The following is a 72,089-nucleotide window of genomic DNA, read 5'->3' as shown; positions in this document are numbered from 1 at the left end:
CCAAAAGATTGGGATCATTTCCTGCATATTTTTGGAACACAATGCTTTGAAACAGGAACTCAATCACAAGAAGAAATTTGGAAAGAATTCAAATACATGGAGGCTGAAAAACATCCTACTAAAGAATAAATGGGTCAACCAGAAAATTAAAGAAGAATTTTAAAAATTCATGGAAACAAATGAAAATGAAAACACAACTATTCAAAACTTTTGGGGTATGGCAAAGGTGGTCCTAACAGGGAAGTATGTACCTCAATATCATCAAAGCCATCTATAAAAAACCCACTGCAAATATCATTCTCAATGGGGAAAACCAGCTGTTCCTGCTGCTTGTGCTCTCTCTCTCCCTCTCTCTTTCTCCTTCTCTCTCTGATAAATAAATAAATAAAATCTTTAACAAAATTAAAAATTAAGGAGAAAGTAAGCACAAAGAAATACAAAGAAAAAGCACAAAGTAACTTGCTAAATACAAATCCAAATATTATCTGCAATAATAAATATAAACAAAATTAAACTTGCCAGTGAAGGTTGCCAGTGAGGATTTTTTTTAATTCTACTTATACAATCCTTAAAAGAGAAACATTTAAAATTGAGAACATGGGATGATTGAAATTTAAAAATTAATATTTTCTACCAGGCAAATATTAATCAAAAGAAAGCTGAGGTAGTTAGTTATATTAATATCAGATAAAAAGAGACTTTAAAATGCATTATTACTGTGTAAAGGTCGTGATAAAATAATCAGATTTAATTTCACCAGGAATGTTTAACAGTTGTCCACTTGCATGAACCTAATAAAACAGCCTCAAAAACATATAAAGCAAGAATAAGCAGAACTACTGAAGGAAATTGAAAATTTCACCTTCATTGTAGAAGATTTTTAACATTATACTACATTATTGTTAGTTCAAACAGACAAAAGATGAGTAAATGGAAGGATGTTAATAATACAATTAGCAAGTTCAATTTATGGCCAACAATCATAGTATAAATTCTTCTCAAGCATACTTAGAAAAATGGCCACAGCATGGAGCATTGGGTGTGGTGCATAAACAATGAATTCTGGAACACTGAAAAGAAATTTTAAAAAAATAAATAAAAATTTAAAAAAAGAAAAATGTCCACAGTCTCATCAATGTTCAAATACATAGTTTCATACAGCCCGTACTCTCTAAGCAAAATGAAATTAAATTAGAAGTCAAGAGCAAAAGGAAAATGTATTTAGAGGTTTTTTAAAAAATATTTTATATTTATTTGACAGATCACAAGTAGGCAGAGAGGCAGGCAGAGGGAGAGGAGAAGCAGACTCCCCACCGAGCTGAGAGCCTGACTCGGGGCCTGATCCTAGGACCCTGGGATCATGACCCGAGCCAAAGGCAGAGGCTTTAACCCACTGAGCCACCCAGGCGCCCTTATTTAGAGGTTTTTAAACACTCTTCTAAAACCAATGCATAGAAATCAATAAGGAAAATACTACATAACAGAACTTTTTGGATGCTATGAAAGTGGACCTCAAAGGTATAGCCTTCCTTATGCTCTTTTGTTAAAAAGGGGGGAAATGGGGCAACTGGGTGGTTCAGTTGGCTAAACGTCTGCCTTCACCTCAGGTCACAATCTCAGGGTTCTGGGATTGGGCCCCACATTAGGCCCTCTGCTTAGCGGGGAGTCTGCTTCTCCCTCTCCCTCTGCCCTTCCCCCTGCTTGTGCGCTCTTGCTCTCTCTCTTTTTCTCTCTAATAAATAAATAAAATCTTTTTTAAAAATAAAAAAGGATAAAAAGACTGACAATCAGTTATCATTGTCCAATGTTAGAAGTTGAAAGAAAGGGGCGCCTGGGTGGTTCAGTGGGTTAAGCCTCTGCCTTCAGCTCAGGTCATAATCTCGGGGTCCTGGGATCAGTTCCCGTATGGGGCTCTCTGCTCAGCAGGAAGCCTGCTTCCTCCTCCCTCTCTCTCTCTCTCTCTGCCTGCCCCTCTGCCTACTTGTGATCTCTCTCTGTCAAATAAATAAATAAAATCTTAAAAAAAAAGAAGTTGGAAGAAAGGTAGACTAAATCCAGAGTAAGTAGAAAGAAGGAGCTAGTTAAGATAGAGCAGAAATTAATGAAATAGTAAAAGAAACTGCAATAAAGAAAATCAACAAAATCCAAAGTTTGTCCTTTGAAAACAACAAAAACACTGACAAGCCTTTAATGAGGTTGATCAAGAGAAAGATAATCTACCAATAAGTAATACTAGGAATGAAAAGGGAAAGATAACTATGGATCTAGTAAAGATTTTTAAGAGGGGATGGTGAGTACTGTGAACTTTATATTAAATTTGAAAATATAGGTGAAATAGAAAAATTCACAGGAAAATATAACTGTATATCTGTGTGGAAATGAGGTGTTTTTAGAGAACGAGAGAGAATGCATGCCATGGGGGTGGGGAGCAGAAGAAGAGGAACAAAGAGAATCTTAAGCAGACTCCATGCCCAGTGCAGAGCCCAGCAAGGGGCTCAATGTCACAACCGTGAGATCATGACCTGAGCTAAAATCAAGAGTTGGACACTTAACCGACTGAGCCATCCAGATGCCCTGAGAATCTTTTTATAAGTACACTAGATAACCATATGGGGAAAATGAACCTTGATCTTTACAACTTTCCATACACAAAATTTATTTCCGATGCATCAGAAATCTAGAAGAAAACTTGTGACATCATCTTCATGACTTTGCGGTAAGCAAAGATTTTTTTTTTTTTAAACAGGGCACAAAAACAAATCTAAGATTGATTAATTGAACTTCATTAAGAACCTCTTTTCATCAAAAGACATTATTAAGAGAGTGAAAAAGTAAACCAGGGACTCACAGAAGATATATATTCATAGCATATACATATGAGAAAAGATTTAAGTTCAGAACTTAATTGATAAGATTTAAGTTCAGAAATTGATAAGAAAATGGCAACCCCCCAAAAGATGGACAAAATGCCCGAAAGGGAACTTCATAAGGACATCCCCAAATGGCCACTAAACTGACAAATAAGCATAATTTTGTTGATCATTAATCAGCAGAGGAATGTAAACCAAAGCCACAGCGAAATGCCATTAAACACCCACCAGAATAGCTACGTTTGTGAGAATTCGATGTAGAGAAACCACAGAGTAATGTGAACATTACTGTTTAAACATTTACGTGTTTAATATAAAGAATTATTAACTCTAATAGGGGGGAATAGAGTAACAAGAGATTGATGGGGAGGAAGTAAGCAGAACTCTAAGTAGAGGAAAAGCAGACAGAAGGAGCGGATACCGTCCCCAGAATTGAAAGAGAGCACTTGCAATGGGCTGAATGTTTGTGCCTAGCTCCCTAAATTCATATATGAAATCTTAATCCCAAGATAGTGGTATTTGCAGGCGGGATGGTGGAGAGGTAATTCCATCATAAGGACTCTGCTTCCATGCTAATTACACGGCTCCCCCTTTGCGGGAGTGGGCTTAGGGCCCTTGTAAGAAGAGATTTTCTTTCTGTTGTGTGAGCATAGAAGAAGTCAGCTGTCTGCCACTCAGCAGAGGCCCCTCACCAGAACCTGTCCATGCTGGCACCCTGGTCTTGAACTTCCAGCCTCAGAACTGTAAGAAATACTGTTAAATAAATAAATAAATCGCCAAAAAAAAAAAAAAAAAAAAGGAGGGGGTCGCCTGGGTGGCTCAGTGGGTTAAAGCCTCTGCCTCCGGCTCAGGTCATGATCCCAGCATCCTGGGAGCGATCCCTGCATCGGGCTCTCTGCTCAGCAGGGAGCCTGCTTCCCCCTCTCTCTCTGCCTGCCTCTCTGCCTACTTGTGATCTCTGTTAAATAAATAAAATCTTTTTTTTTTTTAGAAATTTCTTTTTTTAAAGATTGTATTTATTTATTTGACAGAGAGAGATCACAAGTAGGCAGAGAGGCAGGTAGAGAGAGTGAGAGGGAAGCAGGCTCCCTGCCGAGCAGAGAGCCCGATGCGGGACTCGATACCAGAACCCTGAGATCATGACCTGAGCCGAAGGCAGCAGCTTAAACCACTGAGCCACCCAGGTGCCCCTAAATAAATAAAATCTTTAAAAAAAAAGAACTATAAGAAATAAATTGCCGTCGTTTCTTAAGCCACCCAGTCTATGGTCTTCTGTTTTAGCACCTAAGACAGCCTATCCGGGCCATTGCAGGGATAAAGCATTCAAAGAAAAGTCCACTGCCGCTTCCCCCCTACACACACACACACACACACACACACACACACACACACCATTCTTCGGCTGAGTTAAAACACTCAAGGTGGAATTCCCCAAGGATCAAGTGAGCTCCCGCAAGGAAGACTGCGACTCAGAGCTGAGAAGGAGCACCCAGGAAGTATCCTGTCAGGGCTGAGAGCACACAAGGCAAAGTCCTGCTCAAGCGGAAGACTCTGATTTATTATCACTGCCCCAGGGAGGTGTAAGGGCAGCTGCAGGACTTGGGGTGCTGTTGGCCACGCTGCCCCGCAGCAGCCGGACCCCTGAGAAGCTGTGCGCGGTGCACAGCCCGGTGCTAGAGAAGCCTCACGCCCCCAGCCGACTGCTGTGCCCGCTGCCCAGAACAACAAAGCGAAACTTTTCCCTTGACTCTGGCTCCCTCTACAGGGAAACATTAGTAACAACAGCTACAAGAAAAATTTAAAGGCCCCCAGAACATTTCCACAGAGCAGGACAAGAGTAAATTTGGAGCTTACAGGCAATAAAACTAGGCACTTGATTAACACACTACAAAAGGAGTGTCACTTGACCATCCCAAAGAATGCAAAAAAAAAAAAAAAAACCGGGACAAAAAGCAACAACGATTCATGAAGAAAGAGTTAAAAGCATTTGTCAAGGAGGGTATATAAATCTACAGAAATCAAAAAAATAAAAATAAATTTGCAGAAATCTTCAGCATACATTATTCCTAGGTGAAGAATTGGATGTATTGCTTGTGAGATCAGAGACAAGTTTGCCCACCGTCGTCCCTTCTGTCCAACACTCCCTACTGGAACTCCTACCCTGCACCTTCAGATAGTAAATGGCTGTTTGCTCAGAGCGAGCTCTAACACCGGTCAGTGGTGAACTAGCCCAGGCAGGAGCGGTGCTTTTCACAAAGTCACCGGGCACGTCAAATAGTGACAAGTGTCTGGGAATGGAGATTTGTGGGGAGCTCCAATCAGTTTAGTCCCTTCCAGTGGCTGACAGGTCGTTGGTGTTCTGAGCCACTGTGGACGTGAGGTCCTTGGTTTCAAGGCCACCACGGAGCTGAGGAAGGGGCATTGGGAACAGTGCTGGCGGCAACAGCCCAAGGCTCCCTGTCTCTAGCGGGTCGGAGCCATCTTTCTTGAGTGAAGGCTCTTCCGGTTGTTGCCAGGCTTGGGTTAATTAGACAGGATTTTCCCGTGTTCTCATTGCCTGTATGCTGGAGTGGATTTTCACAGGCCCTGCCTCCACCGACCCAGAAATGCCTCCTCCTATAGGCTACACAGTAAACTAAGTATAAAATCCAGTGCATGAGACTGTAAATTATTTATGCTGTTTCTCTCTTGTTCTGGAAGGAAACTGGGATAGGCAGTGCCTGCGTATCAGGAAGAATTCTCTAGAATCCAGGCTTCACGTATTGCTTCTCTAGCCAACTGGTTTTAGCGAAATCCACATGAGCGTATGGGAATCCCCATTCCGGGAGGGTATTTATTCATTTTTTTAATTTTGTGTGACAAATTACCCCCAATTTCATGGCTTCAAAAATCATACCAAACTTAGAGGCTTGAAACAATATTGTTCTTTCTTCTCTCAGGGTCCTGTAGCTCAGAAATCTGATTTCAGACGAGTTGGGCTCTCCTCTGGAAGATCTGGGGTGGAATGCGGTTCTGAATTCATTCGCATCTTTGGCCCAAGTCAAGCCCTTTGTGCTATGAGACAGATCCTGCATTTCTCACAGGCTGTTAGCAAGGGCTCAGTGTCACCTCTAGAGGTCACTCTCGGGTCCTTTTCATGTGGCTCTGTAGTCTCCAAGAGAGCAATGACGCATCAAGTTCTTATGTTTCTAACTCCCTGGGCTGCTGCCACCAGCTGGAGGACACTGATTCAAAGGCTCTGTAGGGCGGCTGGGCACTCCCATTCATCCCACGACAAGGGTCAGGTGATCAGTAATCTCAGTTCCATCTGCGAAGTCACTTTTGTCCTGTAATGTCCTGATGGGAGAACACCAGAGGGCAAAGGTCATGGGGAACATCTTGGAATTCTCCGGAGCAAGAGAAAGAAGTGAAGGTCGCAGGACTCAGAGCCGTGGGTTTGGGGCCACTTCCTCGTGCAAAGCCCTCATGGCTTCAGGACCTGCTTGGGCTGATCTTGCACACACCACTTCCATTTGGAAAAGGGTGCTTCTGTGCACACCTACGGCTATGACGTGGTGGGTCAGAGAGCACCCAGGTTAGGACGGACAGCTCAGGTGGCACGGGGACTCGGTGTCCCCTGGTCAAGCCTTCAATCCTACTAAGGCCAGTAGTAAGCCCAGTGTTATGCCAAAGGACCAGAATGATGTTTTGGTTTGTGCTGGTTTAGAGCCGGGGTCCTCTAATTTGTGCTGGTTTGGAGCCGGGGTCCTCTGATTATGGACAAATCTGATTATTTCTTGTCCCCACAGAGGGTCACACTGGTTTATGCTGGTTTTGGAGCCGGGGTCCTCTAATTTGTGCTGGTTTGGAGCCGGGGTCCTCTGATTATGGACAAATCTGATTATTTCTTGTCCCCAACAGATGGTCATACTAGTAAAGGGTTGCAGGCCCCTTTGGGTAGGCATGGGAGAAAGATAATAACAGAAACTTTTTTAGAAGCTTCCTTAAGAAGCCTCCCCCTTCATACACGAGTATTTGGATCTTTGACCAAGTCAACTGTGGGCTTCGATTGATTCAGGGACCCTTGGTCAGAAGGGGAGTAAGCAGGTGTATGTGGGCAGCGCACGAGATACTCCCACATCAATACGCCCACATCCACTTACTCTGGTCAATGGAAACTACACCAAGTTAATTCATTCAGGACTGCTAATGGCCATGAACCTCGGAGAGAAGGTTTGGGTCACCCCAATAGGAACAGGACCATCACCGGGCAAGGTGCTTGCTGAGAGCTAAGGGAATGTGGAATGAGTAATGAGAGAAGTGACCACAAAACCATTTGTAGAGTCAAGGACTAATAATTATGAATATTACTTCCTTACTTTGATATGAATAAGTTTACATACAGAGTAACCAAATGATTTTTTATTTTTTTAAGATTTTATTTATTTGAGGGATAGAGAGCATGAGCTGGAGGGGAGGAGCAGAGGGAGAAACAGACTCCCCACTGAGCAGGGAACCTGACACGGGGCTCAATCCCAGGACCCTGGGATCATGATCTGAGCAAAAGGCAGATGCTCAACACCATCCAGGAGCCCCACCCAATATTTTTGGATTTCATCCCCTCATCTCGTTAGCCACTAACTTAGAATGTGTTAATGTGAAGTAACCTTATTTCTCAGTATTCAAGATGCAGGATATTAAAGGCAGTAGAGGGGGGCACCTGGGTGGCTCAGTCGGTTAAGCGTCTGCCTTCAGCTCAGGTCATGATCCCAGGATCCTGGGATGGAGCCCTGCATCAGGCTCCCTGCTCAGCAGGGATCCTGCTTCTCCCTCTCCCACTTCCCCTGCTTGTGTTCCCTCTCTAGCTGTCTCTCTCTCTGTGTATGTCAATTAAATAAATAAATAAAATCTTAAAAAAAATAAAGGTAGAGGAGGGGTGCATGTGTGACTCAGTTGGTTAAGCATCTGACTCTTGGTTTCAGCTCAGGTCATGATCTCAGGGTCATGAGATCAAGTCCCGCAGCAGGCTCTGTGCTGGGCGTGGAGCCTGCTTAAGATTCTCTCTCTCCGGGGCACCTGGGTGGCTCAGTGGATTAAGCCGCTGCCTTCGGCTCAGGTCATGATCTCAGGGTCCTGGGATCGAGCCCCGCATCGGGCTCTCTGCTCCACAGGGAGCCTGCTTCCTCCTCTCTCTCTGCCTGCCTCTCTGCCTACTTGTGATCTCTCTCTGTCAAATAAATAAATAAAATCTTTAAAAAAAAAAAAAGATTCTCTCTCTCCCAGGGTGGTTGGGTTAAGGACATTGGAAAGGGTATGTGCTATGGTGAGTGCTGTGAAATGTGTAGTCTGACAATTCACAGACCTGTAACCCTGGGGCAAATAATACATTATATGTTAATAAAATTTTTTTTTTTTAAAAGATTCTCTCCCTCCCTCTGCCCCTCCCTATCCCCCCCAACCCAGCACTCATGCACTGTTTCTTTCCAAAAAAATTTTTTTAAATAAAGGCAGGGGTGATCTAGGCAGCCAAAGAATGACAAAGACCTAAAGGCAAAAATTGAGCTTTGTACCCTCTTTAGGAAAATGGTCAACATGTCCTGTCATAAGCAAGGAGTCTTGTATCGTGTTAGCCAGGAATCTGGTTTCGTTATTGCCTTTACATCAAGACGAAGTGTGGTTTAAAGAGATGTTCACAGGTGCCAAACAGACAAGCGGGCGTTGGCTGTAATGTGTTCGCTTGCTCAGATGGCACACATTACAAACGCTTCCACTGGCTATTTCCAGTCAGAGTGTGCCACAGGGGGGTTTCCAGAGACTGAAGGGCATGGCAGAAGAGAAGCCATCGCCATTTTGTAGCTCACACACATTGTTTCTGGTCTGCTAATTCACCTGTTGGCCGGAGTCGGCAGCTGGTCCTGCCATGTCTTGACCTTCTCCTGGATTCTCCCTCAGTTTCTCTATCACGTGGATGTTTCTGTTTTGCCCCATGAAGCTGGGCCCTGGATTCTGCAGATAACTTTGTTACCAAGGTCAGAGGCAACAAGAATGGTGATGCATTTGTTTGTTCTTATGGGGTTCCAGATCAAGTTTGTGGGTTTTAAATTTTTTTTTTCTTTTTTTTTTTTTTTTTTACAGATAGAGAGAGAGAGAGAGAGAGATTACAAGTAGGCAGAGCAGCAGCCAGAGAGGGGAGGAAGCAGGCTCCCCGCCAAGCAGAGAGCCCGATACGAGGCTCGATCCCAGAGACCCTGAGATCATGACCTGAGCTGAAGGCAGAGGCTTAACCCACTGAGCCACCCAGGCGCCCCAAGTTTGTGGGTTTTAGACCATGAGTTTTCCCCCCACCCGAGTTGAGGTGACAGCACCCTTTTAGAGACATCTTAACCACATTCCACAATGGGATAAATAAGACCACTTTTCTGTACCAGCATCACCAGCAACAACAACATATATATCGCCTACTTTTTCTGCATCTCTAGTTGACTCATACAGACAGGAGGATGACTAAATCTTTTTTTTTTATTAGAGTTTATCTGTTTATTTGACAGAGATCACAAGTAGGCAGAGAGGCAGGCAGGAGCGGGGGCAGGAAGAAAGCTCCCTGTGGAGCAGAGAGCCCAGTGCGGGGCTCGATCCCAGGACCCTGGGATCATGACCTGAGCCAAAGGCAGAGGCTTAACCCACTGAGCCACCCAGGCGCCCCGGAGGATGACTAAATCTTATTAAGCCTCCTTACATCACTGAATCCTAGAGTCTGGTAGTCTTCCGTATGCCGATATATTGTAGATAGAAACACCTTTGAATTTCATCTTTTACAATTTGTTGTTCAGTTCAACGTTTCAAATCCAGCATAAACAAATAATATTATTGATTGGCAATGTCTTACTTCAAGTGGCTATAACACAATACCACAGACACGGTGGCTTAAAAACAACAGAAATTTATTTCTTGCAGTTCTGGAAGGTGCCAGTCTGAGATCTAGGTGCCAGCATGATAGGGTTCTAGTGGGGGGCCATACACCAGGTTGCAGACTACTCAATTCTCATTATGTCCTCATGTGGCAGAAAGAGCACAGGAGAGCTCTCTGGGGTCTCTTTCATAAAAGAATTAATCCCATTCAGGAGGGCCTCACCCCCATGATTTAGTGACCCCCCCCCCCGACCTCCTAATCCCACAACCCCACAATGCACAGCCTCCCCTACTATGAGCATCCTCCTCCAGAGTGGGACATGTGCTACAGGGATGGACCTGCAATGGCGCATCAGTACCACCCGAAGTCCAGAGTTTACGTTAGGGTTCAGTCTTGGTGTGGCACATTCTTTGGGTTTGGGTAAATATGTAATAACATATACCCACCCTTATAGTATCACACAGAGTATTTTCACTGCCTTAAAAGTCCTTCGTGCTGGGGCGCCTGGGTGGCGCAGTCAGTTAAGCATCTGAGGCTTGGCTTTGGCTCAAGTCATGATCTCGAGGTTGTGAGGCGGAGCCTTACATCATGCTCCCCACTCAGTATGGAGTCTGCTTGGGACTCGTTATCGCCCTCTCCCTCTGCCCCTGCCCCCATGCTCTCTCTCTACATATCAAATAAATAAATAATTCTTTTTAAAAATCCTCTGTGCTTGGCCCATTCATTTCTCCTCAATCTCTCCAGCCTCTGGCAACCACTATCCGTTTTATTCTCTCCAGAGTTTTGCCTTTTCTGAAAGGGCGGATAGCGGGAATCATGCAGTAAATGGCCTTTTCATATTGGCTGCTTTCACTTATTAATACGCATTTAAAGTTTCTCAATGTATTTTCATAGCATCATAGTTCATTTCTTTTTAGCACTGAGTGATATTCCATTGTCTGAAGGTACCAGTTTATTTACCCCATTCACCTACTGAAGGACAATGGTTGCTTCCAAGTTTGGGCAATTAAGAGTAAAACTGCAATAAACACCGAGGTGCTAGTTTTTGTGTGGCCGTAAGCTTTAGACTGCTTTGAGTAAATACCAAGGACAGTGATTACAAGATGGTATGGCAACAGTGTGTTTAGTTTTGTAAGAAACTGACAAACTGTCTTCCAAAGTGACTATACCATTTTGTGTTCCCACAAGCAAGGAGTGAGAGTTTCTGTTGTTCCACATCCTTGCCAGCATTTGGTCCAGGTGTCAGTGTTCTGGATTTTGGTCTTTCTAATAGGATTGTAGCAGTATCTCACAGCTGTTTTAATTTTCAATTTTCTAATGACATAGGACATGGATCATCTTTTCATATACTTACTTGCTATCTGTATATCATCTTTGGTGCAATGTCTTATCTCTGGCCCATTTTTTTTTAGTTAGGTTGTATTGTTTTCTTATCATTTTAAGGGTTCTTTTAATGTTTTCAAGAAAAGTCCTTTATCACATGTCTTTTGCAAATCTCTTCTCCCAGTTTGTGGCTTGACTTCCCATTCTCATGACATTGTCTTTTACAGGGAAGAAGTTTGTTTTTTTTTTTTTTTAAGGAAGAAGCTTTAATATTCTTCTTAAGGAAGAATATTAATGGTGTCCAGCTTGTCAATTTTTCTTTCATTAATTGTGCCTTTGGTACTATATCTAGAAAGTCATCATCACACCCAGAGTCTTCCAGATTTTCTCCTATGTAATCTTCTAGTTTAGTAGTTTTCTATTTTACATTTTGGTCTATGATCCATTTTGTGTTAATTTTTGTGAAGGATCTGTGTCTAAATTTGTTTGGTTTTGTTTGGTTTTATCTGTGGATGTCTAGTTGTTCCAGCACCATTTGTTGAAGAAAAGACTGTCTCGGCTCCACTGTCTTGCCTTTACTCCTTTGTCAAAGATCGGTTGACTATTCTTTATGGGCTTATTTCCAAGTTCTCTATTATGTTCCATTGATCTATTTGCCTATTCTTTTGCCAATACCACTGTCTTGATTATTGCAGTTTCATAGTAAGTCTTGAAGTCAAATAAGGTCAGTCCTCCAACTTTCTTCTTTTCCTTCAATAATTGTGTTGCCTCTTCTGGATCCTTTGCTTCTCCATATAAATCTTAGAAACAGTTTGTCAATATCCAGAAGATAACTTGTTAGGATTTTGACTGGGATTGCATTGAATCTATAGATCAAGTTGGGAAGAACTGACATCTTGACCATAAAAGACTGGAGTTTTTAACTCTCAGACTTGTCCACACTAAGCAGACAACAATTTGTTGATTATAGTTCAGGTTTTTCTATCCCCACCCTCATCCTCATGGTGGTTTCCTGTCATTAATCTCTGCTCCAATAAACCATGACCCCCTGTTATTTGCCTGTCTCTCCAATCTTGGGGGCACTGGTCTGCCCTGTGCCTTCCCCTCACTTACAGATCCAAGGAGAATTGTTGGTTTTCAGTCTGCTCAGGTTTTCACCTTGTTGGGATGGAGTGATGCCTTCCAAGGTCTTTACATGCAGGACCAGAGACCAGAAGTCAAAGACTTGTTTTTTAAATGTTATACATCTCTCAAAAAATCAAAAATAGAATTACCAAAGGATCCAGTAATTCTACTACTGGGTATGTATCCGAAGAAAACAAAAACACTAATTTAAAAAGATATATGCACTCCTCTATTTACTGCATTACTAAAATACCCAAGATGTGGAAGCAAGCCAAGTGTCCATCAATAAATGAATAAAGATGAAGGTGTGTGTGTGTGTCACGGAATATTACTCAGCCATAAAAAGAATGAAATCTTGCCATTTTGCAATGACATGCATGGATGGAGCTAGAAGGTATAATGTAAGCGAAATAAGCCAGTCGGAGAAACACAAATACCATATGATTTCACTCATATGTGGAATTTAAGAAACAAACCAAATGAACAAAAACAAAAACAGAGACAAACAAAACGACAGACACTTAAATTTAGAGAACAAACTGGTGGTCGCCAGAAGGAAGGTGGAAGGGAGGGTGAGATAGGGAAAGAGAATTAAGAGCTCATGATGAGCACTGAGTAATGTAAAGAAGTGTTGAATCACTGTATTGTATGACTGAATCTAAGATAACACTATGTTAATTATGTCACAATTTAAAAAAAACATTATTACATCTCATAATTTTGTACGTCAGGAATTTGAGCAGGGCTGAGATAGCACTCACTTTGCTCCATATGGCATCAAGTGGAATCAGATGGCAGCTGGACTGCTCTGGAACATTTTGTTGTTGTTGCAAACTACACATAAAATCTACCATTTTAACAGGTACAGTTCAATGGCATAACGTTCATGCACCATGTTGTGCAACCATCGCAGAACTATCTGGTTCTAGAACTTTCTTACTATCCCAAAAGGAAACTACACTAGCAGTCATCCCCCATTTCCTCCTCTCCCCAGTCCCTCAGCGCCAGTTATGTATTTTCTGTCTCTATGGATTGGCCAGTTCTTGGTATTTCATGTAAATGGAATCATACACATATGCCCTATCTTGTCTCGTTTGCCTTCTTTCACTTACCATAATGCTTTCAAGTTCACCCATGTTGTAGATGTGTTGGTATTTTATTCCCGGCAATGTATGAGGATTCCAGTTTCTCTACATCCTTAACACTTGTTCTGTTTCTTTTTGATTATGATCATCCTGGTAGGTGTGAAGTGTTGTCTTATTGTGGTTTTGGTTTGCAGGTCCCTAATGACTAGTGATGTTGAGCATCTTTCCCTGTGCTTGTTGGTGCTTTGGGTATGTTTCTGATGATACTTTTTTTTCCAAAAATTTTTGGTCTACTTTTCCTTAGACTGCCTCTTTTCTGTTGAGTTGAAAGAATTCTTTTTATATTATGGATATTAGACCCATATTAGATATACGTTTTGCAAATATTTTAAAATACTGCCGGCCTATGGGTTATCTTTTCACTCTCTTGATAGTCCTTTGATGCACAGAAGCTTTTAATTTTAATGAGGTCAAATTATCTATATTTTCTTTTGTTGTTTGTGCTTTTGGTGCCATATTTAAGAAACCATTGCCAAATCCAAGGTCATGAAAGTTAGCCCCAACGTTTCCTTCTAAGAGTTGTATGGCTTTAGCTCTTATTGACTTTTTTTAAAAATATTTTTTATATATTTGACAGAGAGAAATCACAACTAGGCAGAGAGGCAGGCAGAGAGAGAGGAGGAAGCAGGCTCCCTGCAGAGCAGAGAGCCTGATGCGGGGCTCGATCCCAGGACTCTGGGATCATGATCTGAGCTGAAGGCAGAGGCTTTAACCCACTGAGCCACCCAGGCGCCCCTCTTATTGACTTTTTTAAAGTTAATTTTTGTATATGCTATGAAGTGGGTATCCAACTTCTGTTACTGATTCATAGTTCGATTCCATTATGGCAAAGAGAATACTTTGTACAGGCTCCTGGATGGCTCAGTCAGTTAAGCATCCAGCCTTTTGATTTTGGCTCAAGTCATGATCTCAGGATCATGGGGTCGAGCCCTGAGTCAGGCTCTGTGCTCACTGGGGAGTCTGCATGAGATTCCCTCTCCTTCTGCTCCCTCCCCACCACTTGCATGAACTCTCTCTCTCTCTCAACAAATAAATAAAATCTTTTTTTAAAAGATATTTTGCATGCATGGGGCACCTGGGTGGCTCAGTGGGTTAAAGCCTCTGCCTTTGGCTCAGGTCATGATCCCAGGGTCCTGGGATCAAGCCCTGCATCGGGCTCTCTGCTCGTCAAGGAGCCTGCTTCCTCCTCTCTCTCTGCCTGCGTCTCTGCCTACTTGTGATCTCTCTCCGCGTTAAATAAAGAAATAAAATCTTAAAAAAAAAGATACTTTGCATGATTTCAATCTTTTAAAATTCACTGAGACTTGTTTTATGACCTGACATGTGGGCAACCCTGGAGAGTACTTTGTGAGCACTTGAGAATATGAACTCTCCTCTGTAGGTGCCTGTTAGACCTAATTGACTTACAGTGTTGTTCAAGTGCTCCATTTCCTTACTGATCCTCTAACTCGTTGTTCTGTTCACTATCGTGCTGAGCCTAATGCTTAACCAGAGGTGAAATCTTACGGTCCTCTCAGGTCTTTTCTGACTCTGAGCCCTGCCCCGGGCATTCACATGGTTTTCTAGATAACCAGGTGCACATGGGAACATGCCAAAGGCCTTATTCTCCAAAGTAACTCATTCCCCAGTGTTTCCTTTCCGGAGGTGGGCCAAACAGAAGCAATCACTCCCCTCATGTCAGTCTTTCTGGAAGCCCCCAGACAGGTTCAAACAGACAAACAGAATTCCTTGGGACTAAGGTCCAATCTCCTCCCTCCGGAACCAGGAACCCACACTTAGAATGCAAGCTGCCATCCTCAAGACCAAGGAGGGGGTTGGGCAAGAATACATTCAAATCCCCCAATACTGTCTTATCATGTCTCAATGGCTTTTTTCCTGATTCAGCATTTGCTTAGTTGCTGTAAATCTTTGACTATCTTCCAGAGTCCTTCATTCCCACAGATTTTTCAGTGTGTGTGGACAGGGGTTGGCCCCCCAGAGTATACTGCTCTGGTATTTTCCCCAACATCACTGGGTTCTGTGAGTGATGTTTTGAGGCTTAAATCCTAGTGTTAACATCTTCATTTAACAATGTGCACTGTTTCCCGAAAGGAATAACACATCACAGGAAAGATAAAAGTAGAAATTTCTTGGGGAAACTGGGTGGCTCAGTTGGTTAAGTGCCTGCCTTCGGTGCAGGTCATGATCCCAGAATCCTGGGATTGAGCCCTGCCTCGGGCTTCCTGCTCGGGGGGAGCTTGCATCTCCCTCTGCCCCTCCCCCAACTCGTGTGCACTCTCTCTCTCTCTAATAAATAAATAAAATCTTTTTTAAAAACTGGAATATTCTCTAGTATAACCAAACTCGTGAAAATCCATAAAATGATTTATTTTATATACGCAAACTCAAAATATCTTTGTACACTTAAATTTTTGCAAATTAATACAGACATCACAATACTGCTCCATATAAACCTTTGTATAAACATTAAAGGAACTATATACATGATTTTTTTTCTTTTAGTGCTTCCAAAGCACAGAATGTCCAAGTCCACCTGAAGACTTTCTGGCGTCACATGCAAGAACAAATGTCAGGGTTGGGGTAGCCTCAGGTGCACTTGGTGATGTCTCTAGACAAAATAGAAGAGAGTTGGAGGTAGATCATTTGTGACTCTCCCTGCCCCCTCCCACAGAGAAATAAGTTACCCAAATAGCAGCTTTCTTACTCTTTGATTCAAACTGTCCTGAATAATGCATGGTTTAAAAGGCACAACTAGGAATTGTTGAAAACTTTGTTCGGCACGTACAAGATGACCAGTTGCCTTCTGACCACCTATTCTTTTCTGGAGGACGTAAGGGCACCGAGCAGTGCTCCACTTACAAGGGGCCCTTAGTCACTCTGGAAACGCCCAGAACAACAAAGTTCCAAGGAGGAAACCCTTATCACATCTAGTAGGGGTGACAGTGTTTACTGAAATGAACCTGCAGAATTAACAACATCACCTTCCTCAACTGGGAAAAGAAACAACGAAACAACAAACTAATACTTTCAAGGAAAACTCTTAGGGCAAGAGCCACCTCTGAGACTCATAAAAATAATAATAATAATAATAATAATAATAATAATAATAATAATAATAGCTCCGTGGCTTTTTCTTAGCTTCAGGAAGGCAATTCCCTTGGCCAAAACATTCTAGGAAGCTTTAACAATATCCTGTTCCATCCTACAGCACGGAGAACTTGCCCTTTTTTCTCCTTGGTCTTTGCATTAACACGATGATCGGCTGTTGATGTGATTAACATTGTTGAGGTGGTGGTGGGAGTCAATTTTTTCTAGGACCTTCTCCAGGTACTGGATTAAGACTCGTCTTTTAAACCTAAAAATAAAGAGAAATTTTATTAACCAAAAGATACTAAGAGCACTTCCGACACATGGGTGACAAAGTGGAAGGCGGGGGGACAAAGTGGGGCTGGTGATCTCCATGAGGATCGAAAATGCATCCTCATGTAAAGATGGGGCTTAGCAAATACGAACAGTGCCAACTGAGGGAGGGCCCAAGTCTGCCTCAGACTGTGGTGAGCCCAGAAGATTCCATAGAGTTGGATGAACGAGTTGGACTCAGATACTATCAATCTAAATGCCTCTGGAGACAGTCTTAACTATGAGTGAGGGCCAGGGCTGGAGAAAAGTCAGGCAGGGCTTATTCCTCCCCCTGTCCTGCACTGGGCCCTACTATTTCAAAAAAATTTAAAAATGAAGGTCTCCTCTTTACACCCACCTTGCGGCTTCCTTGATGGTGAATTCAACAAATTGTTTCTTGACTGCAAGAGGCCCTTGCACTTCTTCAAGCAAAGTGAAAATCCTTTCATACTCTGAAGATACATATATTAAAAAAAAGACACTTCAGTATTAAAAAGAAACATGAATGGGAAATAAAATTCAATCTTTACACATCCTTGGGAGTTATTCTTCATGGGTGGAAAATTAGGTATAATTTGCATTTTAAATATTCAAATCAAAACATCTGCCCCTTAGCTACTAAGGAAACTCGCATAAATACTGCACAGATGCGGCAGACTGAGTCCCAGCCCCCAACGTTGTCTGCACCTCAATTCCCAGAACCTGCAAATACGTTATCCTGTATGGGCAGAAGGGACTTGACTTAACACAAGGGATTAAGCTACGGATCTTGAGATGGGGAGGCTCTTCGTGTTGACACATCAGTGTAGTCACAAACATCCAAATAAGAGGGTGGCCTTAGAGTTGGCATCAGAGAGGAAAGATGTAAGGACGGGAGAAGAGGCTAGGCAGGAGAGAAGGTGCTAACGCGACCGGCTCAAAGACAGAGGAAGGGGCCAGGAGCTAAGGAGGGCCGGCAGCCTGTGGAAGCTGCAAAGGGCAAGGAGACAGATTCTCTCTAGAATCTCCAGAAGGAGCTCTGACCAGCCAGCACCTTCCTTCCAGCTCAGCAAAAAGAATTTCAGGATTCCGACTTCCATGACTGTCAGAGAAAGGTGTACTGGGTCCCTTTAGTTAAAGCAAGAGGAATCGCTTTAAATGATGTGAAAACCCAATACTTTCCAAAAATGTACCACAAGAGATAGCATGAATCATACCCTGAGTCACAGAATGAGGACCTTCCGTTATATTATTGACGCATGTTCTTTCACTACTTACTTCGTCCGAATTTCCGGACTTCCTTCATTAACTGATGTTTTATATCAGCATTGATTCCTTGCGCCATGGCAGGAGTTATCTGCAAAGCATTTGCTACAGTTCCCAAAGTAGATGTTCCTGAGACTTTCCGATCCTCTACAGAGACACGGCCGCTTTTGCTTCCCCCGAGGATTGCATTAGTCCCAGGTTTGTGAATCAGGCCAGCCTTCCTCAGACTAGCAAAGTCATCAGACAGAGAATCCAACTGGTTGCGTGGAATACCATCTCCTGCTATATTCATAAGCTCTGGCGGAGCAGGTTTTGACAGGAAGCCATCAGGTGCGAGCTGACCATTTTCCATCTTCTCCTCATGGACCTCAGGAATGACTGTAACGTCTGGAAACCAAGTGAAGAAGTTAAGCTGTGAGGTAGATGTGTTCCAGCCACCCCACAGGTAGATCCCGGTGCTCCTCAGTTGTGAGGAAATTCTTTGTTTCAGAAAGCAAGAAGACGTACAGATGGAGTCTGAGAGCCCTCCAACTGAGCTCAAGGAGGTAATACCACGAAACCATTTGCTTCTCTTCCTGGCGCTCCGAATACACATGGAAACCAAGTCAGACGGTACAACTAATAAACATGGCCTAACGGCTGCCTGTGTTTTACAAGCTGAAAAGCAGCAAGTCTCACTTGATGTCACGATTCCTGCCACTGACATATGGGTTAAAGCCTCTGCCTTCAGCTCAGGTCATGACCCCAGGGTCCTGGGATCGAGCCCCGCATAGGGCTCTCTGCTCGGCAGGGAGCCTGCTTCCTCCTCTCTCTCTGCCTGCCTCTCTGTCTACTTGTGATCTCTGTCTGTCTCTGTCAAATAAATACATAAAATCTTAAAAAAAAAACCACCATGCCTCACTGAGTTTGGTGCCACACTACGTGAGCCCCCTTCAACCTCTCTTCTCTACCTCGAAAGTTCTGAGGAAAACAGAGGTGGCCATTAGGTCTCAAGGCTCTATTTGGACTCCATCACCAAAAATCTTTGTCTGTATATGATTCTCATCATTCCCTTCTGTGACAAAGAAGTGGGTTTCCTTTTCCTCCCAAGTCTGATCCCTGTACTTCATATGCTCAGCTTCCCCAGGCCAGGCACCGAGCCAAAGCCCAGAGATCAGCAGGGAATGAGACAGACGGAAACAATCCGTACCCTTATGGAACTTACATCCTCACAGGGAAGGCAGACAGTAAGTGCACAATGGGCAAAGGGAATAACACAGTTTGACTTTGTGCTGGGAAGGAAGGAAGCAGGGATGTGAGTGAGAGCAGGACGGGAAGCCTCCACGATGTGAGGTCAGGCAGGGCGCTCAGAGGAGGGGACCCCTGGGCAGAGCCAGGAGCAGGAGACAGAGCCGGCCTGTGCACACACAGAGGAGGCGGCCTGGCTGCCATGAGGGCTGTGCACAGTCCCTAGAAGGGGATAAGCCAGGGCCATGGAGCAAAAGTCAGAGGCAGAGAGAGCAAGGAGGACATGGAAAGGACACATGATGGCAGGAGAGGCTGGCAGGGCCAGGTCGTGCATGGTATGGAGACCAGTGTCAGGAGCGCAGACTCTGTTCTGAGTGTGAGGGGAGTTGACGATGGGTTTCGGGATGGATGTGGCCAAGATCTGGTTTCTAAGCAGACAGGGTCACTTCCGCCGCAGCGCGGGGTATGGGTTAGACAGGGCCGCGAATGGGAAGTAGGGAAATCAGATGAGAAGCTGCTGTAGTAGTTTGGGGACAGATGGTGGCAGCATGCACTAGAGGGATGGAGACAAAGGGGGCGAGACAGGGAATCCACCGGGTGTCAGGTTGCCTGGATTTGCTAAGAGATGGAAGTGAGAGAAGAACAGAGAAACCATGGGGACTCCAAAGGTTTTCATCTGAACCCCTGGGGAAAAAGTAGTGCCAGGGCTGGGCAGGGGCTGGTGCCCACCTGCTCGTTGAGAGGGGACTGCGGCCAGCTCTTCCCGACCTGGCTCAGTGACCTCATGCCCACGGCCTGACCTCAAGAATGCTGGCATTATTTATGCTGCGGAAACCCGCAGACACTGTAATCCAGGGTTTCGCTCTCCCAACCCCCACACCCTCCAACGGCAGGCTGTCACACACAGCTTTAGCAACACACGCTGCCAAATGGTGTCACTTAAGATTAAGCGTCATGCCCTGGGGACGGCTGTGGGGAGAGCTGTTACAGAGACAGCAGAGGTGAGGCTTTCCCAAGAACCAAGTGAAGCCCACTTCACTTTGTCTGAGTTTTGTCTGCCTATCGGACATCTCGGTGGAGATACCACGTCCGTTGACAAATTCAAGCCTGGTTTTGGGAGCAAGCTGTAGCCGAGAGAGGTAAATACGTGAGTTGTTGACACGAGTATCTCTTGGAGAGCCCAAGACTGTACGGGATCACCTAGGGAGGGGAGAGGGGCCAGGATGGAGCTTCGGGTCCCTACACTATTTACAGGTGGGAGAGAAGGGGAACAACCACAAAAAGAGGATCAAGAGGGGCTGCCATAAAAGAGCAAAGAAAACCAGGGGTCGTAGTGTCTGGGAACTGGAGAAAGTTTCCATGGGGGAGGGAGCGAAAAACCACGTCAAATGACACGGAGGAGCAATGGCCACGGGTGGCAGAGATGGGGGACCCTGATGATGCCCGTGGCAGCGGAAGGGAAGGCAGAGCTGGACTGCACTGGGTGAGAGCAGGATGGGGACACGAGGCCACAGAGGCAGCCCAGACCCAGCCGCGGTCTTCTTGAGCCGTTCGCTCCTGCTGCTTCGGGAACCCGCTGCCTCTTTCTGATTCACACAGCAGACATGCTCCCACCACCACAAGCAAGGCCTCCGCTCCCCCATGGGGCACCTTTGGTTTAATAACAGTTTACTTAACGACCAAAAAGCGCATACAAAAGACATGAGTACAAAGGAAATGGAAAGTTGCTTAGTGTCTTAGTCCTCTAGGAGCCATAAGGAAAGCACAACCACTACTCTATACCTGTATGGACAAGGGTGGGTTTTAGGAGGTTTGGATAAGATGGTAACCACGAGGCTGAGGGTGGTCCCTTGCCGCCCACGTGGTTAGTTACAGTAGGTGGTGTTTGTGGTCTCGCCAACAGCAGGGACATACTCCGCCTTCTCTTAGATGACAGAGGACTGCTGGCTTCTCCCGGACGCTTCACTTTGTTTTGTGGCCCTGCTACGAACTCATCTGCTTCATCAATCATCATTCCCTAGAAGACATCAACGAACGCGTTCCATTAAAGACCACATGTCCCACCCCCAACACAGGCCTCCACTCCGCTCCAGCAGAACGGGGTGCCAAGGTCAGACGCGGTACAGTCGCGATCACCCAGAAAGCTTGAGGAATGAGCGACTCGCATCAGCCGAAATGGGACTATAAACCCACAGTGACCTTTCTGCGGAAGGACAAACCACTCAGAACCAACCCTGGATAAGGGAAACAATTCCCTTTTGTGTGCTTTTGCGCTTTAAATGCATCATTAGGAAATATTGATTATCCCTGAACAGAATGCTGCATGGAGATGGTGGACGGCAGGCAGATGGAAAATGTCATTCCCCTGACAGCAACCTCACAAAAATTCAAATACGTCCACCGTGGGGGCTTTTCATTCTTGGGGGGTACCGGATGAGAGCAGACACGTAAAAGGGTAGCTAAAAGCTGTTCTCACCCAAGGATAACACGAGAATATGAAAGTATTTTCATAAAATCATGGATGATATTTCCAAGGCACTTTCCAAAGCAAGACAGTACAGAAGAGGGAAAACACATTCCCTGAGCATGACTACGTGCCAGGTCGTGTTCGAAAACGGTATATTACACACACTCACTCAACACTCCACAGGGCTCTGTTAGTTACGCATAACGAGCAGCCCCAGCGCTACAGAGGAAAAGACCAAGGCACAAAAAGATTAAGAAAAACTCCGATTAATTGAGGATGGGGTGAAGTGGAATGCCTTCCAGTCTTGTTTTGTTATGAGAGAGATTACTGTATGGTCTGTACCTTAATACCAACTGTCTTCTCTATGTGTGCAGATATAATCCCCATGAGTCCTCATCCTGAAATGGTCAAGTCAGCATCTCTCCCTCCCTCTCCCGCCCCTCCCCACCCCACATTTAGATCTCTAGTAGGACAATCCAAATAAAGCAACATCACCTAGTACTTCCTATTTCAAAAGGAACAGTTAGTTCATCATGGTCTAGATAGAGCATTAGCGATCTGAGTCATGGAAACAGGACATAAATGGCAATCTCAATGTTAAAGGAATTGGTGTGTAGAGGTGGGAATGCATATAGGCTCAAAGCTGGAAAGATGTGAGTTCAAATCCTGGCTTTTATCAGCCGTGTTAGTTGACTGCTGCGAGCCTTGATTTCTTCGTATCAAAGGGCAGATGGGAACGCTCATCTACACTGCGAACACAAGATGCGATCATTTGAAACACCAGCTCCTACTTGGTACCCAATCAAGGCCTATTATTTTCTTCATGCAACACACCTTCACATCCATTCACAAAGAGCCCTAGAGTCCTCTTTTATTTTTTAAACAGAGGGAGAAGCTCTGATTTACATTCATCTTGCCCAAAAGAAAGGAATTGTAGCAAGGATACCACGAGGTAGGCAGACCCAGAAATAGGCATCTTACCTTCTTATCTTGTTTGAATGGGTTGCCGAAAGTATGCAGTCTTTTTGGTTGATCGGGATCAATCTCTCGAAGAGGGGAAGCCAATGTCTTTAGATACTCCTGATAGTTACCCATTTGTGCCACTGGAACGCTATGAAGGGAATCTGTAACATCACAGGAAGAGACACAGATGCTCTACAGTGCCAATGCCCCGTTTTGAGAGGACACGATCATAGTTGGCGTTAACAATGTGGACCTCGGCATCCAAAGCCTAAAATCTCAAATCCAAAGATCCAAAAGCATCTCTCTTCTTCCCACTCAATACTCGGGGTACCATCACTACTGCCGACAAGCTCAAATCACTAGGCTGACCACAACTCCCTTCCGCATCCAACTGGGTTTGAAAATGAGCTGACATTTAATATGCCACCACCCAAACTGCGGCGCCATGTTTGTTCTGCATTTCAAAGAGCCTAGGCTCCATGGTTCTCTCTCATCATCCAGAGAACCTTGGATAGTAGGCCTTATGTTCTTGGGAGAATGTGATTAAATCTACAGGTTCTCTTCTTAGTGAAGCTTTCTCCTCGCCACAAAACTTGGTGTATGATTGCAAGAGATGGGCTGACTAAGATTTGCTCATTTTAATGGACAAATGACCCCTTTTAAAATGAACGAAAGGGAGTAAAGGGGAATTGTACACCATCACCAATTATCCTAGACACTCTCCGGTTCATTCTTTTCATCTAAATGAGGACTTCTGGATCGAATTCATCATGGCAGGCCAGGTTGTGCAACTTCCATGTGACAGACCTAGCTCCCGCCACTTTCCAACTCACGAAACCTGGACTTAGCTATTAAAATGCTCGCAAGAGGGAGAGAGAGCAAGAGCCAAAGCAAGAAACACACTCTTAACCATAGAGAACAAACTGATGGTTACCAGAGGGGAGAGGGTTGGGGGGATGGGGGAAACAGGTGATGGGGATTAAGGAGGGCACCTGTGATGAGCTCGTGCTCTTTGGGTGGAAGTGCTGAATCACTAAATTGTCCACCTGAAACTAATATTACACTGTATGTTAACTAGACTGGAATTAAAACAAAAACTTCAAAAAAAAAAAAGATGCTCACTCTCAGTTTCCATGTCCATAAAATGGGCATAAAAGCAGTATCTCTCTCATGGGACTGTTTTTTTGACGCTTCAAGAGCTGAAGCCTACAGGCCGATTAATGCACACCTCCCCTAAAACCTGAGGACAAGCAACTTGTGCCTGGGGAGTATAGGGATTTAGCAAAAACGGGCATTCCAAGCCTTTAAAGATTACAAAATAACCTACCGATTATGCAGTAAGTGCCCTCATGTAAGTCAGGCTTGACGGTTTCCTAATCAACAAAAAATACTGCTTTGTTCATTTACCTTCATCTTGTCCCACAATAAACTTGTGTGTCTTCAGGAGATTGGATCTCATTCTCGTTAACTGGTCTAAAAGACCTCTACGCGGAATATCGTAAGCATTTCTATACGTCTGAGGTTTCAAATCCTATTCGAAAGGGAACAAATAATTTCAGTCACTCCTCAGGCTTTTGGTGTAGAAGTGTCATTCTTAACTCTCTTAAAATCTTGAAGAGAGAGATAGTCAATGTAATTAACTTATGGTAGAATTAGGTGGTGGCCAATTAGCCTTTGAGGGCCTTGTTCTGAATTCCAATACACCCACACAGTATTCAAAGCACTGGGAACATCCTTTTCCAAGTATGTCAGCTGGCCGGGCCAGTTCTGCCCAACATGGACCTCGTCTATGGGAAATCGTGGGGCCGGGGGTCCGGGCAGGGCTGGCCCAGACTCTCACAGGTGCTCTGCTGCCTGAGTCTCTTCATACCCAATCCTCTTCCTTGCCCTCTCCTCTCACAGGGGCTAGATCAGCAGTACAGCCTGAAGGCTCTCCCTGCCCACTTCTGTCCTCTCTTCCCTTCATCCTTGAAGACACTACCCACCCCACCCTCCTCTGGAATGCACCTTGTGCATTTAATGCCATATCAGCATCTGCTGGCAGGACAATTCCTAGACTGGTCCGTATGGAGAACCATGAAGTCCAAAACAGGATCTTAATCATTTCAAAATGAAAATAATATGACATAAACGTATCAGACAAGTTCAAACAAACACAAATGATTTATGTCACGGTTTACCTTGTTTAAGAGCCCTAACTGGAAACCAGCAAATTCTTTGGTATTCAATTCTGTCAGTCTTGGTGCACTTTCCCCTATGATTTCTTTCAATAGTTTTCTAAAATTTTTACTGTGCGTCAAGGACATGCCAACTCCAGAATGGTTTTTCACTCTGATTCCAATTTCCTGGGGAGGTTTCTTCCCCACGGATGCTAGTATTCGTTCTGACTCTAGTTTGGTCTAAAATGAAAGTACATAATATGTTAAGAAAAGATCTCCATTACCACAGTTGTTTTCACTACTTAAGAAAGGTAATACTTTAAGAACCCCACAGAACAACTTTTCAATCGTAAATCACAGAAAAACTGATAATTAAACATTTCCCTGTGCTTCTCTGTGCTAGCACAGCAAACAGGGAGGGGGCCGAGAAAGGTAAATAACTTACTACATTTTTTTTCTCTTGTCTAGTGTCAAAATCTGATTGACTCATGGAGAGAATGGAAACTGTGGCTAAGACTTCCGTTCATAGACATTTAAAATCACATTTTGTTGTTATAGAATCTAGTCTAAGTCAACGTATTTATTTCAGATCCAGACATAAAGGTTTAAGACTCTGTATTTATAAATGTAAACTAGTGCTAAAATTTGGATTACATAGACTGGCATTACATCTGGAAAAATTAAACTGTTTGTTTCTAATATCGGACTACCCCCAAAAAAGTAACGCTTAATTTAACAAACATTACCACATAAATAATATGTAATGTATATACTCAGTAGTCTTCTAGCTAACTGGCAAAAAAAAAAAAACCCTCTTACTAGACACTGTTAAACCACATTGATAAATATTGCTTGACAGTGTATTATGGCAATATATTGGGCATATCTGGGGATTCACATACATCTGAGATGGTTCAAGGAACACTGGCAACATAGTTATTAAATTAGTAATTAAATTAGTAATTGGAGTGATTATAAATTAGTAATAATCTTTTTCTTTTTCTCTAAAAGAAGGAATCCTGCCAATGCCCAGTAAGCCCAAAAGAATTTTGAGTTTCTTATGATTAGGTCAGAGATACCCACTAATTCTCACTATGCTTGGAATTAATTACATGTATTATCTTTTGCAAAAAATTAAGTTATGAAATAAGGGAGGAGAGCAAATGAAGGGCCTGTTTCCAGAAATGGTCCCAAAATCCCATTCGGAAAACTACACAAGCAACGTGTCCCAGAAGATCCCAGAACTTCATCAGTTTCAACTCTGCTCACTATTCTTCCTTGTGGCCATACCCTGCTGACACAGCCTTAAAGGCCTAAGGTAGACATCAAATAAAAAATATATATAAATCAACAGGTCAATCAATCAATAACCAAAACAGAACAGTAACAACAACAACAAAAATCTATTAGCAGAGAGGAAAGGGGGTCGCGGGGCCACTCGGTAGACCAGAAATCTAGGTTTGCCTTTCCTGTCTCTTGCATTTATGAGCATGCTGGCCAGTCAGGAGCCGGTAAGCCCCAGGCCATCCTTCTGTCTGGGCCAGGTCCTCGCCAGGAGTGTCAGTGTCCCCAACTGTGGAGTCATTTTGGTTCTTTAGTGAAATCTGACACTCTTTTGCTTACTACTGTCTGTCTCCTATAGGCCCAGCTTCCAAACATGTCTGACTTAAAGCCTGACAGCCACTACAAATGCTAGTACTGGTCCCTACCTGGGAAAACCTTTGTGCAGAAGAAGGAAGTAAAAAGGCAAAAAGGCTGCATCACCTTGTCATATAACGTAACACATTTGTATGGCAGTAAAGCTCTAACTCAGTAGTTCTCAAATATTTCCATCCTGCAAGAATGGGCTAGGTAGAGGTGAGAAGTATGATAAGTAGGGGTGAGTGGAGAATGAGGTACTAATAGAGGTGAATAATGGTAAATGAGTTGGGGGGATAAAGGAACAGATGGAGGGCAAGAAGAGGGGAGGTTGAACTCCACTCTTCAGGTCCGTTTGGGGCCTGTCACCCTCCAGCTCGAGGAACACTGGTCTCATCTCCCCGTCTCCAAGAAAAGGCATCTGCATATTTATTGCCTAAACATGAATGTCAGGCAAGACGCCGAATCACACCATGCCTCCGAGGGCTGACCTAAAAAAGGGGGGGGGTGCTCTAGCCCAATGTGACTTGAGGAGAAACTAGGTTTAGGACAGACAAAATGTGACCCATGAGATAATTTGGCTAAGCCTCTGCCCGTCTCAGGCCACAAGGTTATCAACCAGCTTGTGGGCAGCGCAAACTGGCGAGCGGAAGGAGAAATGGCACAGTATCCAATGACCCTTAACTGTAGTTTCATGGTGAAGCTAGAAGCCATAGAGAATCACATTATTACTAATCCATAAAGTGGAGAAATAAATACACATTGAATCTGAAAAAGTACAATTACACTAAAGAATAAGGAAATGCACTTCTGAGGGCAAAGGATTTTTGTTTGTTTATTTTTACCAATACTACCTGTTGGCTGAGTTTTTTAAGGTAAGAGATAACACTGTAACTAAGTCCACAATCTAAATTATCTGATATCAGATTTGGAGCTCCCATCATCCTTAGTGCTTTCTTTAATGGCTATAAGGAAACAAAATACACAACAGTAAGAATAGAATAAATCTTAAAATACTCAAAGTTCAGTTATAAGGGGCAAAGGGACACGATTCATTTCTTAGAAGTCAAGGTGCTGCACATAAAACCAAACATGGAACATTAAAAAGTGGCAATGAATACAGCAGAGGAGTAAGAAGCAGAAAGTAACAAAATCAGAAGACAGTGGGATAAGAAGAGCAAGAAACAGCAAATTCAAACAGGTAAATTGCTTTCAGGCTTCAATCCCGAGTCATAAAATCATTTCATATTGCATTTTATCGTGCACCCCATTCCTGCCATAGTAAATACCAACGCACCCCAATTTCTCCTCCCAGTGATACCAATGGTACCCTTTAAGATTCTGCCTTTTCACCTCTAGAAACTTGGCTGAAAGTTTGTCATATCCGCCTCTGAAATGATTTTGATCATCTTGATTTCGATTAGACGACCAGTTCAAAATCATCATGACTGTTTTTTTCCCAAATTGTGGAAACCCAAATGAGGCCAAGTAGCTTTTGGTTCTTTTTGGATTCCCCTCCCCCAACCAGCACCCCTGCCTCGCGCTGTGTCTCGGACACACTTAACAGGCAGAACGTCCATATCCAGCCTTCCGAGTTGTTTTTCAGAGGGAAACCCCATATTGAAAATTTCTAGAGTTAAAAAGGGAAGTTGAATCCAGACCTATTTTTCTTAAATCCCCAAATTCCACTTCCATACGGTTACTTTTCATAAGAGAAACACAGATAGACGTGTTGTTATATATAAAAAAAAAAAAAACCATGGCAGTTAAAGGCAATAAAATAAAGAAACAATTCTCTTACACGTAACTTGAGAAGACAGTGGCGATACAAATATTTAGCAATAAAAATATTGAGCTAATTTCAAGGGTCCAGTGTTTGGTTCACTGACATTTCTGGTGACAAGAATCATCACTGATACAGCTAATGCATATATATACACATAAATACATACTAATAAGTAGTACGGAGGCAGAGTTTTTAAGTAGCTGTCAAAAGCCTGTCGCCACTTCAGATTTGCCTTAAGCTTGTGAACCTTAAACAAGTCATCTGTAAGAGAAAAACCAAAGTATTACGTGATTCCAGTCCTAAATTCCAAGATCGAAACCAAGCAACCCGCATCCGTTATATCGTTTTCTAGACATCTCAAGTTTTAATTACATTAGCTGAACATTCATTGATCTGATTGTCTTTTTTGGTACTATTTACCAAAATTACATAGAGTATTTTTCTAGAAAAAAAATTCTCAGGTTAGCTATTCCTCTGCCATCTGTGAAGCTATGTAAAATACCATATTGAAGCCGACTCCAATCCACGTGAACTTTCTGACCTGTTACGTATTGGTAACACGGCTGTACAAATTTCCCGTGAGGCGGACTCCATGGTCACTGGCTGACGGAATATTTCTTTTATTCGAATGAAGGGTGGAAAGGCAACAACCACAAAACCCCGAACTCAGAGAAACAGAGAACAGTTCACTGGTGGCCAGAGGCCAGGCAGGGGCAGGGTAGGTGAAACGGCCAAAAGTTGTCGAATGGTACAAACGTCCTGTTACAAAATAAGTAAGTCCTGGGGGTGTACTGCACAGCACAGTGACTCTAGCTAATGATCCTGTATTGCCTATTTGTAAAGCTGCTAAGATGGTAGATCTTCAAAGTTCTCATCGCAAGAAATTTGTGGTCGTGTGTGGTGATAGATGTTAACTAGTGTTTGCAGTGTTCTTTTCACAGTATGTACAAATTTTGACTCATTATGTCATGCATGGGAAACTAATGTTATGTGTCAATTATACGTCAATAATTAATAAATACATAAATGGAGGGTGTTGTAAAGAAACTTTACAAAGTATATGAGAACAAAAGCGAAGCCTCTAACTTCCAGGCAAGGACAGCGAGCTCTAAATTATGCTTTGGATTCACTTTTATCAGCCTGTCCTATTCCCCACCCAACCTCCACCCTTCATTTCTTCCATTTCAGTGGTCAGACATTTCAAGCCATACATTGGGTCTGTCAAATGTTAGTTAACGATTAGGTCATGGCACTAGTACAAGCTAGTGGAGACGTCAGGTTGAAGTTCAAAACTCTGCACAACTAAGTATATTTCTTGAATACCATGTGCATTAATACCCCTGAAGATACTGTCCTTAAATAATCAGACATCCCTTACCTTTCTCAAACTTAATTGTTTTAAGAATCTAAATGCATAAACTACAGAAAAATTTCCAAACCATGTCATTATCTCCTTCCAAGGGTACGAATAATGTATTTTTATATATTAATTCAAAATTGATATCGTCAGACATCAACAGAAACCTTCCACACTTAATATAAATGCCAAAGATATTTTGAATTCATCTTCTATTTTGTTTCCTCAGGTTTCATTGGCTCTTATCCAAAAAAATCCAAATGCTTTACTTCCAAGGACAAAAGCATCCCTATGCCATATGCATAATTTCTCTACAAATAGGCCTATTCTTTGAAATGCTGAATTACTTTAGTTAAGAAAAGCAACTACACATTTTCTTCCTTTTACTGCTATAATAAATTATTCACCCCTGCCGAAACTAATTTAAATGAATTTACAAAGTCATAAAATGTGGGCCTTTTGTTCTTTTGGCGCAGGGTAGAAAGAACAAAGAAAAACAGATCTGAAGAGATTTCTGGCCCATTGTAACATGCAGGTCCTTTAAAGACCATTCATATCTTGATAGAAAGGAACGCAAGACGGTGGAAATACGCTGTTATACTTGGGTCTTTATGTGGAGTCTGTTGGGAATTAAGCAGATTTTTGGAAACTGACAAATTGAAATACAAGACTGGGGAGACATTTAGATATAAATAGATTAGATAATGAGAGTCAAGAATAGTCTTAGAATTTCAAACAATGCCAATTGCAATGATTCCACCAATTAGTCTAACTGAGTCTAATTATTTCTTGGAGTTTTTGAAACGGGGGAGGAAAAAAGATAATGTTCCACAGCCTAGATTAAGGGTAGAGAGCTACTGGGGTAAGGGCCACATGAGTCACATTCTCCATGGGGCAGGAAATTATGTTCATGGCGTTGTATGAGGATGGGACAATGAAGACGTCATAAACACTCAGCGAGTCAACATTTGAAAGACAAAGAGATCAGAGTGTAGGAGAGTGAAGTGATACTGCCCACACCTCAAAAACTAGTAACATTTTCCCTTCCATTCGTTTCTCCCCGTTTCCTGCTGAAAAAAAAAAAAGAGGGGGTGGAGGAGATGGGTTTGTGTTCCAGGCTCAGCCACACACTTAGAGTGAGCTTAGAGAAACCACTGGCCTTGTTGAGCCTCCATTTCTTTTTGTTCTCCTGATAGAAACTGGCCTTAATATGGAGCTGAATTTTATTTTTTTACACAAATCCCAGTTCTTAATTAAAAAAAAAAAATAGGGGCACCTGGGTGGCACGGTCAGTTGAGCATCCGACTTTTGGTTTTGGCTTAGGTGGTGATCTCAGAGTAATGAGACCGAGCCCCACATAGGGATCTGTGCTCAGTGCTCAGTGGGGAGTCTGCTGGGATTTCTCTCTCCTTCTCCCTCTGTCCCCCGCCTCCATACTCTCTCTGTCTCTCTAAAATAAAAAATTAAATAAATAATCTTTTTTTTAAAAAAAAAACAGGTGAACTGAATGTGGTAGAGTTAAGAAAAAAAGTTGTTACAAATGCCTTAATTTCTGTAGTTACTGGCCCTCGATAGAAAAAAAAAATCCTTATTGAGAGAGAATCTTCTTGCTAACTATGATACTGACATGATTCTCATGATGGCTCATTGATCCAATTAAGCCTCACTTATCCATTCCAGGCAAGTTTTAGTGCTTAAAAAATTAAACCTCTGTTAACTACTTCTGATGGAAATCCTGAATTGATAAAGAAAAAAAACATAAGGGTGACCTCTACGGACAGTTATCATACTATGCAGTAATACAGTGATGTTTCCGGGCATTAGGAAGTGTACATGACTTCACTTGCCTTTTTACTAAATATCCTGCCCACCAAACTGCAAAACTGTCCTACATCTTTATATAATGTCCTTCGTATGGAATAGCAGTGCCTTTAAGAGTTATTAAAATAACACAGGTATCAATAATGACGATAGTAATGATAATGCTAATAGCATAAATGAACAGTGACTATTGGCAATTTAACCGCATTAATTCATTTAATCCCAACTAAATGCCTCTGGGATATGTACTCTCATTATGCCCATTTTACAGATGAAATAAGTAAGGCACAGAGAAGCTATGTATCTTATCCAAGCTCACAAAGCCAGCAAATGGCAAAGCCAGGATCCACATGAGGGCAGCTATGCTCTACAGTCCATAGTCTTTTCTTTTTTAAGATTTATTTGTTTGTTTACTTGAGAGGGGGGAAGGGGCAGAGGGAGAGTGGGAGAGAGAGAATCACAAGCAGACTCCCCGCTAAGTGGGGCACCTGACACGGGGCTCGATCCCGTGACCCTGAGACCATGACCTGAGCTGAAATCATGAGTTGGACACTCAATTGACTGAGTCACCCAGGCACCCCTCACAGTCCATACTCTTAACAATATGGGGCTACGCAACCCAGAAAGCGAAGTAATGGTGGAAATGTCGAGAGCGTCTAGTTCAGAACTCAACACAAAACCCAAGTTTGGGATTCGGGGGCACAAGGACCTCTAGCCTCTAAGGGTATGAAAAACCCCGTGCTCCCTGGGAAGATACAGGTTACAGAAAAGCCTGGAAATGGGTATTTAAGGCCAAAGGGCAGAATAGGAACTGAGTCGAGGACAGACTGACCCTCAAATGGATGTGTGGCATTGGGGAAGGGGAAGGATTCAAAGATGCGTCTGGGGTTCCTGGTTTGAGATGTTTGCAGAGGGACGGTGATGCTCTAGGCAGGGCTGGATCCTTGGTCTCAGAGGTTAAGGAGGACCAGGGACCGATGAGGCACACGTACCTCTTGTGATGGAAAACACTGCAGGGAGAAGGGAACTTGGCATTTGGGGAAGAGGCAGACTAACGGGTGACAAGCAGCCAGTGTCATGAGCTGACCTTACCTAGTACTGGGGAGTGCGAGAGTGGGCAACATGTGGCGACTTAGGCACAGCAGGTTCAGACAAAGGAAGGACTGGATGCCTCCTCTTCACCTCTATTACCCGCAAGACCAGCAAAGCCCAGGCTTAGAGAGCAGTCCTCGCTCTTGTGAAGAGCTGCACGTCTCAGTCTCCACTGGGAGACAAGCTACCCTGGTTAGGGGCACTTTCACATAATAATTTGGAAGGCAGGCTGAGTTGAGACTAAAGAGATCCTGGAATTCGGCCCCTAATAGTTCTATAGAACTTTTCCACTGCCCTGTGGTAATACGGCCACCACCACCCCTGCGGTGTCATTGGAGACCACGTGAGGAGGAGTAACGAGGAACTCCTACTTCTCCTAGCCAGGGAGGTATCATTCTAGTGAGGATCCAGAACCCCCGCCGAGCCCCCACCAGCAGCAACGAGCAAGCCCCCCTCCCTAAGACTGTCAACAGAGGCCAAGTGGGGAACCTGGGCTTCTACCCGTTCCTGGCACTAACAAGGCAGTACCTTGCAATCTCTGCCAGGAGGGTGAGAGGAAGCTGAACCGGAAGGCTTAAATAAGATTGAGACTCAGAACCCAATACTGAAAAGGCACAGGATTCAATGGAAAATCACTCATCTTACCAAGAACCAGAAAGATCTCAAAACACATTCAAAAGACCATCAAGAGATGCCAACACCGAAATGACAGAGACATTAAAAATATCCAGTAAAGATGTAAAAGGAGCCAGCATAAAAAAATGTTTCAACAAGCAATTTTAAACAGGCATGACACAAATGAGAAAACAGAAGGCCTCATCAAAGAAAGAGAAAGGAAAAAGCTGAAGATGTGAAGAAGAACCCAGTGGAAATCTTAGAACTGAAAAATACAATAACCAAAATAAAAAACTCAACAGAGGGTCTCAAAAGCACAATCGAGGGGACAGAGGAAATAATCAGTAATCTGGAAGAGATAACAGGAGAAATCACCCAATCTGAATAACAGAAAACACACACACACACACACACACACACACACACACACACACACACACCGGCCAAAATGACCGGATCCATGATTTGAAAATTTTTCCCTGTTCCGTAGCTTTGCCTTTTCACTCTGCTGATTACAGCCTTTGCTGCACGAAAGTTTCTAAGTTTGATGGATCCCCATGTGTTTATTTTTGCTTCTGTTGCCTGTGCTTTTGGTGTTAAGTCTCTATTATTTCTTTTCTTTTAATTTCAAGTGTTTATTTTAATTCCAGTTAGTGAACATACAGTGTTATTATATTCATTCCAGGTATAAAATTTAGTGATTCGGCACCTGCATACAACACCCAGTGCTCATCACAACAAGTGCCCTCCTTAATGCCCATCCCCGGTTTCTCCCCACTCCTCCCCTCTGGTAACCAGCAGTGTGTTCTCTATGGTTAAGTCTGTTTCTTGGCTTACCTCCCTGTCTTTTTCTCCCTTTGCTCATTTTTTTTTTTGCTCTTTAAATTCCACATAGCTGTGAAATCATATGGTATTTGCCTTTCTCTGACTTATTTCACTTAGTATTATACTCTCCAGATCCAACCACATAGTTGCAAATGGCAAGATTTCATTTTTCATGGCTGAGTAATATTCCATTATGTATACAAATGGACACTCGGGCTGTTTCCATCATTTGGCTCTTATAAATAATGCTGCTATAAATATGGGGTGCACGTATCCCTTTGAATTAGCGTTCTTGTAATCTTTAGGTAAATACCTAATAGTGCAATTATTGGATTACAGACTAGTTCTATTTTTAACTCTTTGTCCTATTTTTTTAATTTTTTGAGGACTCTCCATGCTGTCTTTCCCAGTGTTATTATTTCTTACAATTGCATGTGACTCTACAATTATCTGAAAATAAAAGGTAGTCTTAAAAACAGAAAAATAACACCATTAACACTCTAAGTGGAGGTTATCTAGTCTAATCCTACACTTTACAGTTAGCAAAACTGAAAGTCATAAAGGATGAAAACTGTGCCATTTGTGTACAGCTGAGTGCAAAAAGCTGGACAGAGAAAGGGAAAAAACGTATGATTTCACTCATATGTGGAATCTAAAAACACAAAAGAAATGAATAAACAAACAAAAAGCAGAATCAGACCTGTAAATCCAGAGACTGAATTGATGGAGAGGCAGGGGTGGGGGGATGGGTGAAACGGGTGAAGGGGAACGGGAGGTACAGGCTTCCAGTTACAGAATGACTATGTCACGGGAATAAAAGGCACAGTATAAGGAATGCAGTCAGTGGTATTATAACAGTGCTGTGTGGGGACAGATGGCAACCACACTTGTAGGGAACACAGCAGAACGTAAAGACTCGTCCAATCACTATGTCATACGCCTGAAACTGCGACATTGTGTGTCAACCACACTCACGTAAAAATATTTTTACGAAATCACTACTAACTAATAAATTCATTTGAATTTATAAATAATTTAAACAAATCCACAAAATATAGGTACCTTCTATCGGTACCCTTATGAAGCTCAAAGACATAACCTATATTTTATATCAGTAACAATCACCTTCAAGAGGACATTTCTAGATTGGACTAAGAAATAAAATAGTTAGACCAAATACAAAACAATCATGCTAATCCATTTAGGATGACTCATTCTTAACCTGCTTCACTTGCAACATTTGAAGGAACTGCTTTTTCAGTATACTTAGTGTAAACACTACTGATAACACTAAAAATCTTACGCTTTTAATGATTCGATTAAAACACAAAGGTTGAAACTTTCTGCAAAAATTAAGAAGCCCCATCAAATAAAAATGATCCCAATTTCACAACTAGAAGGATACCACGTGGTATGACTATATTGCTCCAAACAGATGTGGCTCTTTCAATGAGAAAAAAAAAAAAAAAATCTCTACACACATTTTCAGTGAAATCTCAGTAGCAGCTCCTGGAGTTGCTCCTTGTAGAATTTTACCATGGAAACGACAGCTTCTATGACTACAGTGATTGCAGAATTGACTCTGTACCTCGTTCCTTAACTTGCCTAACACCAATGCCTCCAGAGCACTTAAGATTCTTTTATGGGGGAATGAGTGGGAGCCAGTAACCCCCACAGAAGCCCTATTTTCTGGAGAAAACCATCAGATTCTTGGAGCATTAACCCCAGTCACGGAATTTTGGGTCCCAAATTAGTCTACAAAAAAGCCAAGTCTCTTGAAATGAGGTTGGGGGAGGGGGAAGAATGGCAGCTCTGGTTCTCGAAGCCTGAGGAGCAGCAGGAGCTCTCTTTAGGAGGTCTGATTCAAAAATAACAAAAAAACCAAAGGAAACAAAACAGAAAACACAAAAAACAACAGCAACAAAGCCAACAGAACAGAAAACAATGGGCAAATTCTATCCTTCCAAACCCGTGTTTAGCCTTTTCTGTATCCCGATAGCAATTACTCTTCGACTACATTTAAAATGCTTATAGCCCATTCTCTTATTTTTCATTTCTGTTGCGTTTTAAAGACGAGGAAGTGGCACATAACTTTACTTACCTAAAAGAGGGAGTAAAACCGGGTAGTTGTACGGCATCACAAACAGGTTTACACAAGTTAAAGTCGTACTGGCTTTTAAATAACCAAATGGATAGCCAAGTTCATTGTATTTTCCACTGCTAGTAACAAATACCTAGGAACATGAAGTCAGACACAGTCATGACAATGAGGATTTTATGTGAAACCAAACTCCCAGCAACATTCCAGAATGACATCTAACGCATAGCTTAACTATAATGTAAAAATGGCAATAGTGTTTTTAACCTGGGGTTATACCCACATAGGCCATACTCAATAAGAATGTTCAGATTGTAATTCTTTTTACATTATATTAAAAACTGAACCCAGACTCTGCAGTCACAATTTGGAGACCACAGGCTCCATCAACAATTTCCAAATATTTACTTGGTTAGCACAATGGCAAACGAGGCTGAAACACCACTAAGTGATACCAGCCACGAAAACAAACAATGGACTTTAAATGGGCTTTGCTTCCTTTGGTGCCCCCATTCCCCTACCCGTTCACTCATTTTTCATCCAGTAAATACTTATCAAGTAGCCCATTATGAGCCGGACACTGGTGCTAATTATTCAGAGGCAGCAAAGAGATGCTTTGGTTCAATCTGGAAGGCATTTTCTCTTCTAAAGGATGCTGGCAGAGCAAACATTCAGTAAAGATTAAAACATTAATCTTGGGGCGCCTGGATGGCTCAGTGGGTTAAGTGTCTGCCTTCAGCTCAGGTCATGATCCCAGGGTCCCGGGATCCAGTCCTTCATCGGACTCCCTTACTCCGCGGAGAGCCTGCTTCTCCCTCTCCCTCTGCCTACTTGTGCTTTCTATCTCTCTGTCAAATAAATAATTAAAATATTTTAAAAAGACTATTAAAAAACACTAATCTTTACTCCATGTGACTACCCCCTTATTCCTCGCTGACGATTCCTGATTCAATATATATTACACAGTCAGGTCCCGTACACTCGATAGGCTGGGCTGAAGTCCTCTGGCTACCATGCTTTCTCTCTATTCCTTGTTTCCTCTTTGGCCCAAGTTAGGGCACTGGTATAGACTTTTAGAGACCTACACCACTGCCTTTCCCAACTCCTTCAGCAGGATCATTGAAGACAAAAGTCAAACCCTGATGGCGAACAGAATCCATTCACCTTGTTAATTCCTGGTACCAGCCATATCTCCTACCAGTTGACTAAACTCTTGCTATACCTAGTCATAGCTAAGAATAAACCTTTTCTGTGTCACTTTCGACCCCACAAAACAGTAAGTCGTGTTGGTGCTATAAAACAGGACTTATCTACTAGATTTCATGTCATAATCTGAACCGTAACAGAAACAAAGAAGTGTGGTAACACAGGGTGGATTTCCCCCCTTTTCCTAAGTATATATAACAGAAGAGAGGGGCAATCATCATAAACAATTAAAAATATTACACACAGCCATCAGGGGTCAGACCTAGGAGGCCCATGAGAGGAGAAACACTGTTTTTTGTCTCTCTCTCCCTTTCTCTCTTTCTTCCCTCCTCCCTTTCTTCCCTCCTTCCTTCCTTCTCATAAGCCCCCTGAATTTTTCCAAATTCCTTATCACCTGCAGATTCACAGAATTGGGGGGGGGGTGGTTCAAAGGGATCACTAGAGACCATCTCATCTAGAGAAAGTGTCTGGTCCAGGACCACATAATTGGTGGCAGACCTAGGGATCTAGGGTTGGAATCCAGGCGCCACTATGATTTGGCCAAATTTTCTGGCTCCTGGTTCATCTTATTCTTTTTCACTCCCACTAATTCCCTGCCTTCAAACTAAACCGAAGTCAAATAAGTTACAGGACCATAGGCATATGGCATATTTGAGGGATGGTGCAGGGAGCAAGGGCAGGATGTCTTAGGTGTCTTAGAAGAAGCTTTACAAGAAATGTGCTATACAGAAAAGAGGGCTTCTTTTTTAGGGAAAAGGTATGATTTGTAACTGTATTTGCTTTTATGGCAAAATTGGTGTCAATCCATGAAGTCAACCTCCTACCGTGGTTTTGAGTTAACATTCTATCTCTACATTGTATCTCTACATTCCTAGCGCATTTCCGGGGTATCGTACTGTAATATAAGCATACATTCAGAAAAGTGTGTGAGGGAAAGCACATGTATCATCAGCACCCAAATCAAGAAATAGAAAACGACCAGAAACCCCCTGCTGGGTGTCCCTTGCAGGCCACTGCTCTGCACCGCCAAGAGAAACCACCAACCTGACTTCTGACAGAGTCAGCCCGCTTTGCCTCTCTTCGAGCACAGATAAAAAAGAATCATAGGATGTGGGATCTTTGATGTCTGGCTTCTTCTGCTCACTATTATATTTATGAGATTGGTCTATTTCTTACACTTCTACATTCCTGCTTCAAGTGTGTTCCTTTTCTCCTACCCAGTTTTAGCATCTTTGGAGAATTTAAGTAGCTTAAAGACAACTAGTAGCAATAATCTCACATTTTAGGATGAAACAGATGGCAGTCTAAAAGTGTTTCTTGCGTAAATAGAACCTAACAATTACTGATCGCTCTATGGTGCTGGCGTCTAGGGATAGAACAAACATACTTCCAGCGTAGGACTTCCTTATTATATCCAAATAAAAGGGCTGTGTGACTGCCATGTCTGGATTTTTACAAACTAATACCAAGGTGAGTCTATTAATAAATCAGCAAGCCCTTTCAGCTGAAGTGTAACACTTGGAAGAGTCGGTTAACACGTGTATTTGCCGCATCCAAGCGAAATCCGCATTATGCACACCGATGTGCTTTGTACAGGAAGAGAAGTTTGGTTACATGATACTAACACAAAAACTAGTTTCAGGGCTTATGGGGTTTTTGTGTCAAAAGTATCTTGTACACCTGAAACTAATATTACACTGTGCTGTTAACTATCTGGAATTTAAAGAAAAACATTTAAAAAAACTGTTCTTGTACTTCTAATCTGTCAAGGTCACACGAAGCTTCAGCTGCAGAAGCTACCGCTGAAACTCCTTAAAACAAATCCCAGATCCCAGAACGGTTACAGACATTTGGCCGACAGTACCTGCCAGCAGGTATGGGGAGACTTTCGTTCCAGGATGTACTGAGTTAAGGGTGAAGGTTCAAGTTCATATTTGTCAAAAGGAAGTTTGTCTATTACCATTGGCTCACAATCTACACAGGAGAACCTCACAACAGGATGAGATGTTCGTGGAGGCTAAAAGACAAGAGGGGAAAATACGGTGCGTTATCAAGGCGAGCTTACGTTTCTGACAAATCCACAACCCCTTTCGTGTTCTGTGAAACCACCGCTGAGACATACACCAGTGCTTTGAAAAAGAGGGCATTGCCAACAGCATCCATCCAGGCAGGGCACACAGATTCCTTGGCTCTACCATCTACTTGGCATTGGGAGGAGGAAAGGTAAATTAGAACACTCGTAACTATAATTTCAGTGAAGCAAAGATGATAAGTGCTTTGAATATGGTTAGGAAGTCACTAACGATCCACAGGGTGAACTCCAACTTTCAGATCCACTTTGCAATCCCCAAGCATGTTCTGCCCTTCATTCCTTGGTACCGGGAGGTTACACACAGTCCAGACGCTGCTAGGGAAGAAGAAATCCACGAAGCTGTCTAATGAGCAAATGAGAGGGCTCGAGCCACTAATAAGCAAGCAGAAAAATTGTAAAGCCACGGGAAGGGCAAGACACGTACCAAAAATGAGTCAGTCCCAACACCCAGGACCAGTGGAAATTTCCTTTCAAGCTGATTTTTTACAGCACTTCGCATACCTGCACACTTGCCTCTGAACAGCTGATGGCCAAGGCTGCTTTGGGCTGGGCTGCGAAGGCCCACGTGCCTGGGGCACCAAAGCAGAGGGGTGGAGCGGCCATTTTGTTAACAGGTTTAGTCTGTGGGGATGGAGAGCACCAGGGAGAGAAACGGTGGCGGCAGCAAGAGCGACCGAAGAGATGAGGAGATAGGACAAGTCCGAGGGACAAGGGTGAGACATGACTCCCCCTCTTCTTCCAAGAGATCTCTTGGTCTAACAAGAATACGACAAAACATCTCTGTTGCCCTTATAAAGGGGGAAACTATGCTTCGTCTTTGTGGTTGACACACCTACAAGATCTGTCCCGGGCGCTGAAGGAAACTGCCATCAAAGTGCTTTTAAAGCTGGAGGGATGGCAACGGGGGTGATGTGTGAGCCGGAATTTCTTTCATTCCGATTTTTCCTGATTTCCGTTTTTTCAAAGGTTTTATTTATTTATTTGAGAGACAGAGAGGGAGAGAGAGGGAGAGAGAGGGTGCAAACATGGGGGGAGGGGCAGAGGGAGAGGGAGAAGGACAAGCAGACTCTGCACTGGGCGTGAAGCCCTGGCATGGGACTCGATCCCATGATCCTGAGATCACGACCTGAGCTGAAATCAAGAGTCAGTCGCTTAATCAACCAAGCCTTCCAGGCGCCCCCTTAAACTTGAGAAATATTTCTGGCTTCTTAAATTTAAACCAACTTTTAAAAAGCCATAAAGACACAAGTGAAGCCTTGTCACTAGCAATAATGACGTAAGTTCGTAACTGAAACATTCACTCTGGCGTTTGGAGCTAAGAGCAACTGGGCGCTAAAATCTGACCAGTGTGTCACCTTGGAGCCCTGAGGGAAGGCGGAAGAGAGATGCCCTCACCCACAGCAGGGGCAGAAGTGGCTTCAGTCCTATGTCCTCGTGGCCTCTTCTAAAAAAAGGAGCCTAGAAAGAGTAATCCACGGGGCACCTGGGTGGCTCAGTTGGTGAAGCGTCTGCCTTTGGCTCAGGTCATGATCCCAGGGTCCTGGGATCGAGCCCCAGGTTGGGCTCCCTGCTCAGTGGGAAGCCTGCTTCTCCCTCTCCCACTCCCCCTGCTTGTGTTCCCTCTCTCGCTGTGTCTCTCTCTGTCAAATGAATAAATAAAATTTTTAAAAAAGAAAGGAAGGAAGGAAGGAGTAATCCAGAAGAAAATACAATTCATGACAGAAATTTCTAAAACATACACAGAATGCAGAGTGGCTGACTGGAAAGGTGCTGAACTGAAGGCGTAGTGATCATTTTTTGTGCCTTTCCCTCCACACAAGAAGGATCACTCGCCTTTGTGCAGAGGCTGGGGGGAGGAAGATGAAGGCAGGGTGGGTTTCATATGCTTTCCCTCATTATCAGACATCCCTCTCCCCCAAAAAGCCGATTCATCTGGTACTAGGAGCAACTACAATGTCAAACCCTCCTCTCCCAATGCAGTGAACAAAAAGAAAAGCCCTCACTGAGAGATCATTTTTAAAATACTGCTTAATTATCCATCACTGAAAGGTACACTGCCAAGGAAACAAGCCGATGGAGTACAAAAAGATGAAAAGCAGATCCACGAAGTTCCACTCTATGTCTAATGACTCCCCGGGAGGAAGCAGAAGAGCTTCTGTTTTTAATGTGTTTCTAGAACCTATGCGAGGTGCAAGCTAAATTTTCATTTCCTGAGGATGTACACGAAAAACAACGCTAGCTCTCTTTGGACATGGCGTTTCCCATGTCAATCAAGTCAGCCACAGGGAAATAAAAACCGAGCCACAGACTGTGACGCCATCAAAAATAATAATGCTTTGCTTTACCATCCAAAGTGGGCAGTTCAAGTGGCAAAAGGCACTGAAAAGAAAGAATGCCAAAAGAGCAAGGAAGTCCCCTCTTGCTTTTTAAGGTACAAGCTTAGACTTCCAGCCAGAGATAAAAGGTGTAGCTTAAAAGCCTCAAAGCAATTTTACAAAGGTCACTGCAATCAGCAAACTGAAAATCTATATGATGTTTACCTTTTTGTTTTATGACACTTACTAGCGAAGGTAAATTCTGATCTGGCCAAAAAGATTCTGGAATTGGCCAATGTCCAACAGGAACACCAGTCTTAGAGTTAGGTCGTACATAAATGAGCTTATGACAACTATGCCATGGTTGAGCAGCAAATGAATTGCTTGGCCTGGCTGAATCCGTAAGTCCATCTAAAAGGTAAACAACAAAGACAAAACAAGCTAAAACGGTCGTTCGTGAAAAATGAAAGAACTAAAAGACCTGGGATTTCTGAATGTTCTCTCTAGCATTTTTTTCATCTAATCCATCCCTCTAATCCAACACCCCACCCCCATCCTTACATATGCCCGCAACACCTAGTTATATGGAAAACTATTATAAAATTAGTTTTCTATTTTCTGAATTTGGACACATATATTACACACACCAAACCACTAGTTATTTTTCCAAATTAGGCAAATGAAATCGCTCATCCCCTGGTACGGTTTTTATATTTGGGGGATCTGACAAAATAGGTCATAAATTCCATTTATATTTTCTTTCTATTCCCAATTAGATTTAAAAAAAAAAAAAGTATTCCTTAATAAACAGACCCAATGACCACAAAGGCAAAATTAAAACAATCCAGATTCACTCAAAGATAGAAGGAATGTTGACAGTACAACCCATGTATAAAGTTTGGGGAAGGCAACATACAGAAAACGCATCAAGTTTACTATGGGACTAATTCATGACAGTTTCCCCAAGCACCATTAAAAGTCCATGGAACTGGGCATTGTATAACACTAAACAATGTATCCTGAATGTGTTTTAATTATTTAAACTAGCATATTTCATTTGTCCCCCCAAAAGAGGACAAGGCAGAATTATATAAACTTTAATGCAATGATTCAATAGTCTATATTTGTAAAAGAGACGTTTTAAGTATTTGAGTCATATTTCTTAAATTACAGGTCATTTGATTTACTTATTTTAAGCATTACTTTAAACAAGTAATTACTTTACACCTGAAGATTTACTAGGGTCCCCGATCTCTAGGGAATACATGTAAATGTTTCAGGGGACCAAGAGACACCCCCCGAGGTTGCGCTCACAATTCTGGGGATGTACATTTTTCTGAGGAGAGAGTTCTTAGCTCTCGTGAGAATCTCTATGGCTAAGATCCCTGGAGAAAGGGGAAATGGAACTGGAAAGAAAATCTGAGCTATTTACAGGACACCAAATCCAACAGGCTTTCCGTAGGACAGTTCCCAGTTCACCTTAAGGTAACGAACACAAAAGTATGGACGGAGTCATCAATCGTTAGCAAGAGAACAAACATGTCCTTCCTCAATTAATTTCATGAATCTCAAATAGGCCGTGAGGCTTCAGTCTTCTGTGATGGGTGATTTTAAAGTGGAGTTCAAGAAACCCTAGAATTAAATACCAATTTGTATTTGTGTGGCTTATGTCCATTATTCTAGGGAGAGAGGTCTCTGTTTCCAACAGCTTCTTAAAGCGTTCTGGGAACTAAACATGAAAACGGTCAGACACCACAGATCCATGGCTTCAGACAGAAACGTGTGTCTTTCTGAGCAGCCACCACTGACTGTGGCCACGCAGTGACAATGTATGCATCAGGCCAGACAAGCACCATGGTAATGAGGTGTGTGAGCCCACAGGCACGAGGAGAGAAGCAGCCGTCTTACAGAGAGCTCCCAGAAAGCCTTGCGGCGCAGGGATCACGTGAGGGAGAAGACCTTCCCTTTATACAAAAGTACTTCTGTGCTCACCTCTTTTGAGATGTTGAACTTCCTGTAAAATGACACTCGAAAAGTTGTGGCCATTAAAAAGTGGCCGGGAGGGGCGCCTGGGTGGCTCAGTGGTTTAAGCTGCTGCCTTCAGCTCAGGTCATGATCTCAGAGTCCTGGGATCGAGTCCCACATCGGGCTCTCTGCTCAGCAGGGAGCCTGCTTCCCTCTCACTCTCTCTGTCTGCCTCTCTGCCTACTTATGATCTCTCTCTGTCAAATAAATAAATAAAATCTTAAAAAAAAAAAAAAGTGGCCGGGAAACTCCCTGTATAGGATCTTACAGGATATTAGCAGTTTCTGGACAAACACTCACGGTCTCTTGCTGACATGCAGTGACAAACACAGATTTCATAAAGGTGACCTGGCACATTTGGGGCTCACATGACCAACACCAGGTTACTGGTTGAGTGGCATTCCAACGTGATCCTCCAGATATCTCGTGAATCGAGAAGTGAATAACACAGTGCATCCCCAGACTGGGACCAGGGGATATGAAAGAGGTAGGGAATAGAAGGAATTATTGTAAGAAGATCTGACACTGAATTAAAGTTGTTAGAATCTGACCACCCAGCTAGTGAATGAATGGCAGTTGTTCGGAGGGATATTTGCAACCCCATGAATGTGTGCAGATAGTAAAAGACCATGTCTACTATGAGTTTAACGTCCTGTCTCAGATCATTCTCCAGGGTTAAAAAAAAAAAAAAGCCATCTACTGTACCTTCTCCGACAGGAAGTGGATCTGGTCCTGTTTTTTCAAAGTTAATAACTACACCGCTCTGAATTTTCTGAACTAGAGATTCTAAACACTGATTCAACATCCTTTGTGTTCTCACACAGTAGGAGCGACCTATACCAGAAGGAAGAACAGTGTAAGTTGAATCCAATAAAATATGACTTAACAATATAAGCATATGAAATCCCACAACAGATCTTGGACTGAATCTTGGACTGATCATAACTACACTGGAAGCAGACCTCACACTCATGATGAGCAGAAGCAGCAGGGCTAAAAGATCCTGAGGAAAAACAAGACAAGACAGAATATGGTGCTTAAGAGAAACCATACCCTGCCATTCTGGATTCTTCCTTTAGAAATATGAGATATTGCCAATACCTCCTGTGACTTCACACATCTGTGTGATGGCGGACTCATCAGTCGGTACACTCCCTACTTGCTCTGGTTCCGTGGAAGCCAATCCAGGCAAACGCAACACCAGGGCAAATAACCTTTGATCCCAACGAAAAGGTTCTTTGGTTAGTTCACTTCCGGGCAGAGGAGAATTCAAAGGGAGATGAAGCTGATAAGGGAAAAGTTGAGAAGTTTCATCATAACAACCCATGCAACAGTGAAGAAAGAGTTAAAAGGGTCACTTTTCTTTCATGGACTCGATAATCTTTCAGGGCTCATGAAGATGGAAGGTTTGATCAAACTTATTCTTTAACTGGCAACACGGGCCTGCCACAGAAATAGCGGCATGTTCTCTGCCATTTAAACGAAACTCAAAAAAAAAAAAAATGAAATCTCACCTCTTCTTGAACACCAGCAGTACTCGTTAACTTGTTTCCATCTGTGATGGTAATTAAAATAGATGGTTCTAAAAAAAATGGATTTCTCCCCTAAAATACATTTAAAAAGTATTAGAGCCATATAAAGTAATAAAATTGTATTTAAACTTTTTTTTTTAACATTTGCCTTGCCAGGGATCTCTCAAGTGTGTGATAAAATTTGCCTGGATAAATAAGAAGGAAAAAATTAGGGACTGAAGCGAGTGGGACTCAAAACAAGGATCCCTGCTGAGGTAACATTCAGAATAAACTGAGGAATTCGTATCATTCAGGAGCTCCCCCAACTATAACATCCAAATACTCCTTTCTCTCTGCTTTCCAAGTAATCATAAAAGAAAGATATTAAAGAGATTATAAGGGCAGCAGCCTTCACACCCGTGAATCCATTCGCCTGAGTCAAAATTCTGGCACGGATTGGGGGGACAGTAGTGACTTATGCTCTGGGAAGAGGACAGTGACTCTGGTTATCGTGCGCAGAGTTTTCTAGAGTAAGGACAGCAGGAGCACCAGATGCTATCTTGCCTTTCTCTTATTCTAGGGCTTTTCCATTGAATTGGGAAGAGATGAGGGAGTTCAGGACACTGAAAATTTCTCCTTAAAGGCCTCATTCCAGTATTTCTCAGCAATTCGTTCTTCCCATTCTCAGATATCTGATGATCTGATGGGGAGGCAATTTTCACTACATATGTTTTGATCAAGCCACATACAAGGACCCCCCCCACCCCAAAAGAGGGATCTTTTTTAAAGCAGGTATTTAAAAGATATGGACTTCCTTTCGGCAGTTGTGAAAAGTAGCAGAAAACTCCATAATCACGCCCAATTTTAACTCTTGCCCCAAGTCACCAAAATAAATTAGCTATACTCACTCAAAGTTTTTTTTACCTGTCCATAATTGTCTATTCCAGATATTAATCTATTGAGATTTAACAAATCAAATGAGGATCTTAGAGCCTGACCAAGAGTAGTCAGTCCAGAAGCCTGAAGATTTTTTAGTTCACTCATGAATGTTGCGTGATTTTCCTTCCAACCAGCCTGAAACCAAACATTTACAAAGAAATTCCCGATTATACAATGAACAATATATAAAGTGCAAGTATCAAACCTCTAACAAATTAACAGTTCCTTGATCTAGTTCTAGTCTATGTCTTGACTGACCAAGTGGAACTAAAGCAAGCAATTAGTTTCAGAAAGATCTGCCAGCATTAATGACCAACAGCAAAGATGCAAACAGTGCATTCGTCCGATCTTCTGTTCAGGTCCAAGCGAACCTACCCAAACACCTCAGGATTTACAACACTTTGACAAGGATGATGAGCATGTCCTTGACAGAGACAACTCGCTCTTTGAGTGTCTGATCTCCTTGAACTTTTCTAACCAAGACTCTTCCTCTCAAACAATATTTCACTTTAAGTAAGAGTCAAGGGGCAATTCTAGGAATAGAGCCACAACTCTTCGGACACAACCCTTCTGGCATCTTCAAACATTCAGAAAGCCCCAAATCTAGAAAAAGGGGGAGAGAGAAATTTTAAAAGTCTTGGCAAAGAAGCAGCAACCCCTGGCACCCAGCCAAGAACCAAAGACCCAAGGTCAGCAGCCAACATGCTGTGACTGAATGGTTGGTAGAAGAGAAGGAAAAGATCACGGTGACTGGTGGGGCACGGCCATAAAAGCAAAGCAGCACCAAATGCAAAGAAGAGAAGCCCAATGAAGACTTGGCAGCTAAGAGCAGGTCAGAGAGGAGGAGGCCAGCCAGGGAGAGAGCAAACAGCGCAGCTCGGCCACTTGGTGGGAGGAATGGCTACTTGAGTCTCAGTAACCCCGCAGGAGCAGTGTGAGATGCTGAAGGCTGAAGTCATGCCAACCGCGCCAGAACAGCTGGAAGTGGAAGCAAAAGCAAATAATAAGCGATAAAGTAAAGCATTTAAGTGTCATGTTTAGCTGGAGGCATCCTGTCCATGAGCCACGCGACTACAGCAAACGCTATGTTCTTCGCTAGTTTCCCCAGTCTCCAGAAGCAGTCTGGGTCAGGATGAGTGGGAGACAGCAAGGGAGCAGGGTCTGCATGACCCGGAGCAAAACCGTTGGCTCTGAGGACCTAAATTGTATTCTCTGCAAATGAAGAGGGTTAGGCAAGCAGGGACACTGTGAGAGACTGCGCAAAACCCAACCAGAGGGAGGACTCATTCCCGTTCCAATCTGTGAGAATGGCGCCCCTTGCGGCTGAACAGTCCAGAACCTGGTTATGATCCAGTCCAGTCCAATAGTCTGGGAGTCTGTGAAATTAAAGATGTGCTTAGCTGTTTGTTTGTTTTTTTTAAAGACTCCTAACGGGGCAAAGGATCTAGAGGTAAAACTTTTCTACGTGTCCTTTGGCCACACTGTAGCGATGACTTCCAGCGCCCAGGGACTAGAGCCCAAGAATAATTCCTTATGGCCCCAAGAAAATCTTACTGGCTTAGACAAACTCAACTCTACTTAAAAAGAAGGCCTGTGGTGCAAACTGTCCTCACCAAATACCTATGAATAACAGCAGGTTACAAATTACACTGAATTCAAAAATAAGCTTTCTTCTTCGTGGCCCTTGAGGAGCTCCTGCCACAGAGGAATGAGAAATGCAGTTCTGGAGGCCAAAGGGACAAGTGGCCGGAAAGGTGGGGAGGGTTTCGCGGCGAACACGGGGCACTACAGAAGAGCATGGGATGTCCTGCCCTGACGGCGGGAATGGAGGGGTGCACCAAGGAGAACTGAGCATCCATAAAAGGCTTGGGCTTCGTGGGGAACCACAAGTACTTTGATTACTATTGTTCTGGGTACACACGACAGGAGGCAAGGCTGATAAGCAGGGCCCTGACTGTACTGTGCTTTGTACATTGTGCTGGGTACTTTGGATTTTATCTGTTGGCTCTGGGAATGACTTGAGGTTTTTAATTAGGGGAGTGGCACGATCAGATCTGGATTTTAGCAAGATAGTTCCGCTGGGGAGCTGAAGAATAAATTGGAGGGTGGAGGGGAGGCTGAAGCTCGAAGCAGGGAAACTGGTTTGGAAACTGCTGCAATAATTTATGGGAAGAGTGATGAAAGCCTGAACAAGAGTGGGGGGGCGGGGAGGCTGCCAAGGAATGAAGTATTTCAGAGGCGGAGTCATAAGGTCCTTCAGAGGCGGAGTCATAAGGTCCTAGGAGCTAATCAGAAGGGCGGGGTGAGGGAGAAAGGTTGTCCATTGGGTTGAGCTTTGTGGCCTGGGCAAACCTGAGAATAGCCCGCCGTTCACCCACAAGCCACTTTATAAAGCTGACTTCTTTTCTGGAGTTACTTCACTGAGCAATCTTCCTTCCACACCGTAAACCCGGCATGACATCTACAGCGAGCCTTGAACTCCTGGGAGCCACAAAGCAGTTCAAGGCATGACCAAAGAAAAATTAACAGACTACTTGATTTGGGAAAGGGCTGGGATAAGACATGGGTACCACTTAAGCAAGCACACTATAACTCATCCAAATGTAAAATAATGTATCCTGATTGCTCATCGTCTTACTAATCAATCTGTCGGAGTAACTGCCCTTTGAGTTTCCCTTTACACTATGGATCGAAAGCATTTTACCAATCGTTTCTGCACCTGAATCACTGGCATTGTTTTTAGGTCAATTCCAAATCTTTGCAGTGAATGGTACACAATTTCTTTGCAGTACAAGAAATCTGGATGCTACTCCCATCTTGAAACCACAAAGTGTGGGGGTCACACGTACTATCCAAAACTGGGAGCAGTCTAGCTCCTTCAAGAGAAAAACCAAATGTCCCCAAATGCATTCCTTACAATGCTGAAGGGGAAAAAGCCAACGAGTTAATCTCAATATTTAGAGAACCTTATTCATGTGACAAATTTCTTCCCAAAAGGTAATTATAAAGAGCTAGTAGCAGAAAGTAAATATTTATATTCCTCATTCTCATTCTCATTTTATTCTTCACTGTTTGGAGTTCACTTTTTGTAATAAATGAATTCAGGACAGCCCATTTACCTTCTTTTTTTTTAAAGATTTTATTTCAGGGGCGCCTGGGTGGCTCAGTGGATTAAGCCGCTGCCTTCGGCTCAGGTCATGATCTCAGGGTTCTGGGATCGAGCCCCGCATCGGGCTCTCTGCTCTGCAGGGAGCCTGCTTCCTCCTCTCTCTCTGCCTGCCTCTCTGCCTACTTGTGATTTCTCTGTCAAATAAATAAATAAAATCTTTAAAAAAAAAAAAAAAGATTTTATTTCAGCGTCATCTCTACATCCAATGTGGGGATCAAACTCACAACCCCGAGATCAAGAGTTGCACGCTCCCCTGACTGAGCCAGCCAGGCACCCCACCCCCATTTACCTTCTTAATAGTCTTTTCTTTCAACTTACTCCAAAGGTACCCTACTCTCATGTCTGTAAAGCCTTGACTCATGATGATGCGTTCCATCCATTCTTATGGAGCTTTGCTGCTTGCCAAGCACTTTCCCATTTCCCATTTGTGTAGGACAACCCTACAACTCAGGCCTGGTATTACCATCCCTCTTTTGTTTTCCTAAACCAGGAAGAAGACTTAAGTAGGTCTTGTTGGCAGGGGTGGGGGGGGGGGTGACAGCGACAGGGAGTCACACTCTGGAGTTGCACTTATTTGAATATTCACAGTTAAATAAAATGCATTACTAAAAATTGCACCTGTTTCTTTCTACTTCTTAAGATGGCTACTAGAAAACGTTACATTTTGTGTATGGCTGGCATTGTATGTTGGCTGGAGATGTTCTAGAAGGACCTGGAAGCCAAGCAAGAGAGCAGAGATGCAAGAGACGCATTACAGACTGCGAGGCAGGGGGAGACGGGATCAAAGCAGGGTCCCAGGCAGGTGGGTCTTGGCAGTAACAGAGAGGAAAGATTGGGGAAGGAGAAATTGTGGTCAGGAAAAAGAAACTAGGGGGCTTGAATTAGGAATCCAGGCCTGAGGGAATCAGGGCCCTGATTAGGATGGGAATGAAGAGATTAACTAAGAAACATTTCAAACCAACAAGATAGGACCTGGTGACAGACAGACCATGCATGGGCCTCAGGAGAGAGAGAAGATGACAAAACTTCAAGCCCAGGACACAGAAAGAACAGAGGTTGGGACAAAGGGGTAAGCTGGGATGAGTGAAATCCTAAAGAGTTTAGGGTCTTTATAGGTCAAGTTTTAAAAGTCTCCCAGAAGTCAAATGATGATGGTGACGACGACGATGGTGGTGCTGAATGATAACAACAGGTAAATGTGTGTCTGGGCCAACGTGTCAGGACCTCACTTAGGCTAAGGACCTCACTTTGGCTAAGCACAGTACCCTCCCGGTCCAGGCGCCGCCACCACCCCTGCTCTTATTTCTATTTTACAGATAAGCACGCTGAGGCTCAGAGACGATAAGCAACTCATCCAGGTCCAACAACTAGTAAATGACACAGCTAGGATTTGAACTCAAGTAGCCTAAGGTTAGAGACCGCCCATTTAAACCACCATACTAGAGAATCTTCTACCATTCCACACATTCCACACATTCACCTTGTAGACAAGGCTTGCTATAGCAGCTTAAAAGTTCATACATTTGGGGCGCCTGGGTGGCTCAGTGGGTTAAAGCCTCTGCCTTCAGCTCAGGTCATGATCCCAGGGTCCTGGGATCAAGCCCCACATCGGGCTCTCTGCTCAGCAGGGAGCCTGCCTCCTCCTCTCTCTCCCTGCCTGCCTCTCTGCCTACTTGTGATCTCTTTCTGTCAAGTAAATAAATAAATAAAATCTTAAAAAAAAAAAAAAGTTCATACATTTAATCGAACTTTCCGAGCTCATTTCACTGAAGCCTCCTTTCCCTGTGTCTAAACGTAGACCAGTCAGGTGTGCGGAGCAGTGACCTAGGACTTGGAAGACCCTGGTCTAACCTAGCTGTAACGAACTAGCGAAGCAACTGGTCCAGAGGAGGTCAGTTACCCCTTACTGGGGCTGTTGCCTCATCCAAGCAATGAAAAGGCTGAAAAACCAATTCTAAGGTACCTTTGAGTTTTCATATCTTCTAATTCCATACCGTTATATAAATCTCACTTACAGAAAGGAAACACCTCACATCGTCATAAATATTTTAATTCAGGTCTGGTTGAAATTTGTATAGTCAACTGAAAACGTCTTTGAATACCAACAGAGAAAGTATGGGCCTTTCGGTCTATCGGTGCCTTGGGTTCTAGCCCAGCTCTACTGACTAGCCACTAGCTATTTCTTGCCCCCCTCGGATCACCACAGAAAGGGGAGAATATCCCCTCCCTTCCCCGGAAGGGCCAAGCCTAAAAGAAATACTCTCCACTCTCTTCTGCCGCCTTCCTTCCATCTTCTTATCTGACCGCTGAGTTTGGCAACAGGAAACCGGCATGCTCCCTATAGGCCTGTTGCTGAAACTCCTTCTAATTTTCTGGTATGTTCCGACATATGTTGCTTAAGGGGTAAGCTCTGCCCCTACAACAGACCTATAGGGGAGGTCTAGCAAAGTGTGAACACTTTTGGGAACCTTTTGGGAACACACTCCTAGGCTATGTCCTCCAGTCCAGCCTTTGTCAGGAAGATGGCCACTATTTAGAGCTCTGGCTGGCTCCTGTGTCTTACCTCATCATCGGTTTCAATGGAGGAGGGAAAGGAGGGGGTGTTATTTAGCGGCTCCCCAACACGTCCCCATCCTAACATTCATCCTTCCTGAACTTCATCTCGTTTTGGCCAGACCATTTCTCTGATTCATTGATTTTTATTTATTTTTACTTTTTTTTTTTTAAACAAGAGAACCCTTCCCTCCCTCGAAATCATGCCAGGAAGTATAAACAAGTCACAGAGATAAAAGCAGATCAACTGTCCTTGAAGGGGATGTGGGAGTGGCGCTAGAGCCCTTTGGGAAAAGCCCTGCACCATCTCTAAAGGGCACTCATAAGCCTTTTCCAAAACATAAATGACCTTGTTAGGCTTAGCCTCATGCGCAAACTTAACGAACAGGCTGTTATTCTCCCCCTCGAAGGTAACTGAAAAGCATACTTAGGACAGCTGCAGCTAACCTCCCACAAGACACGTGCCCCCTTAAAAACTATGTAAATGGAATACTTATCAATCAAGAAATAAATGAGTAATTCCAATTCTCTAGGGCGATAGCTATGGAAAGGGAATAGTGAGGAATCATCTCAAAGAGCAGAACTATAGCTTGTCACAAGCCGAGCTCTCTCACTGGAACGGCACGATGGCTGTGTCCCTCTGCCTTCCTGTCGAGCCACCATACCGACCCATTCTGGGCACACACACCCGAAAGCCTACTTGGACATTCCCCTGAAAAGTAATAGTTCCGCTCTGCCCAAGTCTTCGTAGCTTGTTAGTAAGCCTTTTGTGATGAATAAAAAGGAGACAATATGCATTGCTTCCCTCTCCTTGACAAGACTTTTTTTTTAATCTTTTATTAAAGGAAATGAAATCAGCGTGGTAATATTTGCCCTTCGTAATCCCATACAGAGGGCCATCCTGGACTTCGGGCTCTTCTTCGAGGTGGTTACAAAGCAGATGATTTATGGATTTGAGTATTTCCCCAGATGTGGCAAGTTAAAGCCAAAGAGTTTAAATTTAGCAGGGCCACCGTATCTCCTGTTGAAAGATAAACTGTTTTCCTTTTTTCCGTCTACTCTCCGCAAGTTGGGGGCAAACTGGGTCTGCAGAGACTCCAACAATTGGACTAAATCAATTTCCACCGCGTTTTTTTTTTGTTTTTTTTTTAAAGATTTTATTTATTTATCCGACAGAGAGAGATCACAAGTAGGCAGAGAGGCAGGCGCAGAGAGAGAGAGGGAAGCAGGCTCAGTGGGTTAAGCCGCTGCCTTCGGCTCGGGTCCACCGCGTTTTTTTAACCAACTTACTTTCTTCTCCCATCTGACGTTCTGTCAACTTTGTCACCGCATACCGTTCTCGCGTTGGTAAACGGACAGCGAGACAGAATGACGTGGAGAGTATGAAGCCCTGCTTTTCCAATCAACTCTGTCTCTTGAGGAGACAGATGACTTTTCCCTTGGTCTTTGCCCTCAGCCTTATATGGAATATCTATGTGAGTTAAAACTTGAAAACTTCTGCAGTTTTCTTCTCACAACGAAAACAGACTCTAATTCTGAGAGAGAGAAGACAAGGTTTTTTCTTGCCCTCCTATGTAAACAGACCACTGTGATAGCCGAACTACCTCAAAACAGTCAAACTTCTTTTTAAATTGCATTTACGGGCCACACACTTAGAAAGGAGCTTGTTAAAATGGTGAACTACACACGAGGAAGACACCGTATCATTAAAAGAATGAAACTGTCTTGCCTCTTGTATGTCCTTTAAAACTTTCTCCTGGTATTATATTTTCTAACCCTGACATCTTTTCCCCCCTCAAAACTCACGATTTAGACTGATTTCACTTTGGGGGGGACTCAAGCTACTGATACACTTTCAGGTTCAAAAGAGGTGGTCTATCATTCTGCATTATTAATATAGCTTTTTCTTATAAAATTACTGATTTTAAGAATATTCAGTTCTCTTGGATTCCTGATTGCCAAAGTCTCTTCCCCAGGGGCACGTAAGGTCCTGAACTTGCTAAAATGCTCAAAGTGCGTTTATTTGACTAAATCAGTTCTCTCCCTGAGAACTCTGAATGCCACCATTCTATGTTTCGGTCCACCAATTAATTTCCATCCACGTGCTTCAGGAAATACTACCAGTCATGACCACACAAAAATTCTGGCTTATTTGAGTCCTCTACTTGTTAAAAAAAAAAGTTCTTACGAAACTGCCCCCCTAGTACACTGCAGAAATGTATTTGACAGTCTGTGGCCTGCAGGACTGTTTTTCCAGCAGATGGCTAAGGCCCTAATGAGTGTCTATTTTGTTAAAAGATTATATGTATTTATTTGAGAGAGACAGAGACAGAGAGAGCACGAGCAGGGGGAGGGGCAGAAGGAGAGGGAGAATCCTCAAGCAGCCTCCCCATCAGGCACAGAGCCCGATGTGGGGCCTAGTCCTGAGCCAAAGTCAGACATTTAACCCACGAAGCCACCCAGGTGCCACCATGAACACCTATTTTTAAGTAAACTGGGCAAAGAAATAATTCACAGTTTGAGTCTACTGACACAAAATTCATGATTTTGTGTCACCTATCTCTTTAGAAGTATGAGGTTGGTTGGTTTGTTTTTAGTGGGTGGGATTTTAGTAGGATTTTTTAGTGGATAGGATTGTTATCCTAAAGACCAGTCTAAAATATCTGCAAAATGCACTTATGAGTTTTCAATTCTTACCCCAGAGAATCAGGATGAAATTATGAAGTAGCACACCTCTCACCCGAAAGCATAAGATCAAAAGAAATTTGATCTTTGCCAGAGGATGCAAACACATAAAAAGCAAACTTTAGAAACTTTTCTCTGAGAGTCAACTGCCCTGTTACGAAAGGAAAAAATAGGGGCACCTGGGTGGCTCAGTGGGTTAAAGCCTCTGCCTTCGGCTCGGGTCATGATCCCAGGGTCCTGGGATCGAGCCCCACGTCGGGCTCTCTGCTCCGCAGGGAGCCTGCTTCCTCCTCTCTCTGCCTGCCTCTCTGCCTAGTTGTGATTTCTCTCTGTCAAATAAATAAAATATTTAAAAAAAAAAAAAAAAGAAAGGAAAAAATACTTGGAGTAGCAAAGAATTTGCCAAACTCGGTCAGATGTAGTGTTAAATGCTACCTCTCTCACTTACAGACCATTTCAACTGTAGCTTTTGACCTATTATCAGGAAAAAAAAAGTCCACTGCGCAGATCACGTGTTCAACTTTGGGTTCTGATAGGAGACACGTTTATGAACACATACACAAAATACAGATGAACAAAGGTGGCCTTGGAAAAACACAAGGACAGAGTGAGCCTAAGTCACCCACGCACTACAGAATGAATTGAACAGAGGAGACCCTAGAATGGCCACTCATGACTTAAAAAGATCACATAGCATCTTTCTCCTCCAGACTAATTTTTTAAAGATTATTTATTTATTTGAGAGAGAGAGAGAGAGAGAGAGACAGCACACAAGCGGGGGTGGGGGGGAGCAGAATAGCAGACTCCCTACTGAGCACAGAGCCCCCATACTGAGATCACGACCTGAGCCAAAACCAAGAGTCACCAAGGCACCCCTAGACTTTTCAAAAATTATTTTGTCCAAAAATTTTATGAGCAGTTTTTGTTCTGTTTTGTTTTGTTTTTACACTGTACAAGTAACCTATACTCATTGTTGAAAATCCCAACAGAAATACATGGTCAGGGGAGCCTTCATGGCTCAGTTGGTTAAGTGTCTGCCTTCCGCTCAGGTCATGATCCCAGGGTCCTGGGATGGAGCCCCCCCCCCCCCCCAATCAGGCTCTCTGCTCAGCGGGAAGCCTGCTTCTCCCTCTCCCTCTGCCGCTCCCCCTGCCACCCTTGCTCACGCCATGTGTGTGTGTGCCCGTACTCTCTCTCTCTCAAATAAATAAATAAATAAATAGATTAATTAATTAATTAATTTTAATAAATGAATAAATAAAAATCTAAAAAAGAAAAAAAAGAAACACAAGGTCAGTTCCAAACTCTTCAGACATAACCATTGCTGAGAATCACTGATCTGTTAGCAGCAAACAGAAATGACACCAACAAGATGGAGTGACATTTACCACTAAAATGGAGTGACATTCCCTGACGTAAGGAGTCAGTGTGCAAGAAAGCACATTAGGCATGGACAGGAACCATTTTTCTTAAAATTTAAAGCAATTTTGAAATCACCCTGAATTCCATGCCTCAATTATTCCCCTGCATGCCTTTCGGTTATTCTGACCTGTCCTTTTTCCGGAAAGAACAGTGGAAATAATCTAGTCTAATCCCTTTATTTTACAGATAAGAAAATTGACTCTACAAAAGAGAAGTGACTTGCCCAGGGTCATGAATCTATCTAATCAGTGGCAGACTGCGGTTACGTCCTAAACTGACACCCCTAGCCACAGGTACGTGATGGTGGGGCGGGGGAGGTGACCCGCCAGACAGGATGTACCATGACCACTTTTTTAGAAACTGATTTTTGTAAAAAAAAAAAAAAAAAAAAAGAAGACCTAGACTTAACGAGACTTCTAACACACAGCTCAGAAGCGTCACTATGAGGTGGAGCTCCCAAGTCGACACAGATGGGTGAGCTTTTAAGAAAAATAGAGACCTTTGCCCCGCCCATTCTCAGCTTTCACCTGCAAGAAATAAACCAGGACAGACCCTCACTTTCCAATGCCATGGCTGTTTGAAAGCCTAGATATTCTCCCCCACAATCCTGCTGTCTGCTGTCTACTTCTGCAGGCTCCCTGGGACACACAAACGCCAAAAGAGATGGGGCTCCTGAGGACACAGCCATGCCTCCAGGCAACTGCAAACCGATTTAAATCACATCTTGGTCTAGTTAGGCTAATCAACCTCCAAAGGTCATACTCTACCCTCCTCCCTCTTCCTTTTGCAACTTGTCATCTTTATAATAAATCACCTTCTGTCACATCCACCCCCTCATGCTGCCAGTTCACTTTCTTGGAAAGTGAACCTTATTGGAATGCTGCCAGTTCACTTTCTCTCCCCCACATGATCTCCCCACTGGGCTCTGTGTCTCCCCCGCCTTTGGTTAATTGATGCTCTAAGGGCTGGCATCAGGAATGGGGAGACCCAACTCAGGGGGTAGAAGAGACAGGTCTGGCTGAAGCTCAGGAATCCTGTGGGGGAAATGATGGGGAATAAGTTTTATACTCACGGCATGAAGCAGATCCCACTGGGCCCAGGATGGCATCCATAGACCTGGGGAGTCTTTGAAAGCTTGGGTGGGGGAGGGGGGTCGATATGATGAAACCAGCTGTTCTTAGAAAGTCAGCGGTCAGTGGGGGAAGAGTCAGAATTTGGGAGGCACTGGGGAGACCACAGTGGTCAAAGCTCAAAAGGTCAGGACCCGGCCTCAAGTGATGGCAGCGGAAATTGAGTTGAAGGAACATATGTAAGAGACATTTCAAAGGGATGATGGACAGGTCTTAGAAGAAATGGAAGGACAGGGTCAAAGCTGAATAGTGCCGGGCTTTCAACCCTGGGTGACTGAAAGCTGGGAAATATGGAAGAGGGGATAGATTTGGGGCTACAGGGTCTTCCTGACATGCTTACTATGAGCTGATGGCGGGACAGACAGCCAAGTGGAGATGTCCTGTAGTCAGCTACAGGTGCCTGGGTAAGAAGCTGAAGATGGAGAGGCATCGTGTGGGAAGAATACTGGAAGCCATGAAGGAGGTCAGATGCATTGACCAAGGGAGCAGATTTGAAAGAAAGGGAAAGAATGCAGAAGAGATAGTCAGTTTCTGGAAGGAAGGATTATTAACAGTTGCAAACGTAGTCAAGGGCAAAGAGAATAAACATGAGTAAATTGGCCCAAGGAGCTATATAGTGAATCCTAAGACCTTGAAAAATCATATTTACTTTTCCCGCTTGTACTGTTCCTCACTTGTACCAACATAAATGGTTTCGGTCTTTTGTTCATTAGCATTTAGGTCCAGAGCTTAGCTCTTGGTACTAAGTTTACTGAACTATTCAACCTAGAGGGCAGGACACAGATAATGAGAGAACAAAGTCTTCATACAACTTTTCTCTGGTTAAGCCCCCAGTGACTGAGTGGGGTGGGGGTGGGGGGCATCTCCACTCCTTCTCTGAAATCCACCTCTCCCAACCTAACTAAGCAAGAAGAAATAAAAGCGACCTGGGTATGGCAGGGGTCGGGGGTCTGGGGAGACAGGCAGATGGGAAGGGAATGAAAAAGGTACCGTTTGGTAAGGCCCAGGCTGATGCGTAGAACCCGGGGAACATCAAAAGCCAAACCATTTCACAAACGAGCGCACCACGATATTCACTTAGAAACAGTCAGGAAAAAAATAAATAAATAAAACTAGTAACTCTGGCAGTAATAATTTTCATTCATTGAGTGCTCGCTCAACTATAAATAAGAGCATGATAATTCTGTCTAAAAAACATGGCTCCAGCACGTACATCATAATGAGAAAATACCAGTGGGAAGTTATTAAAAGGAAGGCTCTCCCATGACTGGAGGAAAAGCAAAGTGGCTCATTTACTGAAGACTCGAATACAGACAGACCCAGGTTACTATTCGGCTGCATTATAAGCAAGCTCTGGCCCCGGGTTTCTCTGAGTTAGGCTCGTTGGAAAGAGAAACGGAGTATGTGCTCTACAGTCATTGGCACATTGCCCTGTACATAGGCATTACTCAAGAAATGTCAGCCGCCATTATTAGAAAGCGACTGTATTACTGTCCACAACTATAAGAAAGTAGTTATAAAGGCCAATCATATCTGTAAAAAGCACTTTCGTCCAGACTCAGATTTGAACACTGCTACTTCTTCCTTAAAGGGGAGTCTTTACAGTAGCAAAAAATAATAATAACCCACATCAGGAGGACCGAGGTTAGAGAGAAGAATAATCATGGGAGTTCTCCTATCATGTGGACCTGGACGTCCCCCAACCTTTAATGCTTCTGATGACACCCCATGATATAAGACGAGGGCCTCTGCTAGGAAACATGGAGAACGCCTTCAATAACAGCAGGGATACAAACCCCCCTTTGTTTCTTAGGTTTTATACTATGCCAAGCTGGAGAATTTATCCTTTATCGTACTTTTCTTGATGAATGCTGTTCCTAAGGATTCTTGGGCCAAGAAGCTCTATAAATCGAATCAGGGCTATGTCACATATTTCTAATAACACTAAAAGCATGCAACATTTAGGGCCACTGGCAAGCACATATTACAAACAGAATTCTGCGTTCCTGTGCTTACATTAGGAGTTCACACATATATTCTATTGTACTGAGCCCAGGAAAACACTTCTAACCCAACCAGTTGGATCACCAACTGTATCCAAAAGTGTAAGCTACCGAACTGGCTTTCAATTCAAGCAAGAATGGGATGCTTTCATATTTTGCCCCAAGGCCAAGGGTTATCAACCCATCGACTCTGAACTGTACGATAACCTTTCATGCACAAATGAGTCCATTATGGTGTTAATTTTAAACAGAACTTCAAGAGAAAAGAACCTCCTTAGCAAATAGTTTCTAGGACATGAACGTCATAAATATCTTAAGAAAGAATATACACTAACACAGCTAACGGAAATATAGTCAAGCCACATATGTCCTTTTATATTTTTAAGTAGCCACATTAAAAAAAATAGAAATAGGTGAAAGTGATAGTATATTTTACTTAACCCAATATACGAAGAGTATGATTGCTTAAACTTATAATCGACCCAAAAATTGTTAATGAGATATTTTATATATCCTTGTACTGAGTCTTCAAAACTAAGTATTTAATTTACACTTACAGCACATATTGATTCAGACTAGCCACCATTCAAGGGCTCGACTGCCACATGTACCCAGAGGGTACTGTCCTGAATGTGTAAATATGGCCGATCTAAAACATTAATGGTGGGGCGCCTGGGGGGCTCAGTCGGCTAAGCGTCCGACTCTTGATTTCAGCTCAAGTCAGGATCTCAGGGTCATGAGATCGAGCCCCGGTTGGGCACGGAGGCTGCTCAAGATTCTCTCTCTCCCTCTCCCTCTGTCTCTCCCCTCCCTCCCTCTCTCTCTCTCCCTTTCTAAAATATGTATGTCTGTGTGTGTATAATAAATGAATTTAAAAGACTAAAAATAGGGGCGCCTGGGTGGCTCAGTGGGTTAAAGCCTCTGCCTTCAACTCAGGTCATGATCTCAGGGTCCTGGGATCAAGCCCCACATCCGGCTCTCTGCTTAGCGGGGAGCCTGCTTCCTCCTCTCTCTCTCTGCCTGCCTCTCTGCCTACTTGTGATCTCTGTCTGTCAAATAAATAAATAAAATCTTTAAAAAAATAAAAAGACTAAAAATCATAAAACATGAATGGTATATTTGAAAAGCTATGCCTACCCCCACTGCCACCTCAGTCCTTCACCTTCCTTTACTGGAGCCCTGAGAGTGTCCCCACCCCTCCCTTGGACCACTAGCCACCAGGAGTTGTGAGGAAGAGGGGAAGGATGTGTTTTTAACAAACCGCCCTGGAAACCCAAATCCATTTCCCTGTAGAAACAATAACAAATACAATAGCTCTCTGGTTAAGCGACATTAAGGGTTAAAAAGGCTTTCCTGAGAAGGAAGATCTGGGAACCTAATCACCCTTTAGAACATTGTATCCTGGAGAGAGTGTGTTCTGACCTTCCAGAACACACACAAAGGGGCTGCCTGGATCTCTCATTTATGCTCTCTGCAAAAGGGAACTGGAGGCCATGTTTACAAAGAGGTTTTCACTGAAGGACTTAAATCAGCGGGGTCCCGTCTTCATACTGGTCATACAGAGGGTCCCCCGTACGGAGGGTCCTTCAATCCTGCCCTTCTCTGGGAAGCAGCCATGCCTGAGCACTCTGGGAAACTAAGAGCTCTGTCCCAGAAGCAGTTCTAATTATCTTCCTGAAGCATAAGCAACCTGAGGAGGTCAGGATTTGCCCTTTCCTTCCGTGTGCCCTGCCCTTCTGCCATCCCTCCCACCCCAATCCCAACCTCAAGGCCAAGAGCTCTCAAGTGGTCAGCACTAATGCAAAACTAGGCAATTTCACCCACAGCTTCTGGGTTCCCTTCCACCTTTCCTTCACCCCTCTCCCCAGCCCACCTCATCCTCCACTAGTGGGAATAATCACCAAATAAGCACACAGACAAACCCGGCGCCATTGCTCTTCAACTCTGTCTCCTGTTTCTTCATCCCAGGAAAAAGGTACACACCCTAGCTTGGAGTATTCAGAGCCCTTTTGTGATCCAGTCACAGCTCGTTATAATCCTGACTGGAGAAACTGATTCTCACCATAGCTTGCCTACCCGCCTCCCTCACCTCCAAGCTGTTGGCTAAGAGTCCACTGTTCTTGACCCCTCCCATCCCTCATTCACATTCTCCAGTCACCTTTCTTCCAAGGAACATCCTCATGACTCTTGATGACTAGGACCATGACTTTTCCCCTTCTGCCACCCCTCCCCCCCCCCAGCCAGATCTTTCAGGCCTAGATTGCAGGTCCCCTAGACAGTGCTAGCAATCCACTGTCAGACTTTTCTGGAAGCACCATTTCGATCCTATCACCCCAGTGGTGATAAAAGTCAGACCACTGGTTACCTGCAGGGGAGGAAGGGATCGCAGGAAGCAGCAGGAAGCAGCAAGAAGCTTCTTCGAGGGGTGATGGAAACGTTCTGTAGCTGGGCCTGGGGCGGTGGTTACATGAACGTAGAAAGGTTTAAAACTGTATCAGGTCATTAAGATTAATGTATCAGTGTATCAGGTCTTTAAGATTGATATATCTCAGGATATAAGTTACATTCCAACCAACAAAAGAAACGAGGATGCATATACATCAGTCTCGTCAAAGACACAATTCTCCCAAATTAGATACCCGAACCTAAGTGAAAACACTAGCTGTAATCAACATGAAACACGTCAAACCGTTAACAGTGATCACTTTCTGAAGGAAGAGTGGCAGAAACCGGAGTGGGGACTGGGGAGCTGTCCCACTTCCGTACTGCTTGAAGTCTTTTTCTCCCATTTCTTGAGTACCTGCTAAAATCCAGGCACTCCCTGCGGAGCTTGGGGCACAAAAAGAGAGAAGTTCAAATACGGGGCCTTAAGGAGCTCACATTAGCGAAGCCAACGTGAGCACTGAGAATCACCATATGACATGCTGGTTGCCACAGTGGAGGTCTGCACAGTGTTGGGGGACCACAGTGGAAACTGTTACGCCCTTGAAGTAGACGTGGGGCAGAGGGGCAGGGTGACTCTGGAGAATACAGAATGAAGACCAAGAACGTACAGAATGTCGGGCCAAGTGGGGAGTCGGTTCGTCCCTTTCCCTCTGCCCCCCACCCCGCTCGTGTTCGCACACACTCTCTCTCTCTCAGAGAAATATATAAAATCTTTTAAAAAAGAGAAATTCTTTCCAGTAAACTACATTTAATTCATAGGTTGGACAAAAGTCTGTAAGCATTTACTTCACACGTATGTATGGTTAACTGATATATCATTATATTAGTTTCAGGTATACAACGTGTTGATTTCGTATTTGTATATACTACAAAATGATCACCACAATAATTCTGGTTAACATCCATCACCATACACAGTTACAAAATTTTCTTTTTTCTTATGGTAAGAACTTTCAAGATTTACTCTCTAAGCAACTTTCAAATGTGCAATACAGTATTATTAACTATAATCACCATGCCATATATTACATTCCCATGACTTATTTATTTTATAACCGGAAGTCCGTACATTTTGACTCCTTCACCCATTCTGCCCACCTCCCAACTCCTACCTCTGACAACCACTGATCTGTTTTCTGTATCTATGAGCTTGGTTTTTTGTTTTCTGTATTTTGTTTTTGGCTTCCACATATAAGTGAGATCACATGGTATTTGTCTTTCTCTGCCTGACTTATTTCACTGATCATAATCCATGTCTTGCAAATGGCAAGATTTCCTTCTTTTGTATAGCTGAATAATATATGTATCACTATCTTTTTATCCCTTCATCCATCGATGGACACTTACCTTACTTCCATTTCTTTAGCTATTATGAAAAATGCCATAAACCTAGGGAACTGGGAGTGCAGGTGTCTTTTGAGTCACTGTTTTTATTGTCTACAGATAAATACCCAGAAGCAGATCATAGGGTATTTCTATTTTTAATTTCTTCAAGAACCTCCATACTGTTTTCCGGAGCGGCTGCACCAGTCTGCATTCCCACCCACAGCGCACAAGGTTCCCTTTTCTCCACATCCCTGCCAACACTTTTTATCTTTTGTCTTTTTGATAACAGTCATTAACACATGGGAGGTGATATCTCACTGTGGTTTTGATTTGCATTTCCCTGATGCTGAAGGATATTGAGCATCTTTTCATGTACCTGTTGGCCATCTGGATGTCTTCTTTGGAGAAACGTCAATTCAGATCCTCTGCCCATTTAAGGATTTTATTATCGACAGAGGAAGAGTACAAGAGAGCGTGAGCAGGGGGAGCAACAGAGGGAGAGGGAGAAGCAGGCCACCACTGAGCTGGAAGCCTGATACTGTGGGACCCTGGGATGATGACTTAAGCCAAAGGCAGAGGCTTAACCAACTGAGCCACCCAAGTGCCCCTCCTCTGCCCATTTTTTTTTAATTATTTTATTTATTTGACAGAGAGAAATCACAAGTAGGCAGAGAGGCAGGCAGAGAGAGAGAGAGGAGGAAGCAGGCTCCCGCGGAGCGGAGAACCCGATGCGGGGCTCGATCCCAGGACCCTGAGATCATGACCTGAGCCGAAGGCAGAGGCTTTTAACCCACTGAGCCACCCAGGCGCCCCTCCTCTGCCCATTTTTAAGTCAGATGATTGCTTTCTTGCTATTGAGTTGGATGAGTTCTTTATAGATGTTGGACATTAATGCCTTATCTCAATATATGATTTGCAAATATTTTCTCCCCATTCAGAAGGTTGCCTTTTCATTTTGTGAATAGTTCCTCTCCCCTTATTTCAAAATGCCTACCATCGCATGGTTGCAATGGCCAATGACAACTGGAAAGGAAGCAAGGTCCGGGGAGACACAGTTGATCATAGAAGTTGGTGCACCCCCTTTGTGGCATTTTGAGATTCGAGTGCACCTTCTTGTCTCAGGTTGCTCTCACAGGCCCTGTTGCTACCAGTTCACCCAAAAGTACTTCCTTAGCTTCCAACCACAGTGAAAGGCTCCCCTCTAAGTCACTCTTTTGTCCAAATAAGGCCCATCACATAGAGTGGGTGGGGGAGGGGGCAGGCACAGGGAAAAGGGAGGCCTTAGTTAAAATACCAACACATGTTTGGAACACAGATCATTTAAAAAGTATTAATTTTACTTCCTAAATCTGTAAGCCAAACTGCTGCCTTTGCTGACACATGTGGACTCGGGCATGCAGATACCAGTGAACAGAACTAGCTACAGGATGTGAAAAAGCAACACTCAAGGGGAAATTTCACTTTTTCAAGTGCTCTGTGCTTTCAGATTACAGACTTGGGATAGTTCTTTGAAACATGTCTTCCTACTTATAATAAAACAAAACAAACAAACAAAAAACCCTTCTGCCCACTATTTATACATGTGTTTCAGCTATTTCTAGAAAAGTGACTCAGTCTGATGTTCAAAAAGCATTTCCTTCAACAAAAAAGAAATCATTTTAAGAAAGTAGCTTCAAACATCAAACTATTCTGAATATGTATTATATATCCCCTAGTCTCATGGCTTAACTTTCTTCACTGAATAAAAGGAAATTATGATTCATAGCAAAACAAAACATACAAGACAGCAGAACCTCAGCCAAAACTATTAAGAACCAGTAAGCAAAACAAGCCCCACTTTTTAAAAACCATGTATTAGTCTTATATGATTACACTAGAAACGTCAAATATTAAACGGGGATTGTCATCCTAGCTGTGTACACTAAAGATACCATTTTATAAAAGTAGTGTTAACGCTCATGACACTGTGTATTAAACTTGTCTACAAGGCAATGCTTGAAACAGATGTAGCACAAAATGTTTGCATTCCATATGCTTTTTATGCAGTCCCCCAATCAAACCTCATTCCATCCCTGCCAGCCAACTGCAAGTAACAGGTATGACTAATTTTAAAAGAGCACATAGCCATTCCTAGGGGATGTGCAGTAAGAAGTTACTAAGTCCCAGGTGAAACACTATATTCATGTACTCAACAGTATACATGGCGGGAAAATGCGAGCCACTGTAACTTTTCACAGGATTTACCGTCAGAGCCTGTAAGTGGATATACTGGGAATAGTTCCACGCCTATTAGGAAAAAAACCTCCCAACCAAATGCACAACTCCTGTCTGTTACACCACCAAAAGAACCGAATCTTCTAGTAGAAAAAAAAAATTCGTTCTGCAGTGTTTGGAGCTGTATATAACCAACACCTGAGAAATAAGCGGTTATTTTGAGAAGAGATAATCAATGGTCCTTCAACTGTAAAGCGACTGGGAAATACCAGTACACAGTGTTCTGCAGAAAAATAAGCTACCGATAAAACCTTATGATGGAAAAAAAAACCAAAAAACCTTATGATGGAACATCCTTTGGCTGACGGGGCCCAGGCTCTTATTGAAGAGAGAGGTTGTGAGTAGGAACTCAGATGCCCGCTGACAATCAAAGAAAGAACTTTTTGGTAATCTGTGTGACGGAAAACAGACCTTTCTGGCTCCTAGCTATTAGCTAATGAAAGACTCAACTAAATTTTAAGAAAAATTCACCAGATGTTCTTAAATTTCAGGCCTTCCCAAATGCCTAGATCCTAAAAGCCAAAGGACAAATAGTTACCACATGCTGAGGGGTGGGAGGAAGGCAGGAGGGAGTGGCTAAGGAGACTGAGAAAAAGAAAATGCTACCAAAGATGCCTTTCTTCAGTGATTCAGGTACACACAGCAACGTGACAGAAACATCTGTAAGATCATTAACCATGAGCCATTTTCTAGCACATGGAGTTACCATGTGAGATGAAAATGAAAAACCTGAGCAAACCTTGGAAAAGCATCAAGCCTAAATAAGAAGGCAACTAATGATGGGTAATTAAAAGCATTACACAAAGTGCCTTCCCATACCTGACCTATGGGAGAAAACACGATCAAATTTAACTTGGAAGGACTTTTTTTTTTCCTTAAGGGGAAAAATGTGATCTATAAAATGGCAGGATAAAATGAGCTAACAGATGAAACTTCCACTAAAAACAAGATCCAACTTTTCCCCTCTGTTCCCAGAACTATCTGGAGCCTCCAAAATACCATGGATAAGTTACGCAGCCGCTAAAAATTTTAAGTATGAAGACTATGTGGCAAGCCGGAATAATTCATGGGACAAAATAGGTGGGGAAAGTAAGAACACAAAGTAATACGTATACGGTGGTTAAGATGCATGATGGTTGTAAAGGGGGAAGGGGTGAGACTTTCCTTTTCCTTTTCAAGGATTCTGTAAATATGGCCATAAATATTTCTAGATCAAAAATGTTCAATAAGTTATCCTTTCAGAAAAAAAAAAAGCCACACTGCTTTGTGGCTTATCCTTTTTACTACTTCAAATTAAGGAGAATTTCCAATGGCCACACTACAGATGGTGGGTTCTTATCTGCATTAGTACTCAAAGGGTGTAGACTTTCAGACTTAGGACGGACTAACATCTGCTTTTCTCTATGGAAAAAAAAAAATGGTCACACCCTTTTGGGAAACTGACATTTTTTAAAAGCTTATGGCATTTTGAAAGTTGTCTACTCGCTGCAGTTTTTAATTTTTTAATATAGATAACTGGAAAACTGAAAACAAAGCCTCCAAACCAGAAGAGTTTGGAGGGGAACCCACTAATCGAACTGTTAACCCAAACTATGAGTTAACAAGATTAAAGCCTCCCTTTGGTTTTATTTCTGAAGGCACACTCTCTAGCCAACTATTCGGTTTGGTAGGTTCCGTGCTTTTAAACACTTCCCTCGCCTGAAAACGGATTACAACACATCCAGACTCTGCTCCCCAGCACTACTAAGATAATTCTGAGAAAGGAGGCGTCTAGCAAAAGACGTCAGGGATTATGGTAATAATACATTTTTTTAAATTTCAACATGCAAGCAGGAGTCTTATGCAGGTTGATTTCAAAGTCTGCGCTCTAGTTTATCGGGCCACTGCAGGCAAGGCAGTTCTTTATCTGCTCGCCATTCGGAACAGAAATTAACCACCCCACGGAGGTTAAATCCTCCCTACTTTCTGCCTGTAGGTCAGAATGCCGTGGATCAAATCATCGAATTTGGCTACTGCAGCCGCGCGCACTCGAGTCCTCCCCATCCCTTCCCTCTTTTCTTCTCCCGGGACAAACCCCTCCGTGGCTAACAGCAACCTAATTTAGGATGTGAATAGGTAGGCCAGGTCCCTAAAAAGCTCGGCCCCCTGTGAGTTCCGATCAGCACGTCTCCGCCCCGGCCGGTTGCCGACTCCAGCGGAGTCCGCAAAGAAACACTAACAGTAGCAGAGGTGCCTGCAGGCGGGAGCAGACCGATCTCGGGGCGGGGGGGGAGGGGGGATTGAAAAGATAAGTTTCTCCCGGTCTGGAGCTGGAGAGGCTCGCTCCGCGGGCAGATCGGCCATCGGGCGGGGTGGGGTAGAGACCACAGACGTGCACAGGCTCCTTCTCCTATCCGAGGGCCGGCGGCTGGCTCTGCCACGCTCTCAGCAGGAAGGGGAGGGCAGCGGGAGGAAGAGCGGGAGGCGCGGTGCGGGAGGAGAGGGGAGGGGAGGACGGGAGGAGGAGGAGGCAGGGCCGGAGGAGGAGCCGGCGCCAGGAGAGCCCGCGCGCCGGGCCCACAGCACCTCTGGGCGGAGTCACTCGGCCCGCCCGGCCCCTCGGCCGCCACAGCCACCGCCGCCGCGCCCGGTGCGCCCCGAGGGGGCGGGCCCACCCCGCGGCCTCCCTCCCGGTCTCGGGCCCTCCTTCCCCTCCCCTCCCTCCCCTCCCTCCCTTCCATCCCTTCCATCTCAGCAGCGCCCTCAGTCTCCCTCTCTGGCTCATACAAAAGCAAAATGTCCGCCATGTTCCGAGGCCGCTGCGGTCGGCGCCACCACTGGCTCGGCGGCCCCCCCCCTCCAGCCGTTTGCTCTGCGGCCGCCCCTCCCGCGTCCCCTGGCCCCGGCCCCGGGCGCCGCCGCTGCTCAGCCAGCCCTCCGCGCGCCCCCGCCCGGCCCGCGCGCCCCGCCGGGCACCGCAGCACCGCCTCGGGCGGGGGCAGGGGGCTGCAGCCCCGGGCGACTGGCTCCCACTTCCCGCCCGCCCACGCCCTCCATGGCCCCTTTACCTTGATGCAGTACGGGGGTTCGTCGTAGGTGACCAGCATGTACCTGTCTCCGCGGCTGGCCGGGTCCCGGGCGCGCAGCTGCGTGACGAGGGATGACGGAGGGGGCCGCGAAGGGAAGGAGGGAGGAGGGGGCGATACGAACGTTACAGAAGCACCTAGATCCACCACCACCCCCATCCCTCAGGAGCTCTCCCCAGCTCTCCCCTCCCCTCCCTTTACCTTCAAGAATAACTCCACAGCGCCTTTGGCAATGTCCAAATAGGAGGTGCCCAAGTCAGTGCGCTGGTTCATAGAGGCGGACGTGTCTATGAGGAACAGCAGGATGGGCATCTTCCCCCGCACCCCTGGCTCCGCTGCCCACTCTCCTGACCCTCTTGCCCTCGCTGCCGCGGACTACCACCCGAACCCTCAACTCTCGCAGAGCCAGGGTGCAGGGAGCAAGAGGAAAAGGGGGAGACGGGACGGGACGGATGGAACTGCTCCTGGCCTCCTCTTTCTGCAGCCCCACCTCCTCTCCCTCCAAGGGAACTTGAAAGTGTGAGCGTGTGTAGCCCTCGGGGCCCTCCCCCTTCCCCTCCCCTGCCACCACTACTGCCGCCGCCGCCGCAGGGACTACTGCCCAAGCATCCGTCCACGCTCACTCAAGCGCTCGCCCCAGACTGAGAGCTGTCTCTGTTCACCCACACACAACTTCTGTCCGCTCACCTACCATGGGCACCATGTGACCAGAACCCACGCCATTGGCTGCCAATTATGTGGTATTTGCATATTCATTAGATGACAGGGCAAGGGGAGGGACTTGGGCGAACCCTGGGAGTTGAAGTTTGAACCCAGGCAGGGGGTAAGGGGAAATGTTAAGGACCCTCCTTTAAAGGACTTGAAAACTGTCAGGATACTTGGGGTGATTTGAAGGGATTTTCGCTGGCTCTTCAGAGATGACGATTCAAAAGGGAGAGTGAATTTGAGCAACAGTTGCGCAGCACTACAGAAGCAGATGCTTGGACAGGCTGCCCAGAAGAGGCTCTAACTGCAATCGATCAATCCTGCCAGTGGCTAAGACCAAAACATTTCAGAAGCACAAACTTCTTTCCTGGCAAGTCCTACTCGCATTCCTTTCGATGCCTCCCCACTCTTGATCCGTGTTTGCAAGACGGTTGCTGGCCTTGCATTCCACGTATAGCCACTCAGAAAGAAAACTAAAGCTTAAACAGTTACCTAAACCGGCGTTTTGAATGCGCAAGCTTCTTCGGTTTTACGGAATTTTTTAAGTATTGCCCTGCCAGTGATAATTCCACCCATGCTTGCGTCTGCACAGCCTTTACACATGGGAGGTTTGCCAACCTACATTGTGATTCAGCTCACGTTTATTGAGCACCTATGAAGTGCCAGGTAGCTACATTAGCTTTATTTAATCTTTGAAACAATTATGGTAGATGGCATTATATTCGATTTTCAATAAGAGAAAGTGCAGCCTGCCGGAATTAGGGCAACAATGAGGAATATTTTCTTTTAAAGGGGGAGGGGGCGCCTGGGGGGCTCAGTCAGTTAAGCATCTGCCTTTGGCTCAGGTCATGATCTCAGGGTCCTGGGACCCAGCCCCCCACCCCCCCGCACTGGGCTCTCTGCTAGGTGGGGAGCCTGTTTCTCCCCTTCCCTCTGCCTCTCCCCGCTGCTTGTGTGCTCACTCTCTCTCAAATAAATAAATAAAAATCTTTTTAAAAATAAAATAAGGGTGCTTGGGTGGCTCAAATGGTTAAGTGTCTGCCTTTGACTCAGGTCAGGATCCCAGGGTCCTGGGATTGAGCCCCGCAATGGGCTCCCTGCTCAGCGAGGAGGGGAGCCTGCTTCTCCCTCTCCCTCTGCCATCCACCCCCAACCCCCACTTGTGTTCTCTGGCTCTATCTCTTTGTCAAATAAATAAATAAAATATTTTTAAATAAATATTCTCGGGTCTGGCTCTGTGGAGAGGCTCAGGACGGGGCCAACCACGCTTGGCTGTCTACTTCGCGTAACACAACTTTGAAATATGGAGGTGTGATTCCCAGCAGTGTGTTTGTTGTAAACAACGTGGAATCCTTGAGCTTCCGTGAGCTCACCATTTCATATGTTCTTTGTAATATCTATATAGTGTGTGTATACACACACACACATACATATACCTACAGATACACTCAATAACATTTTCAGAAAAATAAGATTTCTGAAGAGGCCACATGGCAGTATTTGAACCAGGGACCAACAAGCAATGCAAGTAAAAAGTGCAACAGAGACAATGGTCCAGTGGTCTAGAAGTTCAGAAGGTTTCATGGATGGGGCACAGAGGCAGAAGGGAGGGATTCCGGATCGGAAGGAATAGTGTGAACAAAAATTCAGCCAGTGATAGTAATATGCTTGGGCATTTCGGGCCAGTGTGGTGGGATACCCCCAGTGGGAATTAATGAGGAAATCAGGATGAAAAAGGCACTAGAAATTTCCATTTCCATTCTGATACAAATATGGTTGGACAAGGGCAGTGTCTACATGAGCCAGGGAACTAAAAGCACAGCACCGGTTGGGGCATCATAACAAATTACCACAGAGTCAGCAGCTCAGAACAACATGTGTGTTTATTACCTGACACTGGCCGTGACTCAGGGATCTCTGCTCAATCTCCAAGGCCACAATCAAGATGTGGGCCAGGCTGGGTTTTCATCTGGAGATTTGACTGGGAAAGAATCTGCTTCTAAACTCAATCAGAAGGAGGGTCTTGGGGGTCATCTATGAATTCTGCCTAACATTAGGTGGGGGTGGGATTATTATCTAGAAACAAACTCTGCCTAGCTCACAGTTTTGGTTAGAGTCAACTCCAAGTAATAATATGCCACTTTCAGCCCATGAGATCAATGCATGGGGTTGATAGGTTGCTTAGACTGTGCTTTGGTTGAAGAATACAAGATTCTCCATTAAGGGGGCGCCTGACCATCCGACTGTTGATTTCGGTTCAGGTCATGTTCTCAGTGTGGTGAGACAGAACCCTGAGCCAGGGTCTGTGCTCAGTGGAGAGTCTGCTGGAGACTCTGTCCCTTTCCCTCTGTCCCTCCCCCACTCACATACACGCATTCTCTCTCTCTCTCTCTCTCTAAAGCAAATAATAAGTCTTTTAAAACAATATTTCCTATTAGGAGTTTAATTCATATATATATAATGTATTTTGTATTATACAGTTTAATATATTTTATAATAAATTGATATAATATATAAATGTCATTTGTGAATTGAGGCACATCATACTCCTTATCTATGATACCACGTTTCTCCAGATACCACCTTATACCAGTTAGAATGGTGAAAATTAACAAGACAGGAAACAACAAATGTTGGTGAGGATGTGGAGAAAGGGGAATTCTCTTATGCTGTTGGTGGGAATGCAACAGTATGGGAAAACAGTATGGCAGTTCCTCAAGAAGTCAAAAATAGAGCTACCCTATGGCCCAGCAATTGCACTACTGGGTATTTACCCCAAAGATACAGATGTAGTGAAAAGAAGGGACACATGCACCCCAATGTCCCGAGCAGCAATGTCCACAATAGCCCAACTGTGGAAGGAGCCTAGATGCCCTTCAACAGATGAATGGATAAAGAAAATGTGATCCATATACTCAATGGAATACGACTCAGCCATCACAAATGAATACCCAACTTTTGCATCGACATGGATGGGACTAGAGGAGATTATGCTGAGTGAAATAAGTCAAGCAGAGAAAGACAGTTATATGGTTTCACTCATATGTGGAATATAAGAAATAGCACACACAAAAAAAGAAATAGCACAGAGGATCATAGGAGAAGGGAGGGAAAACTGAATGGGAAGAAATCAGAGAGGGAGACAAACCATGAGAGACACTTGACTCTGGGAAACAAACT

At 43.9% G+C, this 72,089-nt stretch overlaps 1 protein-coding gene across 6 annotated transcripts; it reads right to left on the bottom strand.

Moving 5' to 3' along the window:
• Positions 1-15,704: 15,704 nt before the first annotated feature.
• Positions 15,705-68,827, bottom strand: LOC123934990 (integrator complex subunit 6-like). Of its 6 annotated transcripts, XM_045995370.1 has the most exons (19): positions 68,406-68,827; positions 68,187-68,264; positions 46,118-46,267; positions 45,197-45,286; positions 44,784-44,967; positions 44,388-44,516; positions 41,905-42,068; positions 39,115-39,267; positions 36,048-36,180; positions 28,403-28,497; positions 27,305-27,415; positions 24,834-25,052; positions 24,061-24,184; positions 22,672-22,814; positions 21,006-21,240; positions 18,009-18,383; positions 17,110-17,203; positions 16,575-16,707; positions 15,705-15,960 (listed from the first exon to the last, which is right to left on the bottom strand). In XM_045995370.1, the coding sequence occupies exons 1-18, from the start codon at positions 68,514-68,516 to the stop codon at positions 16,599-16,601; spliced, it is 2,697 nt and encodes an 898-aa protein (XP_045851326.1). In that variant the 5' UTR covers positions 68,517-68,827; the 3' UTR covers positions 15,705-15,960; positions 16,575-16,598. The 6 variants fall into 6 exon arrangements, with proteins under 6 accessions (XP_045851326.1, XP_045851325.1, XP_045851328.1 ...); XM_045995369.1 differs by having other exon boundaries at positions 15,705-16,707; XM_045995372.1 differs by having other exon boundaries at positions 15,705-16,707; positions 21,138-21,240.
• Between the last annotated feature and the right edge of the window lie 3,262 nt (positions 68,828-72,089).

Source organism: Meles meles, chromosome X (genome assembly GCF_922984935.1).
Source record: "Meles meles chromosome X, mMelMel3.1 paternal haplotype, whole genome shotgun sequence".
Classification (NCBI taxonomy): Eukaryota; Metazoa; Chordata; class Mammalia; order Carnivora; family Mustelidae; genus Meles; species Meles meles.
The sequence above is the reverse complement of the archived record's forward strand: the minus strand, read 5'-3'. Positions and strand labels throughout refer to the sequence as shown.

Excerpts from the sequence above, each read along its gene's own strand:
- LOC123934990 (XM_045995369.1), bottom strand. The coding sequence starts at position 68,516 with ATGCCCATCCTGCTGTTCCTCATAGACACGTCCGCCTCTATGAACCAG. Across the intron at positions 45,287-46,117 it reads GAATAGACAATTATGGACAG|GGGAGAAATCCATTTTTTTT; the intron begins GTAAAAAAAACT and ends AATGTATTTTAG. Across the intron at positions 27,416-28,402 it reads TGCCTCCGTACTACTTATTA|CCATTAAAGAAAGCACTAAG; the intron begins GTATGTATTTAT and ends GTTTCCTTATAG.